Here is a 58,832-nt window from a genome sequence, read left to right as displayed (position 1 = left end):
GCGGAGCGCCGGCGCCCGCCTATATCTACGGCGCGGCGGCCCGACGCCCGCAAGGATGTGAGGCGGGCGGGCAGCGCAGCCGCCGCCGCCGCCGCCGTGGCATGCGCTCCTCCGGCAGGAGCCGTCGGCGCGGCGCGTAGCCGCGGCTCCGCGGGGCGATGCTGCCCTGGAAGCGGAGCAAGGTGGAGCTGGTCCCGGGCGAGGCGCGGCGGCAGAGCAAGCCCAAGGGCTACGCGGTGAGCGTGCACTACTCGGCGCTCACCTCGCTGGCCCGCGCCTGCCCCGAGAGCGCGCTGCACCGCGTGGGCAGCATGTTCCGCTCCAAGCGGCGGAAATTCCGCGTGACCAGCGAGGACCCCACGTACACCGTGCTCTACCTGGGCAACGCCACCACCATCCAGTCCAAGGGCGAGGGCTGTACCGATCTGGCCGTTTGCAAGATCTGGAGCAAGAGCGAGGCGGGCCGCCAGGGCACCAAGATGAAGCTGACCATCAGCGCGCAGGGCATCCGCATGGCCCACGCCGAGGACAAGGGGCTGAGGCGGCCCGGCCACCTCTACCTGCTGCACCGCGTCACCTACTGCGTGGCCGACCCGCGCCTGCCGCGCGTCTTCGCCTGGATCTATCGGCACGAGCTGAAGCACAAGGCGGTGATGCTGCGCTGCCACGCCGTGCTCGTCTCCAAGCCCGAGAAGGCGAAAGCCATGGCCCTGCTGCTCTACCAGACCTCGGCCACGGCGCTGGCCGAGTTCCGCCGCCTGAAGAAGCGGGACGACGCGCGGCACCAGCAGCAGCAGCTGGTGGGCGAGCAGAGCATCCCGCTGGTGCCGCTGCGCAAGCTGCTTAACGGGCAGTGCTGCTACAAGCCGCCGGTGGAGCGGAGCAGAAGCGCGCCCAAGCTGGGCTCCATCACGGAGGACCTACTGGGCGAGGAGCAGGAGGAGCGCGCCATGCACTGCGAGTGCGAGGACATCCTGGAGGCGCTGGGCGAGCCCGAAGGCGAGCTGCTGCGTGCCGGTGCCGGCCGCGGGGAGGGCCCGGAGCTCGGCCGGCTGCTGCGCGACCTGGGCGAGCTCAGCCTGGGCAACGACCTGAGCTCACTGCGCGCCGACCTCGGCGTCCGGCGGCTGCTCTCGGGGGAGAGCACGGGCAGCGAGTCCTCCTTGGAGAGCACCGGCCCCGACGGCGCCGCCCCGCCCTGCAACGGCGCCGATCAGCCGCCCCCCGGCGACCCGGAGAGCGGATGAATGTCGGGGCGGGGGTGCGGGGGGGGGGGGGCACGGCTCTGCAGCGCTCGGGCCCTTCCGGGAGCGCGCGGTTCCGCCGGGGCGCATCGGCTCCACCCCGGGAGCTCGCGGCCTCACCGGGGAGCTCCGGGCTCCCTGCACCGGCGGCGCGCGGTCTCTATCGGCAGCGCGTGGTGCTCCCCGGGAGCTCCCGGCTCCGCTGGGGAGCGCCGGGGACCCTCCGCCGGCAGCCCGAGACCTCTCCGGGGAACGTGGGATCCGCTCCGCCGGCAGCGCACGGTCCCTCCGAGCGCGCCGTGGCCCCGCGGCGCCGTCGTGGCCCGCGGACGGGAGGTGTCTGCGGGCTGTTTACCTCCTTCCCGGCCCTTGAAGATCTGCCAAATTCCTGGAATAGCTTTCCCGGGGGAGGGAGGGAGGGAGGTGTTGCGCCTTGTTTACAATTAGAAATCTCACATCCGAGGAGGGGGTGCCGTTTTCTACATTAAAGTCACTCCATCGTGCTGTCGTGTCCGAAAGGTTTGCACTGTTGTGAATTGATTTTTTATGACCGTTTATAATTTAGACCCTTTTTTTGGGCCCCGGTCCTGCCCCCGGTCTCAGTGCTCTGGATCTTTTGCTGTGCAAAAGAAGAACTCTTATTCGTGGCTGTTCACCTGTACATAGGGAAATGTATGCAAATACATTGGGTTATTTTTAAGAACACCACCATCGCGATCTCCTCTGTTTGCACATACGTGATGAAAATAAAGGTGACAATAATTTAAAAGAAGAGTGGTGGCTGCAGCCGTGTGACCTTATTTGTGAGTGTTGCTGGAAGGAGCTGGGGGGGCAGGACGGCGTGTCCTGCACGGGGTGGGGATGTGACAGTGGGGAAATGCACTGGGGAAATGTTTAAGGTCAGCTCTGAGACACAGGGCTGAGATTGCCTCTAACAATAGAGACGGCAACGTGCTCGAGGCCTCGTGTCTGCTGCTCCCTGTCGCTGGGACATGGCTCTTGTGCCATCGCTATTGCTGTTAACACCACTGGGTCTCGCCGGGAGCAATCCCTGGGGCTGCTCACAGCTGTGCTGTCCCCCACTGCAGGTTTGCAGCTGGGCAGTGCCACGAATGGCAGCACCGGACCCTTGATGCCCACACCTGAGGATTTCATAACCTGCCCAGGGTAAGCAGTGCAATAGATTGACCACAGGACCGCCAGGGTATTTATAGCTGTAAATCTGTTTGCAAGCAGCAGCTCCCAGAGCAGGAGGGATGTTCTGGTTCCATCCCCAGGTGGAGGTATCAATTAAGAGATAATGAATGTGGCACTTGTGATGTGTACGTGTTTTCCCCAGCGCTGCAATCGGGCAAGCTGAAGGAATGTTGCCCAGGAGCCCAACCACTGGGGCCAGTGTGAGCGCCCTGTGCAAGCTGTAATGCCTCATTAAAACGTTGCAAAACCTGCCACTGCAGCAGCGAGCAGCTGCGGGAACTGCCTCGGTGTGAGGAGGACAGTGCAGTGCAGTGGTCTGCAGGGAGGAGATCACGGGGATTGGAGGTGGAGGCAACGAGGGTGAAAGTGGCAGGGAAAGTGCTGCGGTGCTGCCCCAGGCTGAGCTGCAGGCAGTCCTGCCCCTGGGGGCCTCGTGCACCCCGCCTGTCCCAGCTCCCCCAGAGCACAGGTCATGTCCCAGCTGCTGCAGCGCAGCTCAGAGCCCTGCAGGCTGCTCTGAGCACACCGTAGTGTTTGCTTTTGCGTCCTCTGTGTGTGCTTAAGGGCAGTTAATGGCATTAGCTCAGTCAATGCCTTTCCCCTCTCCAGAAGAGCCTCTGTGCTGGCAAAAGCGAGGGAACATTCATAGGGCACACTGCGCTGAGAGCAGAGCTCTGCCAGCAGCCACAGCCAGGCCTGGAGCATTTCCCCCTAGAGCCATTAGCAACCCCTGGGCAGCCTCATGGGAGGAAGAGGCTGGTACAGCACATGAGTTTCAAATGGGGAGTGCAAATCCTTATGTCATATTTTCACATTGGAACCATTGAGAAAACGCAGGCAGCTTTGTGCAGAGCTGATGTGTGAGGTTCTGTGTGTGTGCTGTGCCCTGCCCCAGGCAGCACACATGGGCCGGCACCGCAGCACAAATGCACGTGGGCAGAGAAAGAGCCTCGTGAGTTCTGCACAGCAAGGTTGGGGGAGCATCTCCACTGATAAGGAGGGGGCCCGGCCCAACCCCTGCAGCTGCCTGCTTTCCTCTGCTCTTAGCACACTCTTCTCCAATCCTTCCTCATTCTCAACAGGAGAAAATACCATTTACAACCAGAAAAATTAGCCGATGGCTGAGCCATGTGAGCCAGGTCACGGGGCCCATTGCCTAAATCTTGGCTGTCACACCAAACCCAGGGCCAGAATGCTGTGACAGTGCAGGACCCCGCTCTGCTAGCAGGGGGTGATGTGTGGGACAGGAATGCAAGGGCAGTTCAATCCAAGGTGACATGTGGAGCTTGCTGTCAGTGGTTTCACAGCAGGACGAAAGGGGCTGCAGCTCAGGTCATGCCCTGCAAGGCAGGGGAGCTGTGGGGTGGGCTGAGTGTTGCTACAAGCCAGCGTGAAATCTGAGTTATGCATGCACAAAAACATGACATCCCCTCTGCTGGTGGGAGCTCTGCCTGGTGGGTAGACATGAAAACACCAGGAAAAGGGTTACATAAGGAAGGACATGGCCCCATCCTGCCCCCAGCACAGAGCTCCTGCACATACTGCAGCTATCCAGCACCTCCAGGATCTGGCTCCAGCCACGAGCTGGGCTGTGTTTTGTGCCGAGGGCTGCAGGATTCTTTGTCCTGGCCTTGGTGAGGCAAAGCCCAGCACCCTCTGCATGGGTTTGGGCACAGGGGAGTCCCACAGGGCCAGGTCCTACCAGGCTGGAGCTGGGTGAGGTCTGGGATGGGCATTACTCCAGGAAGCCGAGGGGCAGAGGCTGACTGCTGTGAGCATCTCTCAAGCTGTTGCCTTCGGCTCCACCCCATGGGCCCTGGTCACAGTAGTGGCACCTTCTGGTGCCTCCTTAGGTCTATCTCTGTGTCTGAGCATGTCCCCAGCTCAGGATGTGAGCTCTGCCCTGGGGAGCTGCCCCCAGCAAAGTGCTGTGCCGCTCCTGTGCTGCTCCAAAGTGGGACTGTGTCAGCCTGCCTCCTGCAGCCACCTCTGCACGGAGGGGGACACTCTGCATGTCACATCTCCAGAAAGCCCCCATCCCAGGGGGATGGGAATCGTGGCTTTTCCCACAGAGCTGCTGGGATGCATGAGCCAGCGGAGCGGTGACACTGATTGCAGCTGACAGTGCTTCTGGGGGGAGCAGCGTTGCCAAAGCTGCTGCTGCTTGGGGATGGCGAGCATCCACACTGCACAGAGCCAGGCTGCAGAGACACGTGCTGAGCTCTGTGCGCTGGTCCCAGCATGGAGGCAGCTCCCTGCACAGGGCTGCAAGGGCTCCTCTGAGCAGCAAATGGTTAAGGGAATTAGGATGGAAAGCTGATAAGAATAGTTTGGTAGCTCCTGTAGGAAGATTTAAGTGATTTAGCTTAATTATCATCATTACATTTTCAGTCTCTCTGCTAATAATTATAAGACAATAGAGCGCTATGTGAACGCAGCCGCCTGCTCTCCCTCTCACCCCGAGGACAGCTGGCAGTGAGGGGATGTGGGACCGAGGGATGCTTTCCTCCTCTGCAGCCCCAGCTCCAATCCAGTGTCCCAGGAGAGTCCCCAGGCAGGTACCATAGCAGGAGACAACATGAGCAAGGGGGCTGTGCTGTGTTCCCATTCTGCACAGACCACAGAGAGCAGCCAGAGCCATGGGAAGCCCTTCCCCAACAAACCACCTGCCTTCGGCTGGTCACAGTGTCACCCCACTGGAGGGACCTCTGTCCTCCTCACCCTGGTTCAGCATCAATAGCACCCCATGGCCTTGCCCTGTGCCCCCCAGTACCCACATGGATCCATCTCTGGTCCTTGTAGTGCTGGAGCAGCTCTATGTGCTCAGCAGACACTGACACTTGCTCTTCCTTGTGGCACATCTGTGTGCAGAAAGCTATTTCAGGATCCAACACAATGCTCCCTGATGTCAGCTCCAATTAGCTCTATCCTGTAAGGGCAAAGTCCCCTGACACCTGGCTCCGGTGGGACAATGCCATTAAAACATCCCAAGCGCTCACATGGCTTCCCTGGGCAAAGCATGAGCATCATCCCAGCACAGCTCCCAGCTGCTCCCCCCATAGCCACAACAGCGAGAGATGGAGAATCTGAGGCATTTAATCTTTGCATTGTCCTCCCCCACAATGGCATTATCCTTCTCCAAATAACCACAAGCTGAAGACACAACAACACGTTGCTTCCCCCCAGATATCTCCAATGAAACAAATGGAGGAAGTGCAGAGGGGTTGGAGCAGAGCCTGCTGCTGGCTGCGGGACATAGAGGGGACCCCGCCGGGAACCCACAGCCCCTGCAGGCACCGGTGGGAACCTCGGGACAGGAGAGGTGCTGGGAGCTGCTCCCAGCCCTCATGGCAGCCCCGTGAGCAGCAGCCTGCACAGCCGTGCTTTCCCTCCCTGAGGAATACTGCCTGCTAAAAGCAAAGGTAGGGAAATTGCTTGACGGAGTCATTTGGTAATTGTTAAAAAGAAGAACTTGTTTTCTTCGTCTTGCAACCCAAAATTGCACAATGAGGTTTGCACTATCTGCGTGTTTGCAAGTAGAAAGCTTCGGGGAAATATAAAATTCAGCCTGTAAGAGGGGGAATAGTTCTGCAACCACTACAGACATCAGGGGCTGGGCCTGACGTGCAGGTGCAAGGCAACGTGGCAGCAGAAGGAGATACATGGAGCAAGGAGGGCATTTAGGAGCTCAGTTTTTGCTGTGTTGCCATAAGAACAGTTACGGCAGTGCTGACTTGGAGCTGTTAAACACACAGCCACCCTTCAGCGCGGCACAGAAGGGAGCACAGGTCATGGGGCTGGCTGTGCAACAGCCCGTGCTCAGGGTTTATCTTTTGCCTTGCTGCAACCCCTCTGGAACTCACACATGGACCTGGGACACAGAAAAAGAAGAGAAAATCCCAACGGTACTGGAGCAAAAGGCAATGGCTACAGACCCTGTTTCATTCCACTCTTAAAAGGCTACTGATGTTAAAAAGAAAATGGGGATTAAAAAAAAGGAACCCATAAAAACCTTCCAGCCTCAGTTTTGTCCCAGTTTTAAATGGTAAAATCTATACTTTGTTCTCAGACATTGTTGCAAAATCAAATCACTTTCAGCCTTTTCCCTTACTTAACCACAGGCTGCCTCCACGCAGGGCGCTGCTTAGAACCCAGGCCTGCGCCTGGCCCAGAAATCTGAGCCACATGAACCTTGGCAAAGGGCACACAAGGAGCTTTGGAGTGATGGTCTCAAGCCAGCGAGCCTCCAAGGGACTGGTGCATGTTGTGCTGTGCCATGCTGTGCTGCTGTGCCAAGGGGTGCACTCCCAGCCAAGACAAACAGCACCACACACACATCCCAATGGCTGCCCCTGCTCCCTGAGCTCTGTTTTATCCAAGGCACAGAACTGCAGCATCATAGAATGGCTGGGGTGGAATGGGACCTCTCCAGCCTGCCGCTGGGAGCTGAGTGAGTTGCCACTTGATCTGCTGCCTCCTTTCCCAGACAGCACGTCGTGCCCGGTTGCAGCTTTCATAGCTTCATTACGGATGACGTATCTCATACCACAGGGGATGATATTCACACAGCAGCTCTCGCTGTCTGACATCTGCATTTACATTACAATGTGGTGAAGCCCCCACGCTCCTCACGCCTGAGGCCCAACGCATTCCCTTAACCTCTGTCCCCTCTCCCTGTTTGCAGGTGGGGGTCCATGACCCCGCACAGCCATGGGCAAGGATTTGTGCTTGATTGGCCCCATCCAGGGCACTGCCACCTGCAGTGCCACCCTCTGCCACCCCTTTCCTTCAGATGCCCCGGCATGGCGAGCAGTGCCGGCTGTAGGTAGCCAGCCATGGGCTGGACTTGAAACCAGGCATGATGAGTTATTTATGAGCGACGGGAGGGAAATGGCAATAAATAATACATCGGTGCTCTCACATTCTGTGTGCGCGTGTGTGTGGATAAATATTTCATTCAGCAGGAATACACGTAGACGCCTGTTGATAAATAAAAATTGGAAAATGTTCCATTGGATGGCTTTAAATGGGACTCCAAACTCGCATCCGAAGAACAGCGTGTACCCTGCTACAGCTCAAAGATGCTAATTTCCCTCAGCAGAGGCTGCCTCAACCGTATCATTGCACAGCGCCTGGTGCAGCGCATAGCCCAGAAACGTACGGCCCAGCTCTCCTTCCACACCGCTATTTTAGCATCGCTTTCCTAGCAGTGCTATTCAGGCAGCTCTTCTAATTATACCTTGTGCCGACTGGGCTGGGGATGCAGCTGTCAGGTTCTAAACACGCACAGAGACCCAGAAAGCAGCACGTTGCCTTTTTCTGCGTGCCATTGAAGCTCAGTGCGTTTAGGCATGGCTGACGATGCACAACTCGTTAGTGCCGTTTAATTAGGCAGGTGGTTCTTCTCATAGGAAGAATGTGAGATACAGAGAGGGACAAGAGCAGTCCCATGGGCTTTGCTCAGGCTGTGCTCCAGGCTCAGGCTGACATGCACAGCTCCTGGGCTCCCATTTCCTAATTTCTGTGGGTCTGCAGAGCACATTGTTCTCTGCTGGCTCCATGTACAATGCTGGAGGTGGAAAGGCTGAGTGTTCCTAGTCTGACCTGTTCCCCATGTTGCAGGGCTCCTCTTCTTCCAGCCCCTTAGAAGTGCTCAGGCGCTGTTATATGTCATGAAATAAGTTAGAAGGAAGATAGATCACTCCTATGCCCCATCTCCTCCTTTCATCCAGTTTATCACCCCAAATAAAATGGAGTAATTGTGCAGAAAATTGCTTGATCCACAGCAAGCCCATGAGGAATTTTTGCACCAGGTAAGCAGCAGTGGTGCCCCGACACAGTGGGCCAGGTGAGGGGCTCCCCAGTTCTGTACCAGGTGAGCACAGTGCAGTGCTCTCCACTGTTCTGGGATGAGCCTGAGGAGGAGCAAAAACACCATCACTGTCAATGCAGCTCATCTCCAGCATGGTCTCTGCAGGTGGGTGCCAATGAGAGCTCATCTCTGTGGTTGTTCCCCAAGAGCACAGAACCCACATCCCTGACCTGCACATCTGGGTGAGAGGACAGGCAGAAGCAGGGCACAGGGACAAGCGACTGAACCATCCTACATAACAGCACGAGGAGAGCCTCCACCCTGCAGAGCTGTGTGCTGCCTGCAACAAGCAGAAAGGCTATAAAAATAGTGCCTATTGTGCAGCACGCTGCGGGCAGGTTGTGTAACACGGCTCCATGGAGGACACAGGAGGGCTGTGGGGATGTGGGGCAGCGGGGCACTGGCCTTGTTCTGCATTTGTGCTCCTCCAGATGGCCCCGCTCTGTGCATTCCCAGCTGCGGGATGCCTTAGGGTTGCTAAATCCATCATAAGTCAACTTGCAGATTTATTTATCCACAATATCACCTCACCACGAGGCAGGTGGAGGCAGCCCAGCCACGGCTCTGCACACCCCAACCTTGCTGTGCCAGCACTGCCCCTGCACAGGGCTTGGCAGTGTCTCATGGGGCGAGGACCAGGACATAACCTGCCCTGTTTCCAAAGGGAAGGAAGGCTCCAAGAAGATCCTCCTCCAGGTTTCCTTCCCCCGAGCTTTTTCTCACCCTCTGCCTCTCCCCTGAGATAACAATCAGTGATACTGTGGTTTAATTAATGTTTTTGACTTTTAGCACACGGATGGGGTTTCTCCTCTGTGCTGTTGCCAGAAGCCGCCTGCTCCTGCCAGGAAGCCGGGCAACCTGGGCTGGTGGGAGCAGCTCCACAGTGTTCCTGCAGCTGCCAGCCAGACAAGGGACCATGTGCTGGGGGCTGTGACCCAGAGAAGCCCCACTTTACCTGTGTAAGGAAAGGGGGTGTGATCCATGTGCAGCTGTCCCCTGCTGGCTGAAGGCTCGAGGACCACCAAGTCCATCCCCCCTGTGCAGCCCTGGCCCCGCTGCACCAAAATAACCACTCAGACCCAGCTGTCAGCCCTGCTGCTCTGGGGCACCAAAATAGCCCCACTAGCAGCCAGCGCATTGCTGCTGTCCAGGGCTGTTCTGCTTTTGTCCAAGATACTCAGACGATGTAAAATTAGACTTCCTTTAAAATGCATCCCTACTGTTAAAAGAAATGCTAATAACACGTAGCCTCGGGGCTAAAGATGGAGCCAGGCCCACCAACGCCTTTGCCATCCAAAGCAGCACTCAGGAGCCAAGGAGAGCTGCTTCAGAGCTGGCTTCAGCCACAGCTCACATCCCTGCACCCAGTGCAGGTGGCTGCCTCTAATTACAGGGAGGGCTTCTTCCCAGGGTGTTTAATTAGTGCCGTAGGGCAGAGATGTGCTGTGAGAGCCAAGGCAGCCTTGGCGCAGTCTGGTTGGCAGCGTGGCCATGCCAAGGAGCAGTGTGTGGGAGCTCAGTGCATGGCACCGGTCAGTGCTCCAGCCCTCACAAAATGCAGTACCTGGGTGTCCCACTGGGACAGGCAGGAGCTGAGCCACACCATGCAGCACAAATTCCCTACAGCACTCCGGGATGCTGCACCTCCAGGCTCCACAGGGAGCGTGATGCTCTCACAGCACCCTGAGCTGCTCAGCTGATGAATCCTTGAGGCCAGCAAAGAAGTCTGAAGAGCTGAGGGCAGGTAAAGGTTTAACCTGCACTAAGCCCTGCAGACAGGCTGGAGGGACAGCCCTGCAAAGCAGCTCCACTGCACACCTCTTCCTGCCACGTCCCCCCCAGCACCAGGTTGATTTTCTGTCTAGACATGGTGGATTTGCAGTGCAGCTCTCAGCACCTCAGCTACGCTTCTGTGTCATCTCACCAGGAGAGCAATAAAACAAATGGCTTTTTGTGGGCAGTTGCACGCTGAATTCCAGCTCTGCCCAATGAGAAGCCTGAAAGGAATTGTGCAGCGCACAGCTGGTGCCCCAGGAGTGTTTTCATAAATAAATTGAGAGGTTTCAGTGGGATCTTTAATACACGCTAAGCAGGAGCCTGTCACAGACGCAGCCTCTTGCTAAGGGACAGCAGAATCTATCTTGTTTGCAGCAGCAGATCAATCCGTGCAGATTTTCCCCAAGTGGTTTCTCAGTGCCATTAATGACTTGTCCCTCCCGGTTGCACAGAACTCCATTTGCAGGCACTGGATACCACAAATTACTTCACTCGCTTTCAAGATGCTGAAGCTGCCCTTAAGCTCAATACTGCAAGTTATTGCAAGCATCTGTCCTGCTTTCCTCTGAGGTGCCATGAGGAAAACCTCGCTGCCTGGCTGCCTCCCAAATTCCTGCATTCCTACCCTTTGTGGGATCGTGGAGCTGCCCTGTGACAGCCATAGGAGCCCACTGCTGGGGCTTCCTTGGGTTTTATCTCTGTGTGCAGTCATAGAGGGGGAAGGTGGCCAGGCACACTGACATGGGTCAGCACAGAACTCCCAGCATCCAGGTGCCACCTCAGGCTCCAGGTTATCAGGAGACAGCTGCCTTCTCCAGCTGAAGGCCCAGGCCTCTGAGAAACACCCCAGGCCCAAAAACCCAGCCACAGGAGAACGTGTGTGAATGGACAGAGCATTTCCATGTGAAAGGAGGCCTCCTCCATATGGAAAAGGAAAAACCAGGGAGACTGCAGTGCCAAGCCAACATGAAAAGCAAGCTCATGCATATGGACCTGGTGTGAGAGCCTACAAACACCCCTTCTGCTGAAGGATTCCCACGTGTGCTTCACAGCTTCTTCACACACAACAACCCAGTCCTGGGCAGCAAATGGAGTCCTTTACACACCGTGCTACATTGTCCATGAATTTCAAACCCTAAAAAAAGCGATTGATTACGAAGCCATTTAGATAATAACCGTGCAGTTATACCACGAGAAAGAGGAAAACAGCAAGAGAATTTATGAAAAGCCAGGCTTACTCAGCTCTTAACACAGCACAAGCTTTCACTCAGCCATTTCTGGAATGAGGATTTTAAGTTAAGGTTGATGATAGCTTGAAATAATAAGCTCCGTACTGTCTACAAGGCTTTTATTCTATTAACTCCTGCATTGCAAACAGGATGATAAATTCACTCGGTGCTGGCCATAAGCACCCAGAAGACTTCAGATACAGCCATGCACAGCCCCTTGCTGACAGCTCCCTGCAGCATCCCACAGGCTGTGGAGGCACAGATCCGCGTCACCACAGCTGGCTGATCCTTCAGCAGCCCGACTTTGCAAGCATTCTAAATTCCTTATGCTGGCTACGTATCTGGGAAGCACAATGGCAGCAGCACCTCTGCAACGACACAGGAAAATTCAAGTCCCAGTTCCCCTGCCCCTTTTCCCAGTGTTTTTCCATGGCCTGGTTACCCTTTGGACACCTCCCAAGTTCCTTCCTGCGGTGGTCTCTGAAATTCATTTAAACCAGGAAATTACCCTGCCTGTTTTTCTCCACCGACTCCATGTGTCCAGGCTGACAAATGACAGCAGGACGGGATGGCAGCCACCACTTAACTCTTCACCACCAGGGTGAGACCCTTCTCCATGACACCTGACCTCCAGTTCCGTGTGAGAACCACAGGGACACAGCAGCGAGCACTCAATGGGACTGAAGCCCCAAGGGGTGGTACCAAGGAGCTGAGCTGCAGCCAGGCCAGGTTGAGCCCAAACTGCCACACAGAGATGGCTGCTAGAACAAGAGTTGGGAAAGATGATTATTCGAGGCTGGGAAACAAAAACATCCCGATTTCTTTTGAAATGGAGAGCAGCTCCTCAGACAGCAGCAAGCATGAGCCTGCACAGCCTGCAGTGGGGAGGAAGATGAGAGCTTGCCTGGCCCCCGTCCAAGCAGCACAAGGGAGACGTGCCGAGGCAGCAGGAGCTCCGAGCCCTACAGCGCCAGGTTGGGTTTGCTGGGCACAGCCAGCGGCTGCACAGCTGTCCTGGGCTGCAGCATTCCTCGCTTTGTACCATGAGTCAGTGCCAGGCAGGGTGGCACTGTCACAGCCACGTCCTGCAGCAGGGCAGGGACCCACACCTCCAGCAGAACCGGGGAGATGGGAATGATTCACAGCTGTTGGCAGGAGCTGGGCAGGGGGACAAGAAGAGCTGCTGGTTATTTCACAGCCTACATAGCACTGGCCCTGTAAATCAGGTGAGGGAGACATAGCAGACTCATTGCTGCGGGATTAAATGCTTCTTATTCTTGCTGGTGTTATGCCAACACCACTGAGCCTCGCTTCATCTCCCTCTCACTTCCAGGGGCCTTAAATAAAATCTTCTCCTCTGTGCTGTTTGTGATGTGGATAAACAAAGCACCAGCACCTGGCCAGAGGGCTGCGGAAGGAACACCAAGAGCCAGCAGCTGCATGGGAACAGGACAGCTGAGTGCCACCAGCAGAGCTCTGGTACCCAACACCATGGTGGCCTCCAACAGCCCACTGCTGCCTGCAGCAGGTGGCCCACATACAAACCACATCAGCAAAGGGAAGGACGGCCTTAGCTAGAAACAAGTCTGCCCTGTTATATAGCCTGCAACATTTAAAGTGTTATCTGTACAGAAAATGTTCTATTTCCAGGGAAATGGATCACTTATGTGACAGCTGTAAAGCCCCATTAATGAGAGGATAAGAGCTCCGTAGCTGCTACATAATCCACTTCCTTTTTTTTTTTTTTCTCCCCTCATCTTCAGTGTAGCTCACAATTCAATGCACACTCCAGAACATTTGTTAGCGTGGCAAAGTCAAGTAATGGGAAAACAACCCCAGCTCTAAGCAGGTAGGAAACATCTGGGGCAGGAGGGCTGCTGGCAGCACCCAGCACCTCCCAGCAGGGCTGCATTTCGGATGCTCAGACACAAGTGCATTTTGTGTTGCACAGACTTGCAGTGCAGAGTCTCCATTTATTTGATTTGTACCGCCTGAAGGAAAAGGCTTTTGCTGTCTTCATGCACTCTGAGCATTTGGCTTCAAAATAAAAGCTCCGGGGACCTGTCATCACATGTGTTCTTTCCCATAAAAGAAGGGCAAGTTGCAGCCTTTTCAAGCTGAATTGCAGAAAAGTGCTTGAGCTCTGTGCTGCTGCTCTGTGTTGCTCAGAGACGACCTTGCAAAGGTTGCTTTTTAAAGCAGCTATCTCCTCTTCCTACAGCTTTACATTAGAGCTGCCACATCCTGACTTTCTTGCTTTACCTGGAGGACTTTGATGGCCTTTGGAGGAGTCAGAAAAGGAACAACATCGCTCAGGCTCTTCCACCCTGAAGAAATGCTCTCAGGACTTGATCCAACACAGCCAACCGAGTGACCTCTTCCACCATGGACACCACAAGTGCTCACGTGCACAGTACACGTGTAACAGCCCAGTGCACCTCTGTACGATGGAAACAGGTCCTGCCTGCTGGGCTTTGGGCAATTCCCTGAGTATCCAGTGAGCTTGGGCAGGACTTCCTCTTCCCCAGCTGTGCAGAGGGCTGTGGCAGGTACGTGATGTGTGTAACACACTGTGGTCAGCCCTGCTCCTCTGGCCTCAGGACTGCATGCACAACCCAGGGCTGCAGGGAAAGAACACCAGCTCCCCAGTTTCTCCCAGCACAGGTACTGGTTTCTATCTCAGGTACCTCAGTTCTGCACAGTGCGCTTCCTGCAGTGTTAATCCCAGACACCTGTCCTGGAGCAGCAGGTGGGATGCTGCAGCCTGTGGGGACCACAGCACTGCTACTGCAGCAACCTCTGCAGCACCTGCCTGCAGCAGAACAGCCTCAGCCAGCCAGCCAGCTCCATCCTCACTATTAGAGGGGACAAAAACATATCCCAGCCATTTACTGAACAACATAACAGAAATATTCGAAAGCCATTTCCAGTTCCACATCACTGCCAAGCGCTGTTTTGCTCCGAAAGCTTCAGCTTGCTCCAACAGCACTGCTCGTGCTGTATCAGATCTCTCACCCTCTCCTCTCACTCCCCACCTCCCCTCCCTCCTCCTCCTGTTTTTTCCATTTCTGCTTGGAGGAGCAGCAGAGATGAAGCACAGCCTTCCCTGGCTCTTCCTGCAGGCTTTCAATTGCCCAAACTAGTCAATTTGGTTCAGCCCCTGCACCTCTTTTGCACACTGCTGACAATCTGCAGAAATCACGACATCTTTACTCTTCCCCTGGAACAGCGAGAGCGATGGGACACAAGTGCTTGGTGTACAATTAAAGGAACCATCGAGAGAAGCTTTGCAGCTGGAGGATGCAGAAAGTCTGACCTGACCCCATACTCTGTCCAGTGGCCGATGCTGCCCATAGCAATTGCCTTCCAGCTCTCTGTCAGCTTCTTCCACCACCTTCTAAGGAAAACACGAGCCTTGAAGGCACCCACAGCTTCTGCAGGGAACTCTGGTATTCAGGACACACACAGGGGTGGCCTGCAGCAATCACAGCTCAGCCGGCAGCGGGGCCATGGGGGCTGCTGACCCAGGAGCCCTTGCTTTCTCCAGCAGTTCCCTGCCCTACTTCTCTTTCATAAATGCGCAATTGTGACACAGCATTACATAATTCATCATGTTACATCGACATCAGGGCCGTGCTCTTGCAGTTTATTCCATGGAGCACTGGAGCTGACACAGAGGGGACAAACTGTACCGCAGGAGGCTTTCTCATTCAGGGCCTGATTCCCAGAGCCCCTACACCACAGCCCCATCAGACAAAGCAAGAATACCCAGATGCCACTAATTCCTCCCCACCGCCAAACACATCACACTCTGCCACCCAGAGAGATTTGTGAACCAGCTGTCATTCCTGAGTTTGTTTTCTGGAAAGACTGCAGCCCTGCCTGAAAAGTTGGGCTGATGCCTTGTAGTCCATTTTCCTCCAGGTTTTTCATGGCACCTGACATTCTGAGGTAAAACATTGCATGCAAACAGATGCTCGCACCAAATCTGAAGCACGGGAAAGAATTAAAGATGCTATTTGGTTGTTACGAGCTGCTACAAGGGATCAGTTCCTGGTAGTACATAATTTAGTTCTTCAACCAATAACTAAACTCCTAGAAAACTCTTTCCTGGTAAGACAAGCAGATGACAGAGTTAACAGTGCTGCACACAGCAAAGAGGATGCATGGCTGATGTCAAAGATCTGAGTCACCCAGGAGGTGGCCATGGCCCCAAGAGCACCTTAAAGCACTATGAGGGCAGGTCAGGCTGAGAGCACAGTGATGCAGAGGATGAGAGGTTTGGTACAGGGAAGTAGCAACTGAGGACACGACAAAGGGCCACCACTCATGGAAACCTTTTAGTACTCAAAACCAGGCTGTCCTGTGGCATGATAGCAAGAGCACCACTAAGTCACAGTCCTGTTCCAGAGAGCAATGAGCAGCACAGGCTGGAAAGGACTTCTGGAGGGCTTTGGTCCAACCTCCTGCTCTCCGCAGGGCTATCACAAACACTGGAACAAGTCACTTAAGTTATAGAGATGCTTTAGCATGTGGACCCCACAAACACCTCTTCAATGAGCTGTTCCACTATTGCACCAGCCCCCGGCACAGAAAGATGAGGAAGAGGGGGATATCTGAGAGGAAAGCTGCCCTGGTAATACAGCAAGCATTCAACAGCAAAGGGAAGATGTTGCTGATACAGTCAGAGAGCACAGACACACAAGGCAGCGTTACAAGCCCTTCAACAAAATGCCTTGCAGACTTTCTCAAAGTGGAATGGGTCAAAGATCGAGCATCTTAACAGCAACTGGAGCTCCTATTGCCACTGCAGATCTTTAGCACCCTCCTCAAAAAGGGAGATAGAATGATAAGCTGTAAGTGCTTGAGAACTAGCATGAACCCAGCTTCAGAGTCTGCAATGGAAGTCTCAGATCTCTCTTCCTTACCTTAGGAAGGCAGAAAGTTCCTATCTCCCCTCCCAGCACTGCCCCCCTGCCCCAGAGCCTCCCTCTTGCTCCTCAAATGCCCCAGAGGTTTCTGGCCCCCTAAACCCAAATTACTGATGTCTCTCCAAATGAGCCAGATTCAAAATACTGGTGGAGACAGGCATTACAGTAGCACCCCACCCTGCCACATACCTGGGCACAGCCAGGTCACGGCCACCAAGCACTGGGTGATGCAATAAACAGAAAACCCCTCATTTCCTTGTAGGCAAAGCAGCACTTGTGCCTGCTGGCATCACCTAAATAGCCTGGCCAGCACCAGCTGGGTGAATCACAGAATGAAGCCCATGGATGCCCAATAAAAAAGCCAGCAGGGCAATGCACAGGTGAGTTGTGTTAGGGTTGGTTGTTAGGGTGGCAGTCAGTTATACTTGCTTTTCAGTAGCTGTCTGGGGCAGAAAAGCTCTTGTGCTAACCAATTTGTCTTCTATCACCTTAGCATTAGCTGATTTGGTGCTGTTCATACCTACAAACCTTCGTGACCACAGCTTTCTATGGCATGGGGCTGTGGCCAGGAAGCAGCACCATGTGCTCTGGGATGCGCCCTTCCCCTGGGTGCCTTCCTATTTCCTTCTTCACACTGAGTCAGCCCCTGCACAAGCCCAGTGAGACAGCAGCAAATGCAGCATAGGAGCTCTTGTTCAGTCCGACTGGAAGCACCTCAGGGCATGATGGTGACAAGGGGCAAGCCAGACCTGTCTGATGATGGGCAGCCCTGGCTTCAGCGTTCCCTGCATGTGACCTGGGATGTGCTGGGGGAGGTGGAAGGGCTGACGCAGGTGACTGGGGTATGAGGCAGCCTATGAATCTGCTGGGGTGAGCGTGGTCACAGAGCTCACTGTTCCCCAACCTCCCCAAATAGCTGCCAGCTCAGCCCTCAGGTGACCCACACACTGCCCTGTGGCCCAGCCACACAGTGACCTCCTTCAAAGAGCATGCAATTAAAAAGCAAGTTTACTATTTGACCATCTGGGAGAAGGAATTAAGCCTGCCCTCTTTGATGGCAGCTGCTCCGGTGCACCAGCAGTGGTGCAGTTGGAGCCATGGCAAGGAGATGTCCCTGCCTGCACCCTGCCCTGCGGGCTGTGCGAGGAGGGCGATTTTGCAAACACAAACTAACCAAGCTGTCATCGCTTGCACTCGGATAAAAGGTCTGCACCTCCTTTAGGGTGCACGTGAGCTCAGTGATGACCAGGTTGTAACGCTGCTCGGGGTGGTGACTCCTACATTCTTTGTGTGCTCTTCCTGCTGCTGGAAGCTGAACGTGTTTCCTGGAGGTGTCCCAGTGGGGCGGGGAGGGGCGCTGACCCCAAATTGGGCTCCATAAGGAGCAGAGCATCGTGTTGTTCTTGTGCTGAGCAAAAGGCAAATGGCCGCGGTGGGCTGGTAGCGTTGGGGCTGTGGTTGTGTCCATCTGAGCGTGAGATTCATGCGGTGAGGCAGCTGCCCAAATAGAGCAGGGTGAAGGGCGTGAGTTCACACTGTGCTGAGGGAAGGAGTGGTGAGCACAAGAAAAAGCCTCTGCCAGCCCATCCAGGGGGATGACACATCACGTAAAAAGGAGAGGTACTCAATAATTTCTGTTCAGCATTTGGAGGGCAAAAGCCAAACAATACAGTGCGCTATAAAATATAATAGCTATAAAACACTTCCCACCCTACTAGAGCTTCAGGAAGATGTTAAACAATAGCTGCAGAGCTCGGATTTTCAAATCAGCAGCTCTGACACATGGCAGAGTGTAAAGGAGTGGGTGAGGAGCCCATTAATGGGCGTCCCCAGGTGCTGGGATGACGACCTGCCATCACAGCCTGCAAGTAAACAGGATGTCCTGCGTCAGTGCAGCCCCACTGGCACCCGGCCGCACCGAGGGATGGGACGGCAGCCGCCAGCACTGGTGGGAGCAGTCCTGAAGTGAGGAAACGTAATCAGAGTCAATTAGTGCAGCTTTATGGAAAAGAGATCTTGGCTCCTGTGTTATTAATATACCTGTGTCAGTCAAACTTGTGATGGTGCTGATGGAAGGAGTGTGCGTATGGTGCGTGGCAGTGTGAGCTGGGAGGGAGCGCCGGAGCTGACACAGCTGAGGGCTGATCCTCACTCCTCGTAGTCACAGATCACAGTATCACCAAGGTTAGAAAAGACCTCTAGGATCATCCAGTCCAACCGTCCACCTACCACCAACACTGCCCACTGCCCACGTCCCTCAGTGCCACATCTCTGTAGTCAAACACCTCTAGGGATGGTGTCCCCGCCACCTCCCTGGGCAGCCTGTGCCACTGCACCACCATTCTGCTTGAAAAAGCAGCTTTTCTTAACACCCAACCTGAAATTTCACACCATTGCAGCTCCGCAGTGAGTGCTGCAGATAGCCGGGCCCTGGCAGAGTAGCTCTGGTTGCTGGGGAGAAAAAAAATCACAAGGAGCAATGAAGAATACCTGGTTGATGAGTATCCTGTCATCTTTGACATGCATGCCAGAAATAGAAGGGTGGTTAAGAGGGTGATTGTCAGGAGCACGATTAGAGACCCACCAAGGGAAATGAACGTGAGCTCCCACTGGGAAGTAGCTGAACTCACATTAAAAGGTGATTACAGGTGGGTGATGAACACGGCCTGGCGGTGGCCACTGCCTTCTCTGACACGTGTGTGTGACTGCAGGCTCTACATGCTGGAGCTGCAGTAGCTCCCTGTACTGCCCCAGGTACAGGCTGGGCTGTCTGCTGGCAGACCCCACACTGCTGCCACCACTCACCGTGATGACATGCCATGGCAGCTCACACCACTGCCTCCCAGGCAGCCCCACAGAGGCAGCTGGCAGCATGGAGGAGCTCAGCAGGAGGACACCGGGACACAGGGATGGCCTTGCTGCCACCCACCCGTGGCACAGCGCATTGCCCTCCTCTCCCTGCCCTGCAGGGGCCCACTTGGCGAGCACTCACGGTGCTTCCCAGCACCAGACCATGCGTGGGCCCTTCCTGGCGGCAGGCTCGACCCCGCAGTGCTGATTAGCCCGGCTGGCTGCTGATTGCCAGGAAGCGCTGCTGCTGGGGTCACAGCCACTGTGCTCCAGGAGTGGGGCCAGCATGGACTGTGGGGTGAGCTGGGGTGTGAGAAGCCTGGGCACGGTAAAGGGAAAGGCGCACATGGGAGGTGCACTCTCACCCCCCTGCACTCGCTCAAATCCCGAAGCTGCCTGTTCACTGCAGGGCAGGCAGAAGGACAACCAACACTCTGGGCTGTGTGCTGGATGAACACAGTCCACAAGGTAGGGTGGGACTGTTTAAAGCCTTTTTCTTATGAAGTCTAGTAATGATAAGCCTCCCAGAAAGATGGCATATATCCCCTTGGTACACTTAGGAAGCAAGAGTAAGGCAGGAACAAACACCAGCCTTCAATTACTGTGAAAGCTGATCCTACCTTTTAACATCTCATGTGTAAAAAGGCCACGTCCCACCACATCTTGAGTGAAGCCTCTGCATCATAAGCTTGGCCCACAAGTACTGGAGATAATTCATGCCTCCTTCTGGCTGGTGCAAAAGCTGCCAGCAGCTATTATCTTTCATGCTATCATTTTTTCCCTCTGGAGCTGTAGATTCGGAGATGGTGAGCATAAATCCATGCTGCAGGCACAGCTGATGCTCTCCTCATGCAGCATGTGCTGCAGCTGTGGCATGGCCTGGAAAACAGGAACAGAACCTCGGATCTGCCCAGGTGGGTGCAGCCCAGGCATTGTCCAGCAATGGGCTCTGCACCACTCCTGTGCTTGGGCGACTTAATTTTGCTCTTTGATTTCTATCCAAAGGACAAGAGAAGTGCTGAAATTGCTCTGGGCCATCAGCACAGTCAGCACCACGTCCTCGTTTCTCTCTCCAGCTCTCAAGATTGAACAGTGGAGGTGCTGGCAGGTAATTTCACCTCCCTTCATTCTGAAGGGGGGTAGAAATAGCAGAGGCCTCTGGGATTAGCTGCCCTTTGTGTGAGAAGCACTCATCGCCGCTCACATGGTTCTCTGCAATCTTGTTGTCCATCATCAAACGTTTGTTGAGCGAAGATCTCTGGCCTATCCAGATTTCATCCCTGCTGAGCACAGGTCACGCACTGAGCCTCTGCTCACACCAGTTATGTTTTGCTGTGAGCCGGCTGCTGTGTGCAAGGGCCTATCCTGAATGCACGGCTCCGATAGAACCTGCTTTGTTTGAGCAGGAGAAACCCAGCAGAGAAACCAGTGGAGGGTAACGCTGAGCAGCACAGGAGGGGACCTGGTGCTCTGCGTAGGAGGTGGGATGGGAACAACACAGCTTGCCATGAGAACCTGTGTGAAGCTTTCCTTCCGTGTTGCCCTAACTGTGCTGAGCTGCACTCCAGAGCACTTCCAACAGTTGTTACAGCAGTTTGAGAGGAGAAGGAACCTCCGCCTGGTTTCTTTCCCAGGCAGCAACGAGACTGCATTAAGAATGCTTCAGCATATAAAAACAGACCGCAGGCGAATGGTTTGAGCCTCAACAATGCTTGCAGCTGATAATGTTAATGCTAAGCTTGTGGGACACCGCTCCAACTGCACTTGAGCAAAACGAGGAGGAATATTTGCTTCCAGCTAATTGCCGAGCCTGTATGTTGTGCAAGGAAACAAAGAGCGTTCTAAATAAATTACCATTTGATCTTGAAGGTTGTGCAACAAAACTTCTCAGTTGCCTTCTCTCATCATCAAAAGAATTTGGGATGACAGGGGAGATTTCATGTTTTCGGCTCTGGAAACACAGGCGTGCCCCGGCAAGCTGTCTGTCTGTGTGCCCTGCCATCTGCAGCGCTCTTCTGGCAGTTCCCAGCACAGAGAGGTGTTTCCTGGTGTGCAATGTGGGGCTGCGGGATGGGCGGTGAGCTGGGATGTGGGGAGCACAGCCTCACCTCAACCTGGGACAGCTGCCCTGAGCCGAAGCAGGCAGGTGGGATGGCACTGCACTCAGAGCGGCTCTGGAGCGGACATCCACCGCTGCACACACAACTGTGGTGATTAATTACTTCTGTGCTACCAACCTTGGGATTTAGTCGTTTATCGTTTGCAGCCTCGTTTATCATATCAGCAGAACTGCTGCCCCACGTGCTGCTGCTGCTGCTGTGCTGTGCAGTCCAGGCTGTGCTCATACCCAATGCCACCCCGCACTCAGCTCCGCTTGGCTCCTCATCATGGCCCTGATGCTCTTCCTCTTTATGAGACTTGGTTAAAAATAATGCCGTTTGATCTTCCGTGTGCAAAAGGCATCTGTTCTCTGGAGGCAACATTAGGCAGAAGGAAATTAATTGGGACCGTAACTAAAAGGGGCTCAGTGCTGCGGCACAGCAGGATGCCTGACTGTAGGGCTTCTGCGGGCAACACGAGCTGATCGCCCCGTGCTCCTCAAATCTGGAGCTTGGGGGAAGAAATGTGCCTGTCACTGTTTGAGCTTGGGCCTTGTGCATGAGGAGCTGTGCCCAAGTCCCCTTGCACTGCCCAGCGCCCACTCCCAGCTGCAGAGCAGCAGTGCTGGACAGACATTTCCTTGGTGGGAGCAGGACAGACAGAGCCCTCCTTGCTCCCATCCCACCGCTGTGCTGAGCCCTGGGAACCTCCGGTCAGGCTCACACCCACTCTTGCATCTCCACGAGGCTGTATTTTACAGGCAAGTATGAAGGGTGCTGAGGGTATCAATTATGGTTTTCAAACAACTGATCCGCAAGAAGCCAAGTTATTTCAAGAAGGATAAATGCAGCTGAGACCATCACGTATAATTCACATCTGCCCACAGCATTCCTGCCCTGCTGACTTGAGAGCCCGGTGGCGGCTCCAGCTCCCGTCCTGCCCCAGATGTGATTCAGGGGACAGCAGGGTTCGCATTCCAGCTCCTCTGCTTCCCCAGCATGGGCTGCAGGGACCCTCGGGCAGCAGGGGCTGCAGGATGGCACACAGCAGCACCCCGTGCCTGGGGGAGTGACTTCCAGGTGATGCTGCAGGCACGCACCTGCCTGGCGCTGCTCCTGCCCAGATTTAGCTGACACACATATTCATTAACACTCTGGCACTTGGTTCTGTGACAAGCGTATGACAGCTTTGGCACTCCCTCCTCACCCTGGTGCTATTTAAATGTTCCCCCTATTATTACTCGATAATGCATCCTACTACATATAGCTCTGGAGGGAAGAGGAAGATCAAACACTGTGCATTTTTTTATCACCTTTGTTCTTTGCTGGAAAACCTTCACCGCAGTGATGGCTGGCAAAAGAAACGTAGCAGCATCTGATGAAAAATGTTTGAGGATTACAAGTTTGTGTCTCAAGATAACCCATATCATTGCACTTGCTTTAATAGTGCAATGTCCTCCTCCAGGAACTGAGCTGGATGTCCCGGACATCCCCAGCACCAGAGCCCACAGGTGAGGAACTCCATCCCGTGTGCCTCTGTATTTTTTCTCTACTGCCTCTGGTGCTTAAAAGTGCTCTGAATGAAACTCCCCTATCTCCACAGTGCATACCTGGAGGTATATGTCTTTGCTGTGCTCCTGACCAGCTCCAAGGGAGGGATATGTTCTGAAGGAGGCCCCAAGCCTTTCCATATCTGCAAAACACACTCAGAGAAAGCGCTCAGCAGGAGATAAAGGCCAATTCGCCATGTGTTACCCCATGAGCATGGCTCTGCGTGCAGCCAGTGCCTCGCCTGGCTTTAGGAGCATCACCCTCAGGGTGACAAATCACTGCTGCACGATGGCCGAGCACCTCTGATCTCAGGCACAAACCCTCCAGAGATCAGTGGGTTCTGGCAGCTCTGAACTCCGCTTTGTCTCAGATTTCCTTTCATTTTTATATTGCTGCCCAACAGGCAAAGTGCCTCAATTACCTTTGAAATTTTAGGCACAATGAAGCTAATTCCCGTGCAATATCTCCACGATGTAATTTGCTCAAAGTGCTTCCCCTATTAGCAGCTGCTTGGCAAACAAATAAGTTTCAGAGCAAGTGAAATTCACAAAGCCAACCCTGACAGCATCGAAAAGAATAACAGGAGCAGGCAGCAATTTGTCAGCAGTTAGGATTTAAGCCACGGAGGCTCGTGATGGTAAGAGATGGAGCTGCTATATAACCTGGCTGAAACATCCCCGAGCCAGGTGCCTGTCTGAGGGGAAAGAAAGCATTAAGGGAAACCTCACCGAGCAGAGCAAAGACCTGGCAAAAACCTGCATGCAAAGGAAAAATGCCAGGTGGCATTACTGCCCCAAACACCTCCTTCCTCCCTCCTTCTGTTCCCTCTTGGGGCAGAGTTAAGGTTACCCACCGCTCTCCTGAAGGTGGAGAGGTGGGTAAGAGCCCATCTTGCTGTGCCGCAGAGGGCATTGCGGGCATTGCTGAGGAGGGAGAAATAACAGGTTGGCTTTTTTTGTTATGCAGAGTCAGAAACTGCATCTTAAGGCTGAAGGCTGTTGTTATGTTTTGTGTTATTCTTGGCACGCTGACCGAAGTGCGCTTGGTACGAATAGCAAAGAGCTGAAAAGCAAATATTGTATCCTCTGGGAGCAGCAAGCAGGGGAGGGCTGTTATATTGCTTAATGGATCACCCCCAGCGCCTGTTTGGGTTAGGCTTACAGTAATTGCTCCCTAGGTGAGTTTATACCAACAGTTGATCATTTCAGATGGGAAAGAAGTACAAATGAGTAAGAGAATAAACACTGACAGCGTTACGAAACGCAGAAGAGGCGAGCAACAATCCCATGCAACTCGAGTACGGCTCTGAAAGCAAAGCTGACCGGACAACAGGGGATACTGTTTGCTCTATGCGCAATTCCTCATGCATGCTGAACAACACCAAGTACAGAGAGATGGAGTGCTCTCAGCACTGCCCCGGTTCCAACCCGACAACACGGCTCTGTCCCAGTGTGTGGGGAAATGTGATGGGCTGGGGCATCACATAGGGTTAAGGCTGCAGCCCAGCTCGGCCTGCTGCCCTCATCTCACCAATCAGAGGGACAGCATCTCCCTTATTAAACAGAAGTACAGGTGGAGGAAGCCAGTTACCCCCTGAGCAAGCTGGATGTGCCATTAGTAGGTTCAGCTGTAACTATGCGCCTGTCCCTCTCTTGCACACGTGTGTCTCACACACACACGCACATGGCAGCTCAGTGACCATCCCTTGGGCACACAGACCCAGGATCAGTGGGTTCCAGCCCAGAAAGAGCTTTCTCACACACATGGCTGTATCAGTGCCATCCCTGCTGGCAACCGCCACTCACACACACACACGCTGGGATAAGCACAGAGCCCAAGCAGGGTACAATTTATTGCACCACTCACTCAGAACAGACTGGTGATTAAGCACAGTGATAAGCTACACAGGGCACCGTTTTCATCTGCCCAACAGATATATATCAGCTACTTATTAATCATGATAAAAAGAACACAAAACCTCCCATGGCACAGGACTTCAGTTGTGCCACAGAAAAACAGCAAAGTGTGTTTTATGTTTTGCAGCTTTATTACAGTACAAAAGGTTAAAGTCAAAGCTAGAAAAATGAACCCATTTGTACACGCTCACTGAATGCTTTTAAGACAAGATATGGCAGTAAAGCTTTTATTGCTAAGAAGGACAAGTGGAAGGCTTTAGAGTTCATCTAGCATTCAATTTTTGTTCACAAGTAACACGAATTTAAAGCAGCTTTTCAGTCATTAAAGCCTTCTTGCCTTTCTGGAATGCTGAAAAGAAAGATGACCTGAGGACAGTGTCTGCTCTCAAGACAGAGCAGGCTGATGCTCTGCACGAGTTGCAGAAATGGGCCACCATGATTGCCTAAACAAAACCCAACTGCCTGGCTCTGAAATCTGGCTAACAACGTCGTGCTGCGCAGCACCCACGGAGCCGGCACTCCCTGCAAGGTGCCAAAGCAAGGTCACCCAAAGGCCTGCCAGCTGTCCCTGTGCTCGGGGGCTGCAGCACAGAGGAGCACTGTGCTCTTGTCCCAGGCTGAGCGATGGAGCCAAGCCCAGGCAGTGCCAGCTACCGGACCGAGCCTTCTTCTGGATGGGTGGGACTATATGTAGTGGGAAACCGAACGTTTTAGGGATTGCCAGGGATCAGGGATGTCCCTGGAATGGAACAGACTGGGCTGGCCAGGCTTCAGGAGGGATCACTGGTGTGGCCACCGCAGCCTGTGCAGCCTTGCAGGGATGCCTGCGGTCACAGCTGCTCCTGGAGGACGGGGTGCCCTAATCCTCAGGAATAGGGGTGTTGCAGTTCCCGTGGTAAATTTTGACCTCACCCTCACACCGAAAGTACTGATCAAACACGTCGCTGTATCCGTGCTCCTTCCACCACGTGCAAAGCTGACGGTTCCATGTGCAGTTGAGCACGTGGAAGAGTTCTGGATGCTCCATCCCGACCATGGTGAAGAAATCCTGGTCCCCGAGGTGACCCTTGAAGTGGTACTTCTCCGTGAGCTTCTGCACCATGCTGGGCTCCAGCAGCTGGTTGTAGAGCTTGGAGCGCCTCATGGCTTCCAGGTTGAGGAGCAGCACGCCGCTGTTAAAGCCAGGCAGCCCATCAGGAGGGGGTTCCCCAACCCTGGTCTGGGGGTTCTCGCGGCGGTACTGCCAGAATGTGTGCCTGGGGACAGAGGGGAAACAAGAGTGGGGTCGGTGAGCACAGCTGAAGAGCAGACACCACAGAAAGGCTGGGCAGGCTGGAAATGAGCCCCCCTCCTCCACCCCGCCTGGTGCCTCGTGGCTGCTGCTCTCTGCCTCCCTGCATGGGATACCGTCCAGACCTCAAATCGCTCTTCCTGCTCTCTCCTAAAGCCTCTTCTGTGTGCATCAGCATCCTATGCTGAGTGAACTGGGCACGGGATTGTGTGGCTGCTCACATGGCTGTGCATGGAGAAGAAATCACATCCTACGTTCTTAGGTCAAATGACCACATGTGCCTCACTGCTGCTCAGCTCCAGGTCCCACAGCTCCTCCTGGGCCACGGCCCTCCGGGATGCACACTGCAAATGCCCACCAAGGGAGGTGATCCCTGGTCCTGGCATTCCGCTGCAACACAAGGTGTTTGAGTGAGCTGCACAAAGTAGGTCAGCTCTGTCTGCAGGACAGTCTCAGGCACTGGTGTGCAAGCTGCAAATCTTATCAGCACTTCTTGTTTCTCTCCAGTGCACTGGCAAAAATACTGAACAGAAATGGGCTGAGTACAACAAAAAGAAGTCAGTGGTGTCAGGAGAGCTGCCCTCGCCTCACCTACTGCACCTGCAGCCACTGCTCTCCTCGCAGCCCTGCTGCCCAACAAGCTGGCAACGCTCTGGTTGGTGGAGTGTGACCGCAGCCCCACACCCTGCCTGAGGACATCCACGTGCTTCACAAATGTCACAGCAGAGCTGGCCCCTCTGCGTCTCTCACTGGTGAGACCAGCAGATGGGAAACATCAGGGGCAGAGTTAAACCTGACACTGAGCCAAGGGTTTTTGGTGTCTCTTAAGTATGCACACAGCGTGCATTCTCCACATTGTCTGGTCTCATATATTGAGGTTCAGCCTCCTGGAGACAATCGTCCTTATCTCTGTCAGCCATCAACAGTGGCTGTGCAGGCTGGGGCTGCTGCTGCACAGGGAGGTGAGGAAGAGGAAGGCCTCGCCTTGCCCCAGCACTCACTGTCTCGCCACAGCGTCACCCGCAGCCCCTCCACGTGAGCCCTGTGTGCAGTGCAGGAACCGCTCCCCGGCTCTTCTCACGGCAAGGAGCCATTAAAGCATCCCTCCAGCTCCAGCAGGAACCGCAGGACGGGAGTTCCCTGTGGAACGAGCTCAGCCCCTTCTTGTTCCTGCCAAAAGTGGTCTCGGAGGCCCAGGTTAACACTGTTCCCATGGAGACCTTCAAAGCAGCATCCCCTGAGCACGGCCAGCAGCCTCGTCCTTCCCAGCAGCACACTTTGAAGGCTGCGTGGTGCAGCCCCACGAGCGGTCCAGCCTGAGCACCGCCCTTCCTGCGGGGACATTGTTTGTGCCACACACAATGCAGGGCTTTGCTAGCGGTGATATCGTGGGCTCCGCTCAAACAAAGGCTCTGCTCAGGACAAACATGGAGCAAACCCAGCCGCAGTGGCACGGGGATGGTCAGCTCGGCCCAGCCCATGTGCCAGCACCGCCATGCCCAGCTGCAGCTGGGGGCGAGCTGCTCCCACCTGGCAGCACTGTGCTTCGGGACGGCCAGGAGGGTCATATTTTCAAAATGAGATATCCAATGGCAATACTTTGTTAGCTAAACAAGCACTGCCTTCAGCATCTGCAGTCCTGGGAAGGCTCAGATGCAGCAGCTCTGGCAGGCATGATCTCCACTAGCTGATTTCCAGCTGCCACGAAGAACAGAGTGCTGCGAGTTTAGGAACACACAGAATTAACTCGAGAGGGTGATTCAATTGGGAAAAAATTAGACTACCTCAGTAAGCAGCACAAATATGTCTTTGGCTCCTTCCTCAGCCCCGGGGCAGTGAGCACACCCCACCACAAACAAGCTGTTCCCACTTGCAGGAATTGAATCCATCCCATGTTGTTATCCAAGCAGATTCTGCTGGGGTTGAATCCACCCCACAAATCACCCCCATTCAGAAGGAAGGTCTGCTGCCCCCGAGCAGCATCCTCTGCTAAAAGCCAGAGCTCTTCTCTCACTCCAGCCCTAACACCTTGGGCAAAGCTACATCACATCTTTGCACCTTGCTGTGAAGCTGCCAGGGAGAAACACTGCTGAGGATACAAAGAATACATCAAGCATGTCTGATACCTCGCTGAATTTCTCAGGCACTGACCACAGCCTCCTTGCACCTACACGGAAAACAAGAATTTGATGGTATGTGGTTGGATTTAGCACCCAAAGGTTTAATATGCTTCCAGGCTTGGAAGCTGAACTAATTCAGCTGTAAGAAGATGCAAAGAAATTAGCCTCTGGAACAGCTTAAGAGTCCTGGTGGGTTCTCCTGCACTGGGAAAAATGTAAATCCAAACTCTTCTTGCACTGAGCTGTGCTCAGCTCCAATGCTCAGGGAATCCCAGGGCTGTGCAGAGAGCAGACAGCAAACCTCCTCTGGCCTTCCCTGGGTGCCCACGGTCTGGAGCCCTGATCAGGTGTCACCACGAGGGGCTGGGAGGCAGCAGTGAGCAATGAGTGATCCTGGTGGAAAAAGTGGTTCTATTAATGACGTCAGCTTTGAACACAGCTTTAGTTTTCTGAGAAATAAAGGCAGGAGAACCAGAACTGTAACATGCCATTCCTTCCTTACCATCTTCCATTCAGATGCTTCAGATTCAGAACTCTGAAATTTCTTATTTCATTCAGGGTGTTTACGCCATTCCCTTTCATCTGATTCAGGATGGAATGGGCTTTTGAAAGCGCCAGTTTCCCCTGGAAGGAAGGCTCAGCTTTGAACAGCTGCTTCCAGGCCTCCTGGGGAGGGGGAGCAGAGCGCCTGCTGTGGGCTCACTGCTTCACTGGGAGAGTGCAGTCCTGAGAGGGAGGTGCCTTTCCAGCTCCAGAGCATTGGAACGGATCATTTGCTGTGCATTTTTAATTCCAAAAACACACACTGCTTGCAGTGGGACAAAATTACATCCCCTGCAAGTTGCTGGCTGCAAGAGGAGAGCGCCACGACCCCCAGCACCACCCCACTGCAAACTGCAGCTTCCCAGCCGAGAGCAGGAGAGCAGATCTGTATCAAATGACTCAAGTTTTGAGCAATGCCATTCCCCAGTGGATTACCCCATGATGGCTAATCCAGGTAACAACGCAGGGAGAGGAGACAGACAAACAAGCAGCAATTGTTCCAGTGCTTCCTCCCAGCCCCAGCCAGGCTGACACAAAAGCCGTGCTCTGCCTCACAGCATGCAGGCGGCACAGCACGGTGGGATGGGGAGCAATGGGGCCCCTGGGGAAGTGGGGCTGCAGGATACGAGGAGCACAGCACGGTGCGGAAGGACACTGCCTGCAGCACCGTGCTGTCCTTCCCTGTGCTGGGGCCAAGGAAGGGAAAGGTGTTCTGGCAGGGCTGCTGTCAGCATTCCTTCAGCCTGAATTCACTTAGCTTTTGTTCTTCTAACGGTGGCTTTCCCATTGTTCTGTTGTCTGCTTTAGGGACCAGGGCTTGTGCTGTGCAAACAGCCCCTGTGAGAAGGGGCTGCAGGCACTGCTGGCTGCTACAACCTGTCCCCTGCTGGTGCTGGGGACCACCTGTGATCTTCCTTGGGCTGTATTCTGCATAAAGTTCCCTGTGGGAAATGAGTCTGCAGGTGTTTTTAAATGGGGAAAGCACACATGGAAACATCTTGGTGCTTCTGGAAAAAACGTGTTAGCAGGTGCTCGGCAACAATGGGACAAGCTGTGTAAAACACACAGCTCTCCCAGCACACAGGAAAGGCAGCTGGCAGTGCATCACGAGACCCACGTGGCAGGATGGTACCAGCCCAGGGCAGGGCTGGCACAGCAGCAGGATGGATGGTGTGTGAGGGATGGGACTCGCAGGGCTGCTCTGTGAGAAGACCCCAATGTGGCACAAGGCAGAGCTGGGGCCATCAGTGAGCACAAAGCTACCAGTGGTGCTGGCGCTGGGGCTCCACGTGCCCACCCAGCTGCAGCACTTCTGGCCTTGGCAATTTGTTGCTTATGCCCCCAGCAGAGCAGCTTCCAGCTAAGGCAGGAAGGCAGCCCAGAAACTCCAGCCACCTCGGGGATGAAAAGCAGCAGGAAACTGCTGGAGGAGGGGAGAGAAAAGGAAGAGAAGGCATTTCAGGCTTTTGTTAACCATTGGGCTGACCACGGTCCCTCCAGAAGGGAGGGGAAAAGTCCTTCCAAATGCGACCCCGTGCCCCTGACACTGACACAGTGCGGGGCTGTGGCTGCCGGCGTCCATCTGCAGCCTGATGCCCTGGGCTGCACGGAGAGGTCGTGCTTTGAGGCGCTTTTTATAAACAGAGCCCGCGTGTGCTAGGAAACATCTGGAGAGCAGCACTTCCAAGCATTCAAACACGGGGTCCAGATAAAAAACACTTCCACCAGGACTTCCCCTGCTGGCCCAGCACACACTCCTGCGGTCCGGCCCCCCGTGCAGATGGCCTCCCCTGCCACCAGCCTTGACAAGGCAGCCTTCAAAGCAAGGTCACAAAGCAGCGGACACTGCCATGAAGCCAAGGCATCACCCAGCCTGGGTGCCTGAGGTACTGACTCCTTTGGTTATGGGACTAAAGGCCTCCTTAACCAAATGTGGGGAGGTTTCATCTGCAGCAAGCATGGCTGCAGCAGCCACTCACAGCATGCTGTGCTGCAGGACACGGCCCAAGCTCTGTCCCCAGTGCAGTAACAGAACAAGAGCATCGGTGCAGCATCACCAAAGCCACAGGGCACCAGAACAGATCCTGCCCTCAGGGGCTCTGTACCATGCTGGGTAAAGGTTCTTCCCTGGCTCACGCAGCCCACAAACAGTGCACGTGTACCTGTACAAAAAGGGAGATGCTCACAGAGCTGCAGCCCTGCCACACCAGCTAAAAGAACAAGTGTGAAATCTTGTTACTTCTAACTATGCAAAGACTGCAAGAGTAAGAGGTCAAGCCTTCCTAAAGGAGCCCAGTTTCTGCCATTTCAGCTGCAAACTGGGTAACACCAAGTGCAAATGGCAATGCTGTTTGAGCAGAGCCAGCCCTTTGAACACTACTTGCTCCTGAGCAGACAGATGTGCCTTTAATGCATCACCACTTCTGCACAGAATTGCCACCTCCCTCCTGGTTGGTGGTGCCGCTGTCCCTTAATGCCAATCAGAGGCACTTTTCCCATATCGTTCTCTTCAAGAAGAGAGAGCGTGGCCAAGAAACCTCTCTGTGACCTCCCTCCTGCTCTTTGATACGCAGAACAGCCCCACAGCCCCTTCTGCAACAAAGGATGCTTCCCTTCCCCTTCGGGGCACTGCCAGCACAAGCAGTCCTGCTGAAGGTTTTGTAACAAAGTGCCCTTTGTTGCTAATTGCTGATTTCCCATGTGCAAATGCTAAACCCTTTAAGGAGCTGAGGAGACAGGTTCAGTACCAGCCTGGTCCAGAGCGCCTTAGCTAAAGCTGAGCAGCTTGTGTAACCAGGAAATCCTAGCTTCACTGCCATGCAATACAGCTCATACAGGGATGTGCCACAGGGCCCAGCACTCGGGGCACTGCCTGGGTGCTCCCAGCCTTCCATCCAGTCCATAGCTCTCCATCAACAGTCCTCACCTGGAAACAATGACAAAGTGAAGGACTGAGTACCTAAGTGAGACTCCAGTAATCCCCTGATAAATCTCTCCCGTAGCACACAGATGATGCCTGTACATCAGCGGCCTCTATCAGAATGCAGTCGGCATGCCGAGCGTTTACAAGGCTGTATTTGAAGCAGGAAATCGATGCTGGGTGATTACACTCCTGCATAGACTTAGCAGTCTGAAAATGGCCTTGCTTAAATGGCTGATTAGTAACAACTTGTGAACACGGGTCATTATTTGGTGATTAACAGAAGCAAGTGCAGTGCATTTTGCTACCAACATGTGAAGCACATGCTGCCCTGCTTGGGGTGCTGCTGGCCAGAAACAGACCACTGCAGCCTGCCTGCACAGAAAGGGGCTGTCTCTGAGCCCCAGGGAGCCAGGGGCACCGAGGGACCCTTGTGAGGACACTGCCAAGCAGACCGCCTGGAGCTGGCCCTGTGCCATTCCATTCCAGAAACATCTCAGCTATGCAGCAGAGCCTCTCAATTTCCTGCTTTTTGTTTGTTTGTTCCTCTATCAAAGGGCTTCAGTTCCTTGGATATTCCTTCTCCACTAAACACCGGTGAGAAGCTTGTAGATGCAGCTTGGCATCAGGCTGTGGCAGCCAGAGCAGCCACATCCAGTTCACCATCTGCTGAGACCCTGCAGGCATTATGTCCCTGCTCCCTGCAGCACTGCAAAGCCTTGAGGTGCACAGATCACAAATACCTGTACCATGCAAACCTGCTCTGCTACACTTCACTACAGAATGAAATGCCTGTGCTTGCAGCAAACAACAGAGCAGCCCTTGGCCAAGTCACCTTGGAGCTCTGAACAGTGCTCTCCTCCTTTCCAAGTCCTCAGCACTGCATGCAAAAACCCCATTCATACCGCCAGGCACCAGCAGGTTCCCATGGGAGAAGTGGACAGCCTGGGGGTGATTCTATGCTGGATGGTGGCAGCTGCTGCACCTAAAAAGAAGAGCTGGAAGGCTGAAGGAGTGTGGAGCTGCAGGGACACACCAGGTGAGTCTCAGAGGCCATTTTTGAAAATCCTATGGCAAGTGCAGGAAGTTCCTGCAGCAGGACACTGTATCCCCAGAAGTAGGAAGCTACCCTGGCTAAGGGAGTACAGGCAATGACCACAGTCCCTGCTGGGGGGGATGGCCCATCCTTGTTCTTTCTGATCTCTGCTCAGCTGAGTGCGCTCCTGCAGGTAGGCACTCCAGTGGGAAGGGACGGATGCCAGTGGTGTGATAGTTACCTCTAGACACTGAACCTGAGACATTCAGGAGTAGAAACTGAGAAACCCAGGAGCTGAAGACAAGTACAGATCAAGTAACCTCTGTGCACTCGCCTGACACACTCTGGTCATGTGTGTGATGACCAACAAAAATCCTACAGCAAAACTGCAGCGAAGTTCTCAGCCAGGGAAGAATGAGAAGCAAGGCCCCGGCTTTGGAGAATCCCAGCTGCCTTACCCAGTCACACAAGTATTGTGGTTGTTGAAAAAAGGGACTGTAACACTCAGTATCTCAAAAGGGACTATAATAGTGCTAACATTATTAATAGCATTCATGCTAATCGATGCACATTTGTGGTTGTTAGATCTTGCCAAATTTATTCATTGCTTTTAAGAGACATTGCAAGTTCAGTTGGCAAGAGGAGTAAGTGAGACGGGTCCTACATATTCATGATGTGCACAGATGTATGCAATGAAAACCTCTGCCTTCTTGGATTTCAGATATCAGAAAGTAATGCTGAATTCCTTAAATCAATTCTGCTGCCAATTCTTTGCAGGTTCTGCTTGTTCTGTAATTTTGGCTTTTTCTTGGTAGCAATTGCCAAAGAATTCCTAGAATTGTTTCCCCCTCACATCAAGCTACTTGCTACAGATCAATTCAATCCTCTAAATGGTTTAAAACCCAAAGTGCAGTGGGTTCTTGGCTCTGCCTCCCAGCTGTGAGCAGGCTGCCGGCAGCACAGGCGTCACTGTGCCTGGCAGAACACAGAAAGGCAAATTGCTGCCTTCTCCAACAGGACTGAGAAAGGCAGAGCTCCCTGCTCCCCAGGGGAAAAGCAGCTGGAAAAGAGAAAAGCCTCCAGCTTGGGGCAGCCTGCCTGTATGAGGGGACCTTGGAGCCAGGAGAGAAGGCAGGCAGGAGGAGCTGCCCTCTGGAGATGATTATTTCCTTATTCAGAAGGCTTGATCCCAAGCAGCCCTCCCGCACTCTGCTACAACTCCTCTCTGGCTTTACTTGGTGACTATTTTCACGCAGCTGTGAAGCCCTAAATATCACAAACACCACCACCACTCTAATTGACATGTAGGGAATTCAGCAGCTCCACCTTGCTGGCAGCTGTCAACTCTGCTTTTACTTTTTAAATCCAGAGAGAGGGTACAGGATGTACTGTCTCATCACAGACATTTATCAGCCCAGTTTGGCTGCAGGATCAGCATTAGACTGCTCGCAGCCCAGGCTAACTCTTTTTCTCCTCTAAACATTTGACAAACTGACTTAATCCAGCTGCTACTAAGCTTCTAGTAAACATTAAACACTAAAGGCAGCAGGCTCCATGGTAATGGATGTCTGAGGGCTATTTTACCCCTTCTTGAGGCTTTTGGTTGAGCTCTGGTTACCTTCTGGGTTATTCGTGTGGCTGTAAACCCATCTGGCTTGTAGGAGTGACAGGCTTCCCCACTCTCCAGCAGCAAAAGGGGCTGTGGTGTGGGCAGAGTGATCAGACCCTGATAGATGCAAGCACACACAGAAGAGAACAACCAAGACCTGTGAGACTGAGCACACAACGCAGCTACAGCAGCTCCTGCATGACCACAGTACGAAAAAACACTTCTCACCCCTCTGACTCCAATGAAAAAACACCCTATTTGAGCTCTCCCTAGGTTTTAGGCAGAAGCAAAGACAAACGACCTTGCAGCTATAAAAGGACTCAAGTGTCAGTCCTTTGTAGTCAGTAGGTGTCCTTTGATGTAGACATTCTTTCCTGCAAGAAAAACTTCTTTAATTTCCAGCATTGCTGATTTCCAAGATGCCTTTGTCTTCAATATCTTTTTGTCATCAGGGCCAGCAGTGGTAATCTCACCAAGGAAAAGAAATGGAGACAGCAGGGACCTCCCCAGCCCCTTGGACATGGAAAGGTCTGAGACCTTTCAAGAGGCAGCAGAACCCAATAGTCCCTCCCAGGCTATGCCAAGTGGGGACCTCAGCATCTCGGCTGCTGGGACATTTGCAGCACCAGCTCCCAGAGACAAACTACATCCATGGGCCACCCTGCTGCCCCCTGGCTGGACATCCCCACTGGCTGAAGTGAAGAGGCTGGGATGGCCATTGCATGAGAGCGAGGAGCCTGGCTGGTGTGCTGATCTGGTGTCAGTCTGAGGCTGCTGAGAGCTGCAGTGTCATCACTAGTACTGTCCTGCTTCATCTCAAGTGCCAGCAGGGTGATCTACAACCAGGAAATTCAACAGGAATCAGGTTCAAGCTTTCTGTAATCGGAGAGTCTGAAGAACATTTCTGGGAGTGCCACAATGGTTCCCAGCTCCATTTCAGCAGCAGTGCTGCTTTGACACTGCAGGGTTTTTCCCTGAGACCTGCCAGCACCCAGCCACCACACCCAGGGACAAGTGCTGAGCCCAGGGCTGGCAGGAGGCCCTGGGGGGGGGGGCACAGGGTGGGGAGGAGGGGGACAGTCTGCAGCAGCACCCCCATTCAGGAGCCTTGGCTGTGTCTCAATAGAGACCTCTGCTGTACCTGTGGGACAGCCCCAAACCCAGCTGCTGCCGCCCATGTCCCTGCAGACCCTACCTTCTCAGGGGTCCCGTGTGTGCTGCCAGGCTGCTCTTCAGACCACAAGCACATCTGGTACATGTCCTGGGGACAGTGACTTGCTTGTCCATCTGACAACCTGCTGGCATGATGCATATGCAACATCTGCCTGTATGTTTCTTAGCAGGGCTGCCAACACCAGAGCACAAGAGAGTCTGGGTTTCAAAATTTGTTCAGAATCTGGCATTGAAGCCCCAGAACAACATAAATATTTAAGAAGAGCATCATCACCTGCCCTTTGCAGTCTGGTGAGCAGGTCGCTGCCAACATGCTTCAGTAGCTGAAATGCTGCAGGGGACAACAGGATTTTAAATTAAGATTATGACTGTGCAGAAGCACTTCCTTGCATAGAAAGCCTTTTGGATCAGACAAACATCAGATGCAGATTTTAATCTCTCCACCAAAACTTCCCTCATCGAAGAATGAGGTCCCAGTTCTGGCCACAGCCAGGATCCCATGCAGGCAGACACAAGAGCAGCTGTCTGCTAGTGCTGTAAAGACACTGTCTGCATCCTGAGAGGGAGCAGGAGTCAGATGAAAGCTTGCAGACATCCAGGAGCCTAGAGCACCACACCACCACGATCAATGACTCCTTTGGAACAGGGCACAATTGCAGGTACTCAGCCCCTTGCAGGCTGAAGCTCTGCCTCTGCAACAACTAAATCCTAGCATGTGCATTGCAAGAGGGCCAGGAGATCTCTTTGCTCACAGAAACACATTTGTCCAAGACAAACAGCACCCGGGCATTGTTTCAGCATGAGTCAACTGAATGGAAACACTCCAGTGCCATCCTGTTTTGCTGTCTGGAGGTTTCCCCTACCTCCAGGATGTGCTGGCAGGCTCTGGGACATTTCCTATCTGCTGTTCTCTTGCTGCCCTGTTTCCTGTAAGCATTTGCATCCCGTGCTGTGTGGAGCCCTGTCCCAGAAGTGAAGCACTGTGCAAGTCCCAGCCACTGCCTGGAAAGCACAGCGTGCACTGGCAGCAAGCAGGCAGCTGGATAGAACAGAATTGCTTCTCAGAAGGCGCTGTATCATTCACACAAAAAATGCCTCAGTGTACCCAACTACATCCTCTGGTGGGCCAAATAGGTAACAAGCATTAAGACTGAGCATCAACCAGTGACCCAATTGATCTCTGTTCATCTTCCCATCACTATGTAAGGCATGGGAAGAAGGCACACTGCCCTTTTACAGGCAGGAAATGGCTCACCAAGGCCCGGAGGTGTCAGTCCAATGCTCCGTCAGCAGCAACAGCTCAGGGAAGCTCTGAGTTCCTGCACAAGCAGGGGAAGGTGTCACACAAGAAGAGCTGGGTACACAGAAAGCTGCATAAGTGGGAAGGGAAAAATGTAGGTACCAAGAGCCCAGCAGTGCTCCCCCACATCCTGGCTGATGCTCCCAACATGCATGGTAAATCACAGGGCTGGAGCTGGCACCTCTGCTTCACACCTAGGGCATGTTTTTATCTTGCTGGAAGTGTAAAAATTCCAGAGCTTTACAGAGTCACTCACGCCTTGTCAGCTCGCTTTGCTGTCTAGAAGCCCTTGGAGGAAGGAGGTGTGAGCCCCCGGTGCAGAGGTCCTGTGGGGGGGAGGCTCGCCCCTCCCAGGGTGACCTGCTGACACGAAATACCAGGGACTTGTTTGCACATGGAGAACAAAACACCACAACAAGGAAAACACAACATAGCCCAAAGTGACCCAGAACATCAAAACTGCACCGAAAGAACGTTTAGCCCCAAAACATAGCCTGGGAGGGCTGTTATTCCTGGGCTCATTTGTACCCCCTGCTTGCAACAAGGGTCGGGGAGCACAGGGTCAACTCAGGTCAGGTATTTGCTAACAACATGGCTCAGCCCTGCCTTGTCCGTGCTGTGCTGCAGGCCTCCCCCTCAGTCAAGCACCCTGCAGCTTAACTCTGCACCCCCAGGGTTACCCTTTGTACATCCCAGGAGCTGGCCATCATCCCCACTCAATAACATACGGAAATAATACAAGGCTGATCCGTGCACAGGCAGAAACATGGAGCAATAACACCTCAGACTAATTGCAGGCAAACAGATGCTTACTTTACCCCGCTTGCTTAACTCTTACAAGCAATGCTGCTAACAAATGGGACCTACCCTGTTGGGCAAGGCATGCTTAAGCTCACAATCCGACACAGCCCCACTGTAGTGCTCAGCTGCAGCTGTTCTCTGTATTCTACTTTAAGCTCTAACAATTGGATGTAATTAGCTGGGACTGGATTTACCATTCTGGGCACCAAAATCCTGCCAGGGGACCCAAAGCGGATACAGGAGCCCTCTGTGCTCTGGGTGTGGTGCTGCACTGTGGAGCACTCAGTACCTGACGTCCATTGGTTCTAGCTCACTGCCAAGCCCACAAGCCAGGAGGAGCACAGAGATGTCATCTTCTTCTTTCTGAAGTAGGAACAACCAGAAATGCTCTCCTGAGCATGCTGATTATTTGGCTTGGGCTTCTAGGAAATGACTGATGGTGATGAACATGGGACACCAGCAGCGGCGCAAGGCTCTCAGAATGGAGACGCCAGGATGAAACTCATATCCCAGTAACATCCTCCCACAGGGCCCCATCTACCCCCATTCTGCACAGCTCAGTGCAGAGGGATGGCTCTCAGTTTTGCAAGCAGGCTGTCCCACACCAGGCCTACAGAGGAGCACACTGCATCTTCTGCTAAATCACATTTGCTCCAAGCTCAGCCCTTGCCCAAGAGTTATGGTGAATATGTCCTAGGAGGTTCACTTATTGATCTCATTACTGGGGCTTCCAGTAAGGAAAGAAAAGACAGAGATAGCTCTTAAGCTTTTTTATCTTTCTCTGAGAACATTTCCATTAGGATTAGCAAATCTAGCCGAGCCATCTCAGACACTCAAACTCAGCTCAGCTGAAAAGTCATTAAGGCACCCTGAGTTCATGATCTGACTCACTCTGGATTGAAATAAAACTGAGGTTCATCCTTGGAACAACACATGTTAAAACAAATTCTTTAAGTAACAGCCTGAAAATACCTGATCCCACTCAGCACAGCACCTGCTCAAATATGAACCTTTCTCCTGTCGTACTCTTTGAGGCCCAGAACATCCTGTGATGTTTGAAGATTACTTCACATTCACCCACCCCTCTAACTCAGTCTTACTGTGCTGCATGTGGCTGCACAGAGACAAGATGAGTGGCAGCAGGTGGAGTTAATAAGAGGCACCACGCTGGGGCAGAAGGCTGTGCCCGACTTCTGCTACAGACGTCCTCTGGCAGAAAAACAGAGTGTGAGCCATTAGGAGCCACACCAGCCCGTGCAGGGCACTGCAGCTCCCAGCAGCCCTAGGAGACCCCCTTCACCTCTCACTGATTCTGCCAAGTATCTGTGTGTGAACAGAAAATCCCCCTCCAGATCTCCTAGTTGGGGTTTTGTCTAGCGCACGTCTCACACCAGACACAGACAGCACTAAATAAACCCTCGAGCACAGCTGGAACGAATCCACCGTGAGCACATTCAGAAAGCAGGCAGCCTGCCTCTGCCAGGCAGCTCCGGAGCTGTGCATGAACAATGGAGCAGCACCAGAACACTGCAAATAGCTGAGCCAGAATTGCCTGCTGCTTCTGAAAGGCTGAAGGCCTATTCTGGGAGTGAAGAAGTCCCAAAGCCTCCTACAGCTCTGGGAGAAATCTCAACATTTCTCAACAACACGGGTCTATCTGCATGCTCACAAACCCAGGTCATCAAGAATGATCCCCAGTAGGCTTCTCTGGGTGTACAACTCTTCAATAAAATGTGCACTGCAACTGAAAACAGCACCTACCCATTGCTAACCTGACAAGACAAGCACAGGGTCAAACAATGAAGGACTATCTATGTGGTGGGACCCATCTCCCCAGTGTGCTGGTCATTTTTGGCACTTGCCAGAAGATTTCTCATAGGTAGCATTGTTAAGGGAGTCAACGATAAAGGAACACAGGCTGCTCCACTTAAATGTCACGCCAGAGGGATTCCCCAAATGCTATTTCAAGTACTTTGTGGAAAACATGGGTGGAAATCTAAGTATGGCTGAAGTGTGCTGGTGCTGGGTCTGCCTGCAACAGGAGGTGTCCCTGCTGCTTGGGCAGGGCAGCGATACTCACAGCCCAAACCTCTGAGCCCCAACACACAGATCGATGTGCCAAGCTTCAGTCAGAGCACCCAAACAAGAACAGCTGTCCAAACACACCTCTAACAGGTATGTGATGAATCTATTTATGGATTAGGCACTTGTTATCAGGAACTTGGCTCGGAAAGCCTTGTGGCAGTGTGGGAGAACAAGGAAATCACACCTCACTGTACAATTTGTTCAGACTGGCCTGGAAGTTCCAGATTAAATTCCTGTGCAGGGATTACAGCAGAAAGATTGTTTCTCCCCAGATTTTGTTCCAAAGACTGATCAGAGTTGAACAGAACACATGAAAGCCCCCCTCCCCACACTTGTGCCCTGGGCACACGGCTGTACCTGTACACTGGTTGCATTTCTCTGGCAATCCCAATGACAGCTCCCTCCTGGAAGCTGTTGAACTCCTCAAACAGGTCGCGGATGTTGGCCTTGTACTTCAGGTCCAAGTCTACCTGGATGATCTGTGTTATTTCTGAAAGCACAGAAGAGGAAAAATGAGTAATGTGAGACAGAACCTTAACCAGCAGTTACCAGCAGTGGTGCAATGAATCGCACCCGATGGGGATTCGGTGAACTCAGCACAGAGTCAGCTGATTCAGGGCAGCAGCGATCCAGACACTCCTGGTGCCTTTCTGCTTCTGCCAACCCCTTCCTTCTTTCCAGAAGTTTTCCACACGACTGAAAAAAGCAAGAGGTAACTTTAACTCCACCTCCACAGCAGTTACTGTCTCCTTTTCTAGAAGCGCTCCTGCAGACAGCCATGCCACATCCCACATGCACCTTACGCTACAAACCCAACGAGTGCTTCCCAGCTCCAGCCCACACAGCCACTCCAGCTCAAAGCATCGGAGCGATTCCCATGGCCACCCTGGTAGGTAACAGGACGGCTATTTCTGAGCTGTGACAGCCAGGAGAACCTCGGTCAGGATGCTTTGCACTCAGTGCTAACTGGATTACAGCCTGTCAGCATTTCTCAGCCCCACTTACCATACAGAGGTGCCATGACAGCTTTCTGTAGGCCAGATGGGCCTTTTACAATGGTTTTCCTAGTAATTACAAAATAAAGGCCTCATTCTTCCTTCAGGCAAATACTTCCAGATAGAAGGACATCACCCTGCGTGTCACCATGTCAATCATCCTCCCCCCACCAGGCTTGTGGGGCTGCAACATCTGTGAGCATCCCCTGAGCCAGGGCAGCTGGTGCTCTTGGAGAGCAGGGCACAGACATCTTCACGGTTCTTGTGGCTCTGCCCATGCTGTAGCTTCACACTACAGTGGTTCTTCACCCGCTGCTTCCCAGTGTGGGGGACAGGCTGCCTACTGTCACTGTGCTGCTGGCAGCACCACAAAATGGCTCTGTCTTCAGCTTCCAACACAACTGTTGGGACTGGAGACCACGAGAGCCATCAGGCACACACTGCTATCTTCCAGCACAGGAACGTAACTCTCCCATCTCAAATGCATTCATCACTTCATGTTTGTGTTTCAGCCAAACACTGGGCTGTACAGCAGCTCTGAATTTTTTGTAAATCCTGCATTAATCCCAAGCTCTCAGCAATTGGCTGTATCTAACACGCTGTCCGCGTTTAAGATGGAAAAAGCCCCATGAGGTTAAGGAAGAAATATACTGCTTAGTCTGTGAAGTATCAAAGCAGAAATATAAATCAAGGAGAAATAGTATCTAAGCTACAATCCAGGCTGTATCTCAATTTGCTTTTTTAGCCATTCATCATTCGCTATTTGCTGAAGGGGAAGGCCACGCTCACTTCATCCCACAGAATGGCAGTCCCCAGGCCTACCTCGTGTTTACCACCACCGTAATCCTCTGTTTGCAAAGATTTAAAACCCAGGCGTAGTAATTCACCACAAGCTAAAGCAGGTCTCGACCCGAAAGCAATTTCCCTCAGCCTTCCTAACTGCCTTTGAAATTGCTAGCACAATTTGAGCAGATGAACAGGCAGAGCAGAGGATTTCTGAAACAGGGAACGAGATCTGGATCCCAAATACTCCAATCTAATTCCCTGCTAAAGCTTCTCCCAAGCTAAGCACAAACCTTCTGAGCAGTCCATAGCACAGCAGTGCAAAACCTCAAATCTATAGCACCACTGCCCTCAAGCACATCCAGACCTGGTCACAGAGCCACAGCTCGCAACTTGTCCTCATGTGAGGGGCAGACAGAACTGCGGGATGTAGCAGGAACCTCCAGATCTCACCTCAAAGCTATCAAACCTGCAGCTTGAGACCAGGAGAAAGACATCTCTAGCATGATATGGCACAAGCTCAGCCTGAACAGGGAGGGGAGCCGGAGATGTCCGAGTGCTGCAGGGCCAGGGGAATGCTCTGGGCACCATTCCCAGCCCTGGCCATGGCAGGGAGCGTTCCAGCACAGCACACCCCAGTGCGCAGCAGCCTTCAGCTGGCTCATCGGGTTTCAATTAAACCAACCACAAGGCACGTCATCTGATTGTTCTCCAAAATTACAGATGAGCACTAACTGCAATTAATCACAACCAAGAACGAAAGCTAAGCTTGGGGGGAAGCTCTCGGTCCCCGACTCCTCCATTTTCCCATCCCTGCCTGCTACAGCACCAGCACCCTGCCCTGGTCCCCATGCTGGGCTGGCAGAACCCTGCAGGGAAAAGCTAACAAATTAGACAGAGAGCACAGAGTACTTTTCCTTCTTCTTTTTCATTCCTATTTTTTTTAAAGGCAAGCTTTAACTGAGCATTAACTGCAACACTGAGACAAAGATGAACGCAGGCAGCACTAACCACTGTGTTGCCAGATGCAGCTTGCACGAACAGATTAATGGCTGAGATGAGCTCTCTGCAAGCGCTGCCTGTGACTGGCAAGGGGCCAGGCACTAATATTCATGATTTATCACTGTGTTTTGTCCTTACACCAAACACTTCACCCTGACTGCTACACGGGGGTGGAAGAATCACATGCTCTCCCTCTCTTTGGCACAAATTGCTTGGAGGAGTCCAGCTGGAAATGTGCAAAAACACTGACAGTGTTTTGCTCAGAAACTCAGTTTTTCTAACTTTGCCACGATGTATTTTACCCTTTGCTCCATTCAACCGTGGCTCTTCCAGCCACTGTGCATAAAGGGGAGTTAAGCACTCAAAGCGGAGGAGATCACCATTAGCAGAGAGAGTTTAATGACACAGGCTGGCCCCGGCTAAAACTTGTAATATCTTACTGCAGCCTCCTAACAGTAGCCAGAGGGCTGCAGCCTGCACACTTGCTCACACTCCCACCAAGCCATGGCCTTGCAGGCTGGGACACACTGGCCCACAAGGACGGCTGCAGAGCTGACTCAGCACCCAATGCCTGGCTTTGCCATGCTGACTGGAACCTTCCAGCTCAGAGTCTCTCTTCAGCTGCTGGAAGACTGGCTTAAGGAATGCCTGATCCCAGAGCAGGGCCTGCTGTGCTAGAAGCTGCTGCTCTCCTGCTGTGCAGGAGTGAGCCAGCAGCAGTGCCCAAGACATCTCATACTGGAGCTTGGCTGCCAGAGAAGAGAGGGGAATCAGTGTTATTCCAAAGCAGAAGAGATGCTGGTACAGAGCTTCTCCCATGTGTGCACTCCCTCTTTCCCCTGTGAGCCTCAGTAGAGCAAAGGGACACAGACAGAGGTCACTTCCAGGCGTGCTGGCATCCAGAGCGCTCCCCCAGGACCTGGCACAGGGGTGCAGGCATGAGGACAAGTGCTGGGTGCATACCCAGGGTAGGTGAGTTGCTCTGAGCAGTGCCAGGAGCACCTCTGGCAGGAAGCAGCTTCTGGAACAAGTCTGATGCAACACATCCCTCAAGAGCAAATCACTCTCCTCGAAAAAAGGCAATTTACCCTGAGTAATTGAGTGAATGTGCCTGGCAGCTGAGGTACGCAGGAGGAGGAGCCGCTTTGGCTGTTCTAGATGGAGCTTGAAGGATGCTCCTTGGCTGTGCCAGCCCAGCTGCACACAAGGGCAATGCACCTTCCCAAGCTGCCTGCCCAGCTTTGCATACAAGCCTGTGAGCCCTTCCCCTTGGCTGCTCTGGGAGCACCAGCAGTGGGCAGGAATCCCGATGGCACAGGAGCTGTGATTGGCAGTGCTTTGCCTTCTCCTGCCCCTGTGCCTCTGCTATCAGCAAGCACTGTCTGCCCGGCACTGCAGCATCCAATCCAGCAGCAGGCAGACACCTCGGTCACTCCAAACTTGTCATCCACCCAAAACAAGACAGATCTGGAACACCACTCCTGCAATCACCTTAATCATGTCACTCTGCAAAAAGGGGGAATGAGTGAAAAGTAACAACTTTGTCAAGTAACAAATAATGGAGAGCTGCCACATCACAGCACAGAACCCAGCAGTGCTCTAAGACAGCTTCAGACTAGAAGACACAAGAAGACTGAAGCAGCCTGGAGTTGGTGCTGCTCTCCAGCTATTGATGGTCTCTTTGCACGACCCCGGCTCCCTCACTGCAGAATAACATCCTAGCAGGATGCAGGGGTGAATGCTCTCTACACTCCATTGCAGTAGTGAGGTGGGCAGGTGTAGGTACAGTGGTGGGCAGGGATAGACAGTGCTGGCTGCAAACAACTCGGACCTCTCTGCAATGAGAGCAGTGGCTGCAGCCAGCAGTGACACCACCCAGCCAAAGGACAGGAGTGTCCCCTGCTGGCTGCCCTGGTACTCAGAGTAGGGGTCTGCAAATGCTAGGCACATCGAGACAGCTACTTCTTCACTATTTTCCAGAGCTTTGAGTTTGTCTCTGACTCTGCTGATGATTTTTGTCAGCCACAAGTTACTCTCCTAACAGACAAAAACTCCCTGTTCCTGTGCAGCTCAGGGCACACGGTTCTGCACACCACCTGCAGGCATTGCACTGTGCCTGCATGCTTGGTCCAGGTCCTGGTGTGCCCAGATGCAAAGGCGGAGCTTGGCTCTGGATGGGTTGGATAAGCCTGTCTGTTAGCCCGGCAAAGCCAAACCTTGGGCCCAGCCTCAAATGAGTGCAAGCCCTACACAGGCTGGCTGCACTCAGTCCTGACCTCGTCAGCACCACACAGCTCTGCAGAGCTGCTATGCTGGCCGTGAAACCCAGATCCTCCAGTGGCTCAGAGGGGCACACAGCCAAGAGAAATACTTCCCTCACAGGCAGTGCCAAGACCGGATGTGGGCACACTGAATGGCAGGGCCAGCCGCTGCTGAGAGCCTCCTATCATAGCTGCTGCAGCATACAAGGGCAATGCAGTGCCAAGTGGAGATGTCAGAGCCACAGTCAGCCAGATGTGGACGCACACTGCTTACTTACACAGCCACGCTCCACTCCTCTGCTTGCCCTTTGTTAGAAGCTTCCTTTGTTTTGCTCACCCTGCGCTCCTGCTTGATCCCCAGCAGCTTTCCCTCTGCTGTCACAGAGCTGCAAGCGCTTCCTGTTTTGTTGCGTGCTCCCCTTCCAGGCCTTATTTTCTTGGCAGATGAAGGCTCCTCCACTTCCAGTCTTCAACACCGCTGCCGCCCAGCTGACCCCCAGTGAGCCCAGGCAGAAAGGCTGGGGTGAGTGTATGTGTGTGGGGATGGGACCTACTGCCAGCCCCATCGCATCTGGGGTACAAGCAGGGAGTGCACCTAGTGCTGCTCTGCACTCCCTCATCTACCCCAGAAATAAACAGCCCAGAAAACCTGCTTCAGTGGGGCTGGCCAACCTGGCTTTTGACCTCCTGGTTCAAGGCTGGCCCTCTTGGGGCCTTCCAGCCATGATGAGAGCAGAAGAACCTTGCAGCATCCTTCCAGTCTGCTCTGCCTGCCCTTCTCCTTGGGGCCCTGCCTCTCAGCAGCCCCCAGCCATGTTCCTGCCTCCCTGCCTGGCTCAGAGAGCAGCAGGAGGGCGAGGGGCAGATGCACACTTGAGGGTACAGAGCCAAGAACACGCAGGAGTCAAAGGAGGACATTTCCAGGCAGGCAGAAGAGCCCCGGCTGGCTAACAATGCCATTAAGCAGATTTCTCTAACACCTATTATGCACCCAGTGGAGCAGAACAGCAGCTCCTTCACAGCAATTCCTGCCTATCAGCTAATTAAAAAATTAGGCTGTCTGCCAGCGAGATGACAAACCCCTGCTACACACACAGCAGCACCGGCACAGCAGCTCAGCAGCTCCAGCCAGCAGCCCCAGCACTGGGGCAGGCAGCAGCTTGGCTCAGCAGCCAGCAGCATGCTGTGGAAGCCCTGGGGCAGCCCACGCATGAGCTGAAGCGTTGGGTAGAGCAGCAGGGACCCTGCAGCATTGCTCCACTTGCCCACTGCCTCCTTCCCTGCTCCTGCATCCTGCCTGCCTCCAACTCAAGGGACAACATTTACATACCCCAGATCCATAGCTGGGCCAGGGGCACCCCGCAGCAATCAGGGTGCAGCTGTCACACTGCATGCTGTGTATTTATTACACAGTGCCACTGGAGGAGGAGCATGAAGATATTTCTTGGAGCTGGAGTTAGAGCAGCAGGAAACCTTATAATCAGACAAAATAAGGTTTAATTCCAGGTTGCCATAGATGATAAAGCAGCATGGATGGCAAGCTGTAAAGTAATGGGCGGGTGAGACGGAAAGAGAAACCAAAGAGATACAAGAAAATAAAAGCAGCAAGATAAATGATATCACATCTTAACGGTGGGGGAGGGTGCTGCAGAGCCACAGGTACTATCTGCTTCTCCTAGCAAAACCCTACAAAGCTGAGGCAAAGCCACCAGTGAGACCTGAGGGCCGGCAGTACCCTCTTCCCAGCTGGCCCGGCTCTGAGCAGGGCTGGGATTTCAGCGCAGGGTGAGTCCCAGCAGCTCCTGTGCTCTTTCTCTGCATAACTCTCTCTTGGACTGACCAGGAGGAAGCTTCCAGCACCCCCCTGCCACCCACCAAAACAGCTGCCCCAGCCAGGCCAACAAAAACCCCTGTCTCTCCACAGGAGGTGAAATCACTGCACACGTCTGCCCTGGCCTGACAGATCTAGGACACCCCAAATAACAGATGCCAGCACTACAGTGAGGGGCAGCCGATGGAAGTAACGAGAAGTGACACTCCCCGAGGGGCTGTGGTTGTACTGGGCTGAGTGGGGATGGTGCTGCAGGACATGGGCACTAGGGCTACCCTGCACCGCCGTCCCAAAACTGCACCATCCCCAGGTCAGCCTCCCTGCGAACAGCAGCATGCTGCCAGCAGGGCTCCAGCAGTGCCAAGCATCCCATGACACCGGAGCAGATGGGGCCTGCAGGCAGAGGCATGTTAGCACTGCATGCCTTTGCCACATGTCAGCCTCAAGCCTTCACCTGAGGGGGTCACTGGAGGTGTGCTGATGCCTACTCTCCAAATGCGACACACAAACAACTGCCAAATCACAACTGGGTTACCCCAATAGGGAACAATGGCTTGCACTGCTGCCCTATTGCTTCTAAATCCATTTCTTCAGCCTCTTTTCCTCACTAGCACTGCCACACACAAGTTCATGCAGAGAACGAAGGAATCTGACTCTTCCTCACGTGGCCAAGATGTAAAGCAGGGAGGGAAGACGTGAGCAGACCAGACACCATCAGCTCTCCCTCTATCCCTGTAAAAACTGAAACATTTTGTTGGAAAACAAACCCTTCTGTTACTGCAGCACCCCACTGGAACTGTGATTTGGGAGCTGTGGAGCACCAGAGATGGCTCCAGCATAGACCAACATTTTCTACATCCCTTACCAGCATCTCCACTCCCAGAAAGAATCGTCAGGCCCAGAGCATCTGGGCTGCAGGCACTCCAACGCTGCTGCCTCACTGGATGCCCTGACACAGCATAGCTCAGCAGAGACAGCAGCTGTCCCAGTAGCAAAAGGCCAGTTGTGAAGTGCTCTGAAAATGCTCATTATTAAAATTTAATAATCACTGAATTATGCAGATGACTGGACAGCATAGAAGGTGTTGCTGCACAGCTGACAGAAGGAAGAGTTCATGCTGCTGTCTGCCTCTGCATTACAGATGTTTAATGCTAGTCTCTGTGTGTGACACAGATTATCACTCCTTAACTCCCTGCAAACAGGTGCTTGAGCAAGGAACCAGCACCTGCATGGAGTTATCTGCATTCCAGGGACAAAGAAAGACCTGCAGACCCACTTGGGCACTCCTGCATTGCAGCTGCAAATCCTCATACACAGATCTATGTTTTACAAGAGCAAGGTATAACACTTTCAGGACAGTACAACCCTGCTTTCACAGAACTGCATTAACAGAAGACAACTATGTTTGCTATTCCTGATGTTCTTGCTTAGAACATTCCTCCTGGACCCTGTCCTCCACGGCTTGATGGAAAGGCTGCCCACGTTGCCTGTTGCCTCTTACTAACTGCAGGGAGTGCTTTGAGCACCTGGCCAGGCTTGTGCCTGACCTCTGGGCACCGAAATGCTACCAATGCAGCTGTGGGATCCTGTTGCTGCCTGTCTTCCTGCAGGGGTTGTGGTCACTGCTGCCGCCAGATGATGCAGCACAGTTCGGTGCAGCCTTCCCACCCTGCCCTTTGCCCTCTCCCCAGCTCAGCTCTGTGGGAAAAGCACAAACTGAAGCTCACAAAGGCTGTTGTGTCCAGGCTGAGACTCCCAGAGCACTCGCAAGGCAGATAGCAGTTTCGTGGGAGATTGTCCCCTCCATTGAGCTGCAGCCAGCAGCTGGAGCCTGTCCCAAGCCGTACCAATTCCCAAGCGATTTGTGGCTTTGTCATTAACAGACAGTTTGGACAAACATCATCGCAATCTGGTCTGCATTTAATAACTGGGATGACTGTAGATAATGAGCCGGAGAGATGATCCAGTTCAGATGATCCAAGGGCAGGGGAGACCACTGGCTCTTCCACTTCCATCCTGGGGTCCCAGGCCACCACATCTCAGCAATGCTCGGCACCCACTGCAAAGCCAGCAGCACAGTTCCCTGCTGGGGCCATTTCCCCACACTGAGCAGGTTGCTCACCTGCAAGCACTGGCTCTGCATCACCCCAAGGTACACGGCCCTGTTCCCCACGACAGCATCTATCACACAGCAACCTCCAGTGATTTTCTTTCACAAGAGATCTCCATATGCCCAGATAAATTTTAGCACCTACATGTGGCGGCAAGGAGCTCCATGGATCACAACACCACTGTGAATTAACAAGCCCATTCTGTCTGCCTGCTTCTTGCTAACCATGATGCCTCTGGTTACAGCTCTGCTTCTGCAGCTCGTGGCTATGCAGCCCCAGCTGCGAGCCCTCAGCCAGCCTGTCTGCAGAGCAGATAGTCACTCCTTCCTGCATGAAGCCACTGCTTTCCTCAGAACCTTTCCCATGTTTCTGCAGCACACCACATTGTGTGCCATAAATTTAGGCAGTGCATTATGGCCAGCTCACCTTGTTCTTCCCCAGAAGTTCCTCACTTAATTTAGCCGTATGAAAACTCACCCACCTTTCCCACTGCTACTCAGTTTCCTTATGAGCCTTTGATGAACAGCCTTTACCAGATGCACCTGGAAATCAGGCTCCTGGGTGTGCATCCAGCAAACACCTCCTTGTGTCTTGTCTGCAGAGCACCACCCAGCTCCTGCTGCCATCCACCACACTTCTTAACCAAACACTGCAACCAGTGATGTTCATAGTTTTGTCAGAAGCATCACCCCCCCAACTTCAGCAGTGATAATTACCTCAGGTATTTTCTCACCACAGATTTTCTCTCAGCTACTCCCCAACACATCTCACCTCTTACTCAGAATCCTAACACTTGAATAAAGGAGGCAATTTACTCTCTTCCCCTCCTTGACCCCCTGCTTTCCAAGTATTTAAAACTAACTGAACACCCTTATCACAGCTCTCACACCTGATGTCTGCTCTCACAGCCTCCCACACGCACATGGGTCATGTCTAGGATGCAGCAGACATCGAAACAGTAAAGAGGCTGGGCACAAGGAGGAAGGAACTATCCTGTTGAGCTGCTTTCCTGGAGATCTCCAGTCCTGACACATGCTTGTAAGAGACTCTGCTAGCTGAATTAAACCACATATTCACATTCCATTCTGCTCTGAACTGCCTGTGTGAAGACAGACTCACTAGCAGAGCAAGGACTCCTCCTCTGTGGCACTCTTCTCTCCATGCAGAAATCCCAGCTGCAGCTCTGCTTAGCTGCATCCCATCAGCTTCAGAGAAGTAGTGCTGCCCTCCTCCCCTGCCCACCCAGAACACCAAGATTAATGAGTCAGGGCTCCACCAATGCCTAGGAGATGCCATGTGAAGGCTGACCTCTTGCACTGCAGGAACAGCACAGCCCAGGGGCCCTATCCACTCTGTGCTCACCTCTCAGCCTTTGTCAGGGCTTCTGCCTCCATTCTGGGCTGTCAATGGGAGAGGAACCCTGAGGGCTTCCCCACACCCTGCTGGGCAGAGAGGAGGGAGCTTACTTACAGAGACAATGCTAACCCCCCTCAGGAGGGCTGCCAGCTGTTCTTAAAACCAGGAAACCCTGCTGTCTCCAATTTGTCAAATGCCATCTTCAGCCAAGTTCTGCTAAATACCTAAACTGCACATGACACGCTACCTCCAAGCTGAGTTTCAGAGATACCCTGCAGCTAAAAGACACAGCTCCTTTGGTCCAGTCAACAGAGATAAGCCACAGAGATGCTTCATTGAGAACATTAGCCAGATAACTGCTGAAGCTTCAGTCAAAATTCACTTGGACTCCACTTTTTCATCCAGTCCTATTTCCTCTTTGCCCCTTCCCTCTTGTCCAACACTGATTCTGTTGCCAAGCAGCCAGCAAAACCAGGGCAAACAGGCTCTGCCTATGACTTCAGCCACTGCATCACCTTTCTGGATCCCAGATTAGCTGTTGTCTGTTGTTATTTGGACATCCCAGCTCAGCTGTGAAGTGCTGGCAGCAGCATGCAGTAGGCCTTGGGTAGCTCATGCAGGGACCGGTTCTGCCATGGAGCAGCACCTCCTCTTGTTGGGAGGCTCACTGCCAGGCACCTGTGCCTAAAAACCCTCCCCAGAACATGGCTGAAGGAAGAGCCAGCAGCTCTGAACTGCAGACCCTATGCGATCACTCAAAGAAGAAAGCTTTCACTGGGGACAGCAGGGAAGAGGTTTCCTGGATGACACTATGAGAGAGCTGAGCAGGTGGAGAGAATTCAGCACCAGAGAGAAGCAATGCTTCTCACACTGTGCTACCTCCAGCAGCTGTGTGCCCACAGAAATCAGAAAGCACACATACTGCCTCAGCTCTGACTGCTCTCCCCAGATGTTCTCCCTCAGCCACATGGCATTTCAGCATGAGATGATCTCATCCAACGCCAGACAACCTGAATGGAAATGTAGAATGGCAATGAAACAGAAAGAGTGACTCTCTTTTTCACACACAGCCAGGATGTGGCTGCAGCTTGACATGCACAAGTTGAAGAGGGGCAGCATGAGGAAGATGGATGCTGCTGAGACAGTTCTTCCTGAGAGCTCCAGGGCCAAGGGCTGGGGTCCTGCTTTAAGGCTCACTGAGACCAAGCCCTGTAGCACTAGGATTATAGAGAAACCAAGCTGAGTTGGGCCACAAAAGGGCTGCTTGACTATGGATTGCTTGTCTGCCTTATTCCCTGACAGTCTAATTTCTCCTTCTAGCCTGGAGACAGCCTCACCAGCCTTAGCTCTGCAGATCCCAAGACCATTTCATTCTGGCATTGTCTTCACCTTATCAGCTCCTCCTAAGTCTGAACCCTGCTTGCCCTCTCTGTGTACCTTTCCCACCACTTCTCCATTGCAGAATCACTGAAACACACCAGCCCCCCCTCCCAGCCCTGGCCACATTGCATTAAAACAAGATTTATGAGTTGCAGGCGCAGATGAGAGTTATGCAGTCTGCACGCTGCATACCAGCTCCCCAGCTGGTTTAAATCAGGTTAACTCCACCAATGTAAGACATTTAAGGCGAGAGAGTTACATGATTTACAGCAGCTAAGAGGCTGTTATATTATCGTTTGGCAGCTGCAAGTTTTAGATGTGAAGTTTTGTGGGCAAGGATCCAAAGCAGCAGTGAAAACCAGAACAGCTGAGTGGCACAAAACATTTACTCTCAGTGCAACACGCACACAGACACACATGTGTTCTACAAAAACCCCCCCAAAAAAAGACACACAACAACTGCTGTTCAGTGCCCATCAATCTGCAAAGTCGGTGCACCATCACGAACCTGCAGCTTCAAACAAAGCACTAAGTTACGGTAGGCCAAAAACGCCATGTCACCTCAAAATGATGAACCTGGGAACCTAAAGCCAGGAAACTTAAACGCAAACGTTCTGAGCTCTCATAAAAACCTTCAGACATTGATACAAATGCAAACAAACATGCACAGGAGAGAATTTAATATTCAAATCACAGCCTTCATTTCTGCTGGAGCGCGTTTAAGCTTAAAATTAAATCCAGCACCCACAAAAACCGGTGCTGAAGCTCAGGAGCCAGCCACGCCTGCAGAGACACAGGGTGAGGTGGAACCAAAATGCACCAGGAGGAATGCTAGAGTTGCAGGAAAATGTAGCTTCAAACACTTACCTTCCATCTTAGCAAAGCGGCTTCTACCAGGGATTGTTTTCCTGGAGAAATGAAGCACGGCCAGGAGGGAAGTTGGGAGCACAGCACCATTTCCACACCATGCATGAGTCTTCAGGGGACAGCAGATGTGTAGCCCTCCCCATCACCAGTCAGAAGGCTCTTACATTTGCACATAAAAACAGGTGGGCAAAAATACAGACACAGCAGAAACGCCAGAAGCACCAGCCTTCAAGCAGTTCACATCTAAGGTGGCTGAGCTGCAGTGGAGATGAAGAAGCAGGCACCCAGCCCCTGGTCTGCAGACACAGAGCAGCCTAAGCAGCCCTGGGGCACTGCCAGCCCTCTGTATGCCTCCTGCCTCCTGCCAGGCCCCACTGCACAGCTGGGAATCAGGGAGCAGGCTGGGAAGTCCTGCCAGGCTGTAAATCACCCGGCTCTGCAGGCACCCTGCTCTGCATCTGACCTCCCTTGCAAAGGAAATATAAATCAGCTTTACTAGCTGCTTCTGAAACAAAAACTAAACTCATGAAACTGTAAAATGCCTCTTTATACATCCTGTGCGCCAAAGAGGCCATTGCAAGCCCCTGTCAGACTGACAGACAGCAAGCAAGCTTTTCAGGAGACAAAACTGCCCACAGTTGGTGAACTGAAGAAAGACATCTCAGTATATCTGAACAGTTTTTGGCTGTCAGACCGTATAATATGGGTGTCTTCAGCACACAGTAAAGATGTAGCAGAAGTACCAGGGCAAGTGAACTAGACAGAACTAATACTGTCATTTGTATTCAACAGACTTCAAAGCACTCAGGGTGCAGACACCACTAGACAAAAAAATTACCGACGGCTAATAAAGAGCTGGGTACAGCACAGTCACTTCAAACCAGAGAATAACAGCACAGCCAAGGTTGGATGGGACCTCCTGAGGTTGTCCAGTCCTACCCCTGCCCACAGCAGGTCACCCAGAGCCCAGGACATCACCCACTTCAGCTCTAAGGAGCTCCAAGGATGAAGGCACAGCACTGTCTGGGCCTGGTCCTTCACTATCCTCACTGAAAAGTACTTTTTCCTTGTGGGTAAGTGGAATTTCCCATGGTTCAGTTTGTCCCCATTGCCCCATGTCATGAGTGACACATGACCACAAAGCCAGAGTCCTCCACATTTAGATCACAGCTCAGCAAGAGGAAGGCTTTGCCTGAAATTTGTGGTGGCAAGATTGCAGGAAATGTTATGCCTGGGCAGCAGCCAGCACAACCTTCTGCTCTGGCTGCGGAGGAAGTGGTGAGTACCAGCTGAGAGTCGAGGGAAGAGTGAGGCTACCAGCATGGAGCTGCCACGTGCCCAGCTGCACTGCTCATAGGCAGAGTGGGGATAGATATGGGGAGCATATCGACAGACAGAAAACCTAACTCCCATTCTCAGCAGCAATGAACCTCTGAACTCAGTGGCTGTTCCACTCTTAATCTGTGCTACTGTTGCGCCTTCACCAGCACAGCGGGCAGCCTGCTTGAGCAGCAGGGTGCTGTGGGGAGCACTGACACCAGAGAGCCCCCAGACACTGCACCCACCTGCCTGTGCCCCCACAGCAGCAGGGCAGTGGGCTGCAGGCCTTGCAGTGGGGTGACCCAGGCCTCTGCAGCACAAGATTGGCACGGTGACCCTCCCCAAAAGGATGGTCTGGGAACACAGGAAGGAAAGGAGCGTCTGCTCTACTTCCTCCTTGTCTGACAAGCAAACACTGTTTCTGAAACCACAGTGGCTACAGGGCATACCAGGGCCCCAAGAAGGCCCCTCTGTTTTTAACCCTCATATGGAGGGCTTCCCAAGTGGCTCCTTCTCAGACCAGACCATGTGAGGAGGCAGCCCAGTTGAACACAAACCATGTGCACCACGCTGGGAGGAGCCATGCTGCCACAGGCAGGGCTGGGTGAGCTCCAGACAAGGGCTTGGGTGTGCGATCCATCCTGCTGAGCAGAGGGCACAGACCCCTCACACTGTGCCCCAGGGCTCAGCCCTTGTTGCATTGACGCGTGACTGCTCACATTCAGCACTCTGCTTCTTAGGGAATAAACACCAATAGAAACGTGATCGTCGGCCACTGGTCTTAAGGAAAAGCCTCCAACCTTTCTCCCAGCCCTGACCTCAGTGTAAGAAAAACAATCCTGACCTACAAAATGGGAGTGACGGGGAAGACAGCAGAACTGCTGACTGATCCAAGGCTACAGAGCACGTAGGGTCTGGGAGAAATAACCACACACAGCTGGGGAGGAAAGTGGGGCAACTGAGCCAAGCTCCTTTTGCCAGCTGCCTCGTTTTCTTGCAGATTTATTGTTGTTTCCTCACTCAATAACAGTGAAGACACAATAAGAAAAGTTCAATGATCAGTGTCTGTTAACCAGCAAAGCCTCCCAAGAGCTCATCAAAACCACAGGAAGGGAAGGTGTGCTCAGTAACCACACTGCTGACACTGGCGAGCAAGCAGCACCCTCACTGTGTTACAGCACGTCGCACCTCTTTCTGCTGACACGCCGAGGGAAAGGGAGGTTGTAAAAACACACGTGACAAACACACAGCTGCACATGGCCAGGCCAGCTCCAGTCCTGCCTTCTCTAACATCCTGAGGAGCGAGGGCAGCACCAGCCTGCTGTGTGGCACAGTCCTGCCATCCCCTGATGACACAGCCTCCTTTCATGGAAGACTGTTAACTCTGCATTTCACATAGCACACACATACAGGCTGTGCTTGCAGCTCAGCTGGGGCTTACCTTTGGGCATGATCCGATGCATTGCGACAGACAAGAAGAAAATTGAGTCGCTGTAGTAGGTCCCTGATCCAGCACTGAAGTGTTTCTGCATGGCTTCAACGATTGGAAACAGCTTCTCAGTCAGCTCACTGACATCATGGATTATTACCTAGGAGAGACAGCAGGAGCACCGCTCAGCCAGGACTCCCAGCCACCCCCAGCAGCTCAGCACACAGCTGCAAAGCCCCAGTGCAGCTCGCTGCTGTTCCAGCTGCATAATGTGCACACCTGCCACAACAGGCAGCTAGGTATAGCGGGGACAGGAGGGGAAATTTTTATGGCCACGCTGTAAATGTGAGGCAGGCGTGGAGAGACTCCATCAAATCTGTTCAACTGATATTTTCTCGCAGCCTCTGGTCCCTGCTGCTGACACTGCTGAAATGTAACCACATATCTGGTCTCCATATGGAGTCAATCAGTGAGGTGACAGCTCACTCCAGGCTCTGGCATCCTGCAGCTCTGAGGCAAGCCAGCCCACGTCACGCACCCTGAGGACCAAGACTTGCTCCCTGCCACAAAGGCAGGCCGTGACATGGCCAGGAACCGAGCCCGAATTTCCTGAACCTCAGCTCAGCAGTGAAGAAAGCTGCGCAGCATGTTCCCATTGGGGCTGGGAGGGACAAGAGGGCAGGACAAGCTGGGGAAAATCCAGACACTGAGCAGTTACTGCAGAGCTGAGCGTCTCTTCTGATGGGAGCTTCCCTGTATTGTGACAAGCAGCCAAGGGACTGGGTACCCTGTGCCATGCTGGAGCCAGGCAGGTAGCACCGCTATGGCCAGAACCAGGACCCCAGGGCACACGGGCCTCTGGCACTCCATTACAGCCTGTGTCGTGTTATACTCTCAACAGAACACAGACAAACTTATGAAGCAAAACCAAACCTTTGCGCACTGGCTACAAATGACCGCATCAAAAATCTCTGCAGCCCACTGCACTTAGTTTCCAGGAGTCACTTGAAAGCTCAGCAGTGAAGCAAACCACATCTGCTCCAAAACCAGGAGCAACTGTAAATAAACCGTGTCAGCAAATGAAATTTTACAAGCTTATAATTAATTTCAGCCCAAGTCAGATAAACGGGAACTTTCTTGCGGGCTGATGCTCATTATTACACACGCAGAATGATGCAGGTCACTGAATCACACCAGATAACTGGAGGAACTTCCAGCGTAATGAACAGACCCGAGGAACGTGACCCTGGTGCAGATTGGAGAGTTCAGCAACACTGAGTCGGAGACCTGAGGTCATGCTGCCTTCTTCAGGCAGGAGAAAGCAGGAAAATTCCAGCAGGAACTGAACACTGCGGAGGCCACAGCACAGCAGCAGTGTCTTATTTCTGTTCAGGGATGCTGAGATACTTCCCCTAGCTGGCCTTGCCAGCCCCATGATCCACACAGCTCCCTTCCAAACTAAATTATTCAATGATTCTACGGTTTCGCTCCTTTTCCCTAATAAACCCTCATCTGCCTAAAAGCTAGGAAGAGCGCACTATACATGTAAACACACAGGTCAAAGCATTGCTCTTTCCTTTTATCGAGTTCAACCCAATTCTAGTCACCTCTGAGCAGAGGAGTGCCAAGTGCCTGGGGACAAAACTGTGGGAAAAGCACTCCTGAAACTGCAGACACAGCAATGCGTCCTCCCTCTGCTTCCAAAGAAAACAGGGGACAAAGTGTTCCTCTGGCCCATCCTTCAGTGAAGCACTTCTGCATAGCAAACTCCCGACACGAGGAACCTTCCTCCTGGAACTGCAGCACTGCAGAGGCCTCTCCTCTCCCCTCACTGAGCACAGCCTGTTTATCTGTTGCTAATTTTGTGCTTCTCTATTTATTTGTGGAGCAGCTTTCAGTAAATCCCTGTAGCTAAATCTGAGTGAGTTCGCTGAGGACATCAAGGAAAGTGAGTTCTGTGGGTTTCCTGCACGAACACGTGTTTTATAAACACATCTCACACTGAGAAAGGCCCTTTTCAATTGGTTCACCAGTAAACAACTGCCGTACACTCAGTTTCTCTTTTTGTTTCCCTCCTGGTGCGAGGCACCTTTGCAGCAATCCCATGAGAACAGGATGATGGCAACTTGGTGGCATGTGCCAGACCCACAGAGGAGGAGGAGAGCCCAGGCTTCCTGCACAGCCCTGCTGTGGCTCCTATAGGCTCTCACAGGGGTGGGTGATAACCACATCCCACAGAGGGGATGGAGTTGTGAACACAGTGCTGGGCCTGTCCAAGCGAGAAGCACTGACTTGTAGAAACACGGTACCCATGGAGAGAACCAAGTCACTGAGTGCAGCAAAACCCACAGGCAGGCACTGCCTGGGGCTCACAGGGCACGGCACAAGCAAATGCTGCCGGCAGAGCCCAGCAGGGCAGTCTGCGAGCCCTTCGTGCAGCAATGCTGCTGGCTTGCCGCTCGTGGCTCCATGTAGCGCTGTGCTGTGGAGCTCCAGCTCCACCTGCCGCTCGCTGCCGGCACAGCTCGCATCTGGGACACGTCTGCATGCAGCCAGTGCTCCCAAGGCAACTCCAGCCACACTCCAGGCACTCAGCGGGCCTCAGCTCTGCGCCTGCTCCGGTAAATCTTGTAATGACCAGAAAAGCTCCCTGCGAGCACCTGAGGGAAGCCAGGAGAGGCCTCGGGGCAGAGATGGTACTGCTGGAGCCACCAGAGGAGTGCACTGAGAGTCGGCCTGCTTCAGAATGGCAGCAGCACGAGAGCTGTAAGCTACACTGATGTTTCCTGATGAGATTTTCCGCTGACTTGTCACTGTCAGCACCCCGGGAGCTGCTGGCACCGAGCGCTGTTAGGAAAGACGGGATTATTTACCGAGAAATACTTTGCACGAACAACACCGGGGTCACATCTGCGGATGCACCTCGGGCTCTTCCAGCAGAGTTCTGCTAACGTTAAAGGAAACGCTCCTTTCGATCCGCAGCACGGCTCCGCGCGGCACCACGCGCCTCAGCACCGCACCGCACGCCCCGGCAGGCGCTGAGCTCCAGCGGGGCGGGCGAACGAGGCCGGGCACGGGGCGGAGACCCCGCGGGGCCCGGCCCAGCACCGCCCCCCGGCCGCCCCATCCCTTCCCCCCCGTCCCGCCGCACCTGGTGCCGGAAGGCGGCGCCGCGCAGCTCGTCCCGTAGCAGCCCGTGTCCGATGTCTCTGCTGGCGCTGTCGGTGACGAGGTGGAGGTGCAGCTGGTCCCCGCGGTGCAGCCGGCCGTGTCGCAGCAGGGAGCGCAGCGCGGTCTGTCCCTTAGCGCGCAGCGCGGGGCTGCGCTCCGCCTTGGTGAACATCATCAGGAGGTGCAGCGCCCGGCCCGCCTCTCCCGCTGCCGCCGTCCTCTCGCGCCGGGCCGGGCCGGGCGGAGTAGCGGGCGGCGCGGCGGCCCGCGTGGCGCGGAGGCGGCGGGTGGCGCTGGAGAAGGTCTCCCCGCCGCCGCCCAGGTAGTAGAAGGCGCACACGGCCAGAGCCGCCGCCAGCGCCAGCGCGCACGGCTGCGAGCGCGCCCAGCCCATCCCGCCGCTACCCGCCGCCCGCCGCCATCTTGCGGCCCCGCCCCGCGCTGGGAGGCGGTGCCGGGGGCGCGGAACGGCCGCTAACAAAGCGCGGCGCTGCCGGCAGCACGGACCGGAACGTGGCAGGACCTGCTGGGATGCTATGAGAGCAAAGCACACCGCAATGCCAGCGAGCACCTGGGTTAGACCCAAGCCGGGAGGAGGTTTAAGGCTCCCAATGCACCAAGGAGCAACCAGAAGGTGCTCAGCCTGCAGCAGACATCCTGCTTGCTTCTGCAGGCTGCACTACAACCCACCGCCTGCACCTGAAGCTACGGGAGCAAAGCCCAGTATGTCTAATATCATTCAGTAGCATTATGCAGAAAGAGGATTTATAACTTTGTTGGTAC

At 53.5% G+C, this 58,832-nt stretch overlaps 2 protein-coding genes across 2 annotated transcripts in view; one reads left to right on the top strand and one right to left on the bottom strand.

Moving 5' to 3' along the window:
• FAM43A (family with sequence similarity 43 member A) overlaps positions 1 to 2,018 on the top strand; it is a 2,104-nt gene extending 86 nt beyond the window's left edge. The window contains exon 1 of the mRNA XM_072344386.1: positions 1 to 2,018. This exon is cut by the window's left edge and continues 86 nt beyond it. Within this exon, the coding sequence (XP_072200487.1) occupies positions 159 to 1,247 (1,089 nt within the window). The 5' untranslated portion in view covers positions 1 to 158 and the 3' untranslated portion in view covers positions 1,248 to 2,018.
• Positions 2,019 to 24,572: 22,554 nt separating this feature from the next.
• XXYLT1 (xyloside xylosyltransferase 1) lies at positions 24,573 to 58,484 on the bottom strand. Its single transcript, XM_072344441.1, has 4 exons — positions 58,030 to 58,484; positions 54,891 to 55,038; positions 39,901 to 40,033; positions 24,573 to 25,921 (listed from the first exon to the last, which is right to left on the bottom strand). Exons 1-4 carry the CDS (start codon positions 58,441 to 58,443, stop codon positions 25,525 to 25,527), a joined length of 1,092 nt encoding a protein of 363 aa, XP_072200542.1. The 5' UTR covers positions 58,444 to 58,484; the 3' UTR covers positions 24,573 to 25,524.
• Positions 58,485 to 58,832: the final 348 nt, after the last annotated feature.

The sequence above is a fragment of the Excalfactoria chinensis genome, chromosome 9 (genome assembly GCF_039878825.1).
Source record: "Excalfactoria chinensis isolate bCotChi1 chromosome 9, bCotChi1.hap2, whole genome shotgun sequence".
NCBI classification, from domain to species: Eukaryota; Metazoa; Chordata; class Aves; order Galliformes; family Phasianidae; genus Excalfactoria; species Excalfactoria chinensis.
Note: the sequence above shows the minus strand (reverse complement) of the source record. Positions and strands in the feature narration are given on the sequence as shown.

Bases quoted from the DNA above. Each gene is read 5' to 3' on its own strand.
- XXYLT1 (XM_072344441.1), bottom strand. From the start codon at position 58,443: ATGGGCTGGGCGCGCTCGCAGCCGTGCGCGCTGGCGCTGGCGGCGGCT. The intron at 55,039-58,029 runs GTGCGGCGGGAC...TGTCTCTCCTAG, and splicing joins GCGCCGCCTTCCGGCACCAG to GTAATAATCCATGATGTCAG. The intron at 40,034-54,890 runs GTAAGCCCCAGC...CTGTGCTTTCAG, and splicing joins GCATCGGATCATGCCCAAAG to AAATAACACAGATCATCCAG.